This window comes from Thermobia domestica, chromosome 8, assembly GCF_964235325.1.
Source record: "Thermobia domestica chromosome 8, izTheDome1.hap1.1, whole genome shotgun sequence".
Lineage (NCBI taxonomy): Eukaryota > Metazoa > Arthropoda > Insecta > Zygentoma > Lepismatidae > Thermobia > Thermobia domestica.
The window spans coordinates 241,816,304-241,888,392 of NC_137461.1; the positions used below are offsets into that span (position 1 = coordinate 241,816,304).

Genomic DNA, 72,089 nt, shown 5'->3' on the forward strand with positions numbered 1-72,089 from the left:
TTTAGCAACACGCAACAAAGCCGGGGCGTCTTCATATTGGTCGTTTTTACAAGATTCCAACATGGTATCACCAACAGTTTTATCATATGCTAATATATACTCTCTGCCAGACCTTTGTGCCGTCATATACGGGAAATGTGCAAGAATCCTCTGTCGTAATCTTAAGGTGTGGCATTTTCTCATCCGTTCTTAGTAGTTGCATTAGTCTCATCTTCTACATTTTTGTCAGGGCACTCATCTTGAAAATTGGTTGCGTTTCATCTGAACCCTTCATACTTTCCTCCATGAAATTAACTAACTCTGCAAAAACTACCCCTTCAAATACATGAACATTGCAAGTTGATGTCAATTGACTACTCCGAGACTTGTTATACAATCCTGCTAGGCACTTTGCATGGTATTTTGCATCTAGGGCAATCATATCACCACCATTAAGTTTTGCTAGTAGGTAACTATTTCCTTGTTCAATGGCACACTTCCTCACCTTTTGGTCTACTTGTAACGTGGTTACATTAAACAATTGATCCTTGCTGGTCGCAGAACTATTACAAAAGAAGCACATCTCTTTAGAAGTAGATGATCGATGTTTACGATCATGTGATAATGATTTAGACTCTTTGTCACCTTCATTAAGCTTCCGTTTCTTTGCTCTTTCGAACATTGTAGAGTTATAATTTAATTTACTTTTTTGTGCCATTTAGCTTGTCGTTTTAAAAGTGCTTTTTCCACTCCACAGTTATCTTTATCAAACAGTTTTATATACATATCACTGGGTAAGGCACAAATATATTGAAAGTTTTCTAAATTATTCGCAAGCGTTGCGTATCCAGTGTTACGAAAAGATGCATTTAGGTTATTTGCAAAACATACCAAATGTTCATCAGATACTTTTTGACACAGTATACACTTTGTCCAATCAACAATCAATTTTAGTTCTTTAGGTCACATGCAGGAACTAATCGGAGACGTTTTGCCATTTTCGATTGTCACCTTCAAGTACTCTGAAAAAAATAATTAAAAAAATAAAATAAAATAAAAACAGGGATTAGTTGGCTATTGCATTTCTTACAACGAGTTTACTGTTTTATAAAGGAACCAGAAATATAAAATCCTGTACTTGTGATCAGAACATTTCCTTAGCGCAAAGCAATATATATATATATATATATATATATATATATATATATATATATATATATATATATATATATATATATATATATATATATATATACAATTCCTAACGCGTTTTTAACACAAAATTTGCAATCCTTGATCTCAAAAACCTATAAATCGATACCAAACACTCAATTCCTGCGACGTATAACAGAAAAAATGTAACCGCGTAGCTATTTTGAAATATGGCCGCCATCTTGAATTTCTTTGCGTTTAGACGATGCCTCCCCGACTTAATTTCATTGTATAACCTTAAACATTATTTGTACCAAAGGGGATGTTCTTATCACAATTTGCAGTTTTTATACACGTAGCACCTCAACTAAGAATCTATGAACGAGGCTAAAATACCCAATGAGAAAACTGTTATTTGCACTAAAGATATTGACATAAGGAGTACATTTGACGTAAATATACACGGTCCACTAGAACCGTGCATGCATGAAGAGGCCATACGAGGTTGCTTCTGCATGCCAAACATGCCAGTAAAGCGGGCCATAAATCCATTATCATCAAAACGGTAGATTCAGATGTAGTTTTCCTGGCTTTGCATGCTTTCCCCAAACTACTACTGTCCCACCTGTGGGTTGAGTATGGTGTTGGTAAGCATAAACGCTTTCTTCCTATTTACCAGTACGCGGAGAAACTAGGGACAGTAATCTGTGACGGCATCCTGTTTTAGCACGCATTCATCGGATGCGATACTGTATCTGCCTTTGCAGGTAGGGGAAAGAAAACAGCTTGGGAAGCGTGGCGGACAAATCTAGAAATTACTGCTGCATTTGTAGAACTTTCACATGTACCTTTAAAATTAGACGATATTACATTCATGAAATTGCAAGGTTTCACCGTGTACCTATATGATCGAACCAGCAATCTGCAAAATGTAAAGACTGTCGTCGAATGCTTGTAACTAAGAAATGTCGTCAGTTGGAAAGCGTACCTCCTACTGAGGCTGCACTTCTTCAACATGTGAAAAGAGCCATTTTGCAAGGCGGATATATTTGGTCACAGTGGTCTGCGCTACAACCTAATTTGCCAGATCCTGAACAGTGGGGCTGGAAAAGAAGTGATTCAGGGTATACACCTTTATAGTCTGTGCTACCAGAACTTTCCAAGCACTAGCAAGAACTTGTTCGTTGCGGATGCAAACCTCTGTGCTGTAATATGTGTAAATGTGCTGGCCTATTCCTTCCATGCACAGCCTTGTGTGCCTGTGATGGTATGTGTAAATGACTATAAACTGATGCAATTACTACAGCAAGAAACTGTGGTTTACTTAATTTAAATTTTGACTTTATTACTATTTTATATAACATTTTCTTCATGAAGTGATCAAATGAAAAGCATAAAGAAAACGTACGCCATAGGTTTTTTGTTTTTTAATGAATTTTGGGCCTCTGCTGCGGCTCTGGATGATGTGCAATTAAGACAATATAGAATTTAAATTAAAGGCTTGTTATTTCTCTTGCATTTGAGTCTTACTTTGGCTCTGTAAGTCAAGCCGTTTTCACGTGATGGCTATTCCAGCGATAACATACCGTTCTCTAGTGCTCCAGATGTTCCAGCGCCTGGAATTCCAGGAAATTGTTGTCGGATTTTTGGGGTCTACGTCAAAACTTATTTGTTACTATGTTAGTAAGCTCTGTGCAAAATTTTATGTTCTTATCACAATATGCATGATTCTTTCTTTGTGCTACCCCACTATAACGGTAGTTGACTCTTGGGTCGAGCTTCTTTTTATATATATATTTGAAGTTTAACATTCCTTTCAGCAGCAGGACTATATGAGACGGGACTTACTGGTGAACGTGGAATCCGAACCACATGAGCACCCGCCGGGAATGGAACCCGGGTCTCCCACGCTAAAGATGCGTATGCTAACCTCTTAGCCACGAAGCTCAAGAGGTGAGTTTTTATTAGGGATGGACAAAACAGGTTTTTATAAAAACGGAAACCGGTTTCTAAAAAACCGAAACCCGAAAAACCGACATTTCGGTTTTCTTAAAACCCGGTTTTGTTTTCACCGGGGCCGGTTTCGGTTTTCTTCAAAACCGGTTCAGTTTTCACCGAAAACTTCCGGAAAACACATAAAACTATTTCTGTGGAAACGGAATCGGTTTCAGGAGAACAGCGAAATACTATTTTGGTCAGAAATATAACAAATTTTGGGAAAACACATAAACGCATGAAGAAAACTGAAACCGGGTCCGGTGAAAACCGAAACCGGTTTTGTTGAAAAACCGAACCTCTTTTTGGACAAAACCGACAAACCGGTTTTTGTGCCCACCACTAGTTTTTATCTGAAATGTAATGAAAACTATAGTTTTAAGTACTACTGCTCTGCTGCGAAGGCTAAAAAAGACTAATGTAGAAGAAAGCGGAAGAACCCGAGAAAACCCTCGGACAACATGTTGTCTATCACAAAATCGCATGGTTTAAGATAGTACCAGGGACGTCCCACACCAAAGGTGAGCAATCTACCACTGAGCCAAAATGTCCTTTGGGATTTTATAATTCCATTTCTCTTCGTATACGGGAAAAGAGGGAAAAGGGGTTCAAATATACCTTTCAAATAATGCTATGCTCCTATTTAGAATGGGCATTTCAGCGATTATTAACTAATTATGTACTTTATTTCCACTAGGGATGGCCTTTTTCGAAAAATTTGTTTTTCGATTTTCGGAAATTTCATTTTTCGTTATTTCGTTTTTCGCTTTTTCGAAAAATTTTTCGTTTTTGGTTTTTTTGAAATTTTTTCGTTTTTTTTTGAAATTTTTTCGTTTTTTCGAAATTTTTTTCGTTTTTCGTTTTTCGAAAAATTTTTCGTTTTTCGAAAAAATTTCGTTTTTCGTTTTATAAAAAGCTATTTTCCGAAAAAGGATTTCTCGGAAAATGTGGCCATCCCTAATTTCCACTTATCCTACTGATAGGGTTTACAGAAAATAAGATTAAACAGAGAACATACAGAAGTTATTATAAATAAGATTTTATTCCTATTTTCAAAAACAATCGGACTTACTCTTCCATCTTATATAGTTCATTACACAAAATACAGAGAACACTTTTTTTCAAAGCCATTCACAAATATACACATTATTCGATTTCAATGTATTTATTGGCTCAGAAACAGTTATATAAGTTTCCAGTTCACAAAAGTTCAATGTAACACCTCTGGTGTACACTGCCAAGGAGGAAAAAATATAAGAAAGATAAACTATATACATACGTGTTGCATCTCGCATGATAGTGACATCTAACGTGCGCTGTACAAAACCACTTAAACTTGATACTTATTTCTTGCCTCAGTAGATGGCAGCACAGCAAACATTTCTGGTTCTTATCCAAAATTTACAATTAATTTCAACAAAATAAAATGCTATTTACAGGGGGGAGGAAAGTCGTTCAAAAAGTTGTATAGGGCATCAAACAAAAATATGTTAATAATTCAGAGTGTAGGTTTCAGTTCAATTTAGTGAAGGCACATGAAAAACGTGGTTTTAACTGTGGCTCAGCAAATTATCCTGTACGAACTGCGATTTCGTCCACCTTAAGGGGTATTAGCTCTTGTTGAATAATGTTCAATCGACTCAATAAAGTCGCAGTTCTTACAGCACAATTCGGTTGTTGGTAGTAGAAGAATTAACAGATTTTTGATTTAGTTTCTGCTAATTGGTAGAAAACCTTAGCGTCAACTCAACACAATCCTTTACAAATGGTTTACAACGTACTAATGTTCGTATTTTAAACACGAAGCAAGGAAGACATAGGAAGGTCCAATTGGCTCAAAAAAAGAAAAGAGAGCTATGCTGGGTGAAAGAAAATAAGAGCCACATTTTTCTTTAACGCGATCCACACTAGATGGCAGCTCGAGGTAGTCGATGTGCCTGCCCCCTGAAGTTGAAAACTATAGCACGCTAAAAAATGAAATTTTTGAGTTTTACGTCCCACGGTTATGCCGGTTATGCTAAAGGACAAGGTGATGATGAGAGATGAATGAAATGGTGGAATGAAGGAAGTGGGAGGAAACGGGAGAACCCCGAGAAAACCCTCGCACACGGTGTTTGTCCACCACAAAGTTCACTTGGCGGGAGCAGGGTTTGAACCCGAGACCCCAGGCACCAGAGGTGAACGCTCTGCCACTGCTTTAAACATGTGTAAAAATGTTCTCAGAATGTAACGCTTCAATATCTCCTAAGCCCATTTCATCTGTTCTGTCTTGATCATCCTGATGCCCTAAAGATCTTTTTATATCTCTAATATCTTTCAAAACAGCTTCTAACTTTTCCATTATTTTTTCAGAGTTGCAATTTGGATTTTCTTCTTTATCTTTGGTCGCAAGTTCTTTCTTTCTGATAACGTCGAGAATATTGTTCTTAAGTCGCTTAGAAATACGAATGCTAGATTTCTTATCCGATGAAATGATCTGACAATCATTAATGCTAATTGTTATTTTACGAGGAACTGATTGTGATGTTTTCAAGTTTTTACCCGTGAGTCTGCTTGTAATTTTCAACACTACCTGGCGAAAGTTAAGTTTGTCCGAATAGAACATAAAATCTGCTTTCTTCATCAGACTCCTGGTATGTCCAACTATTTTAAGTTCTTGAATATCATATACTGCTAAGGCGAGTAGAAGATTTAATAGCGTGATTGATGTGAGAATTACAAATATAATAAATATTATTCTGCTAGTGACAGTAAGAAATTGATTTCCAGCAAACGTTTCGTCATAATTGTATTCACCCATCATCATAACTATAGTTCTAACAAAAAATTCCCATGGATTTTTGTACGAATCGCCGCCATTAAATTGTACGTAGAAACTGAGAGCAAAACCTATGATTAAGAAACAGAACGTCAGTAAACCTTTTAGAACACTTTTTAAAACTGTTGAAAATATTAGAGAATAGTGTCCAAAGAAGGAAAATCTACCAATTAGAAACATGAATTCCATCCACACAAGAAAGCTAACAATCGAGGTCACATGTTTGATACCGATATTCGGATTGTGATGATCATATTGCAGTGTTACTAGTGACAGACAGCAACAAATAAAAATTACCCATGTCTCTAGTTGTGATATATAGTACCACGGCGAAGCCCACACTTGTGCAAATACGTAAAACAGATTAATAGTTATAAATATATATAGGGCTATTCCGAAAAGATAAGTTAGGAATTTCTTGTCACCAGTTCCATCTGCTGAAAGCATATATTCTGGACTTGAAAACGCTACTGCTACAAACACAGTAAGTAATATTAGAAATACTAAATAAAATTTTACAAAGTCATGGAAATGGGTTTTATCTTTCAACCATTTTAACTCCAAAAATAATTCAATGAGCGGATGGTGAAGAATGTCTTTTAGTAGGTCTTCTCTACCCAAACTCACAAATGAATGCACAACATCTATTTCGCTTTTGCATGATTCGGGAATGAAAACTGAGAAATCCATTGTAACAGTCAGATTGCCATGCTGAATTTCAGAATCATTACTTTTGTACGTAATTCCCGAGTCGAATACATCTTGTAGAAATTCAATTGGTTTAAGAATTCGTCCGAATATGCAACCTACAACTGTCAATCCTTCCTTTGTCTCGTCAGCAAGATTTCCCCCACGATTAAGAAGTAATTTCAGACTATTTTCATTATGAAAGATCGCAGCGTAGTGCAAAAGTGTCAACCCAGAAGGTTCAAATTTAAGGTTTACAACATTTCCAGGGCGATAGTGTTTTTGAAGTTCATTCACTGCTTGCTTCAATACACTCTTCACTTGCAAACTTGCTTCACCATATTTTGCTCTAATAACAGCAGCTGCATTTGCTCCGAGAACTGACGCATTCACAGTTTGATTTTGCCCTTGTGGTGTATGATTAGTATTTCCCGTGACAGATAAACTATTTTGAGAAGACTGTGACTTTAAAAATTTGTCAAATTCCATAGCAATTAGTTCGTATCTGTAACAGAAGAAGAAAATCACATGATAAATTAACTTTTAATATATCTAGGTAAATTAATTGCAATTAGTGTATGAAATTAGGGTAAGAAAACATAAAGTACGCCCACAATTTTTGACAGACCAAAAATGACCACGGGCGGCCGGTGTAAACTTGGCCGTACAAAAGTTTGAGCTAGGCGAGACCATTATTGGGACAGATAATAATCCATTTTGGCTGATTGGATAAGCAATTTAAGCGTTTGTGCTAGTGTAATAACAGCTCTATATCTTCCCAAAATTTGTGGAGCCGAGATCTACAAAAGTTCAGACTAGCCGAGATTTTTTTTTTATTATTGGGCCTTGTAGTGTTCCGTTTGCGTTAGTTGGTATAACAACGTTTAACATTTGTACTACTTCATATTTAGAGATAAACGTCCAATGAAAAAAAATGATTTTTTTTTTTGTATTGCGGATATCTTCTTCAATCTAGCTAATATGACTAGGCAGTACTTATAATGGGCTATCTAGTCCATCTTATTAGAAAATTCAGATTATTCAAGGAGAGCTGCCGCTTAAGAAATTTCGATGGGCAATGTGAAGTTGACTGTAAAAACAGTTTGGGCTAGCCAAAATTAATCCTAGTAGTTTTTATCTTGTAGTGTCCGAAAACGGTTGATTTTTACCTCTTTCGGTTTGATTAGGTTATTGGATAAGATTAAATCTATGCTTGGGACTCTGAATCGTTTGGTAAACAACAGCGGTTCGATGCTCTGACCATTTTTGCTCTGATATCTGTCAACGGACATACGGTCGGGCATAGTCAATCTAGAAGATTCCCAACATTTATGTTTAGAGTAATATTTTGATTCAAATAATAAACTTTCGCTTCTGCAATGTAAAATATCATTAGTTAATGAGCAAAGAACATTTCTAAATAATTACGTCTTTTTAACATCTACAACTTCATAACTGATCAAAATTATTACCTGATGTTCTACTTTAATATTATTAATTGACTTTTCTATTGCAAAATAGTTACGAACGTGTTGGCTTACATTTACCATAGTTTCGTACTTTAAAAGTAATGAATAAAAATAATTTTATACTAAAGCTAATAAACTTATGTTATATTTGGGCTGCCAAGAAAAAAATGTTTTATTTTTTTTATGTAAGGTGTACACAGACCTAAACCCTTATTGTTTTGAAGAAAGGATTTGACTGTTGAATTCTGTCAAACCTTTAGCTACAAACGCCGTACAGTGGCGTCAAATGATCGAATTTCTGGCAAAATCTGTTTTTAAGATTCAGTCCTTTTCAAGTGGTAATGAAAACACACATATCCATAGAGATGAATTTTTTTCGTTAATGCGATATGTGTGAAGCGTTAAGAAAATGCGTATATGTTTCAGGAAACCTCAAACTTTTCATTTCAGAGCCAGAAATCATGTTTATATTATCGCGAATTTTTGGGTGCGAAGTAATCGAAATTCGGCGCTACTTGAGATAAATGCAAATGAAAACGAAAAAATGAAATTTTTGTTAATTATTGCTAATAATAACTAAAAAAACGCATTTCCAATATTATTTAAAAACGTTACATTTACGAAAAAACTCTGGGAGTTATTTGATCCAGAAACTGTTTCATTTTATAAAGACGTAGACATCAACAAAACTAAACTCTTGTTTAAATCCTTGAGTGTATCTTGTGGTGAAAATGTTCATCACCTCTGTCTTTTGTTTACCTTGAATTTGAAAGTCAGGTTATTGAAAAAATGAAATGAAATCTTTAAGCTTTACGTCCCACGCTTATGCCGCTTAGGCTAAAGGAGACGGTGATGATGAGAAATGAATGAAATGGTGGAATGAAGAAAGTGGGAGGAAACGGGAGAATCCCAAGGAAACTCACGCACACGGTATTTGTCCACCATAAAGTTCACTTGGCGGAGGCTGGGATCGAACCGCGGACCCCAAGCACCAGAGGTGCACGCTCTACCACTGAGCCACCGCGACCCCATCAGGTTATTGAAGTTCTCAACATTGAGGATAGGGAAGTTGACATTGTATCATTGGTAAAAAATTAAAAATTAATCACAGTTCTTTTGCTGTCAGATCGTTACGTTTACTATGGTTGCCAATCTTGAATGTTGATGGCGAGAGATTCTTTTCCAAGTATAAAATGATTGTTACTGACAGGAGAAAAAACTTAAATGGTGATGTCTTGCTGCATGTTATTTTATAACTAAGGATGATGTTAGAGGAAGTATTTAAATTTTTGTATTAATTTCTGTATTTCAGTGAATACATTTGTTTAAGTGTGCACCTAATCAAAGTATACCATCATTTTTATATTAGGTATACACTTTACTACCAAAAATATACTGCTTACAAGTTCCATATATTTTTTTTAATAAAAAAGAACTTGTGCTACATTGAAAAAAAATAAATGCGACATAAATGCGAAAATTGTGATAATTAATGCTACAAAATATCAAAATTGTGAAAAAGTTTCGTCTCTGTAGATACAGTAAACACTTTTAATCACATTTGTAAGGACTTGAACATATGTTCACTAAACTTAAATGTTATTTTTCTCTAATTTCACAAACTTGAACTCTTGTCCAACTAAAGTGTCAGTTCCACAGTTTAGTCTCCGACTCACTACTGCCGTCTTGAACTGAATCCACTTCTGGTGACAACATCTTCTCGAATACTTCTCTTTTCAAATGTTACAGTTTGTTTCTTCGGAGGTTTCCGCAGGATTGAAATAATCGAGCCTTATGTAATAGGTACTGAGTTCAGGATATCTTCAATTGTTTTGCTTACAGAAATATCTCTGAACATTTTGAAGTCTTTGTTCCTTGCTTCCTATGTTTCTTCAATAAGTTGCTGCATTCGGTTCAGCATGTGCTCAATTACAGTCGAGAAGATGAGTACCTTGTGTACACTTGGGGCATAGGCTACCACGGATACTTCGCCACAATATGATTTGTTGTGTACAGAACATAGGTGCAAATTTTTTTTATATCTATTTCATGCCCACAATAAATATCTTATAGTACAATTTTACGTCACTTCATTAAATCGAAATCAATTCCACCAATGTTGTTAACATTTGGCACAATGTAAGCAAGCAAAATTACCAAAGTTGTATGAGAAAGTAACAAAATTTATAAGGTACGTTTCAGCACATGGAAAAGTTAACCTTTTTTCGGGGGTGGAGAGGTTATAAAAGTTATTTACAATATGTGGACTTGAATTTTCGAAGTTCTGAAATGGGCTTCAGATGGATCACTTAAAGATGAAATAATATATGTCCAAAGTGGACTTAATTGCTTTTTTGCGCTGAAATCGCCATTTCTTGATTTCCAAAGAAATGTCGGGAAGTGTTGCAATCATTGGTGCTTCCAAATCATGGGTTTGCCTTGTCAACTAGTAAGTTCACTTCGAACTTGAACTTGTCTAAATTCATGTTTTACTTTAGCCCATGTTTTATTTATTTATTTATTTTTAAACTTCCTGTTTATTTTTATTTTCATGTATTTATTTTAAACAAAACAGAACATGTAAAAAAAATGCATATCCTCTGACATTCTGTTTTAAATTACCAGAGTAAAATAAATGAAAGAATATTATATTATACTGAAAAGTTAAAACGTGATAGTTAAACATGGTCTTAACGACATATTTAACCTTAGAACTCATGCTCAAAAAACTTTTTACTTTTACATAAGTGGGCTTTATAGTCCACGTTATCCGCATAGGCGCCGACTTTGGGGGGCAATACACTTTTGGTCCCCAATATTTATTGGTGGGGTCCTGCCCCCCCCAATATAATCCAGTGGAAGAACAATTAACAAAGAGGAGAAAGATTTTCTGTCGCAAACTTCGTCGTGTTTTTAACTCTCAAAACTGTGTTTAATGGAGCACGGAAGCTTCAACCAACACTCAGGCAACACTGATATGACAAGAGAAGATCAATGTAGGTGCAAAGTTGCTGTGAAGTTCCCAAATTTTAAAGTTGAATTTGTTTTAAAGCATTTAGGCAAATTTGCATTAGGTCGTGAAATTCGTAGCGGAGTGGATGCAGCTTATCGAGAACGCGGGGAAAGGGGGTCTTTATCAAGCAGTTGATAGAAAACTGCTGAATATGATTATATATTTATCCATTGTTTAGGCCTCCTAATGTTTTCTTCAAGTCGGCACCTATGGTCATCCACATTGGCGTATGGCGTCAGCCAACAAGCTCGCAGTGCGCTGGTACCAAACTTTCAGTGACGAATCTAATCATTCATAATTATTTACAAATAACAACAAAATCAATTATGAATGATTAGATTCCTCCTTGAAGGTTTAATGACAGAGCACTGTGAGCTTGTTGGTTGATGCCACACGCCAATTTGGGTGATGCGGACTACAGTAGACCTCATCCTTGTATCTCAGTGCAAGTAATTACAATTGCATGTGTTGATCACTAGAACATAAGGACATTATATGCTATTACTACTAATGTTGATTTGCCATATTCACACTCATTTTGACAACAAAAAGAACAGTATCTTTCTAATAAAGTATCAATGTTTTTGTTGTAGCAAGTATATAATTCACTAAATTATTTACACTAGTACATAAACATGGTTAATTTCTACTTTGTAAGTATGTATATTTAAATTCTCAGAAAATATTCTAACTCTCTTGGTATTTGTTATAATTAATATTGAGACATACACCAATCTTTGCAATAATAAGACTCATGAAAATTTTATATAAAAAAATCCTCACTCTGCCTATCATATTCTAATGTAAAACCATACACAGAAATACCGTAACTCCCTTGATGATTCCATTATGATCATGCGAATCCGCACCTCTGTCTTGTAAGTTTTCACTTACGAATATTCAGAACATGTACTTTCGAATGCTCACCACATACATTCCACACAAAGTACAGTACTCTCTTCTGTTATTATTACGTGTACAAAGAAAGCGTCTTTTAAGTTTTCCTATTGTTGTTGGGCCCTCAGAGCCACTAGGAGGATTCACTTCACAACGTAAAGAGCTTCAACAGTCGATTTTGAAGACACGGATTTTGTACTCATTTGCTCATATTTGACCTAATTAGCTGCGTTGCTAACTTTTTCAGAATTTTTCTTCTTTTCGTCTTCTTATCCCTGTAGTATTCACAAGAAAAGTTTGGGAGAAAGCACTCGTTTGCAGAAAAACTAAGCATGCAATTTGAACGACCAATTCATGCTGATTACAACAAGCTAATAAATTTTCTGTATACGGTTGAGAAGCTTTCGAGAGATTCAACGTTAAATGCACGATTTGTACAAGTATTTGATGTGTTTGGATTCCGATCAATCAAAGATTATGGCAGAAGATTTGTATATAGTACGAAACTTCTTCCGGACGTTCTGATATACCAACGAAACAATCAAATAAAGTTCGTGTTCATGCTAATGAATCAGTTCCGATCACCGCGATACATTGGATTGTTTCAGTTTGCGTTCCACAAGGCAGGTTACCGAAGAAATTATATACCTTTTCAATCACCTGTCGAATTTGCTTTATTATGAGAACTGTTCTCTTGACGGATGCAACGCAATTGCACATATAAAATGTTCATGGTGCAAAGAAGTTCTTTGTCTGCGTCATTTCTTCATAGAACAGAACAACAGTGATCAATTTTCAGCTCTAACTTGTCATTATTGTGAACAGTATAATGAACAAACCCGTTAGTTATTGCAAAACAGTTTCTGTCTGTTACCTCCAATAGATTTCAATTCGTATGTGAATATTCGTTGCTAATAATGTTGTATTTAACCCGTTTGAATGCTCATATACTAATTTTTTCATATAAACTTCCAGATTGAATCTCTCAAACAGTTCTCAACCATACAGGAATTTTATTGACTTTTTTATAATCGGCATGAATTGATCCTTGAAATGGCATGCTTAGTTTCTCTGCATGTGAGTGCTTTCTCCCGAATTTCCCTTGTCAGGACTATGCGTCACAAAAAAAAGTGCATTCAGTGCCCCTATATCCATTACATTCATCAAAAGTGAAAATGGCCAATGACGAGCTTGCCGCTTACATGTGAAATTTCTTACAGTCTCATCCAATTTATCAACTCACCCTCTACTTTTATTATAACCTATTATTAATGGTTCTTTCTTTCCAGTATTTTCCTTTATGCCTGCATCGTTATGCATTGTATTCTGCAGGATAACAGCTCAATTCTTCTTTGGAATGTAATTAAACTAAAGTAAGGTTGTCTTTGAATCTAAATGTTGATAAGTAAACTTCTCTTTCATGATTAGACGTCATTTCTCTTGTTATTTAAGGTTTCTTGAGACTCATCATTCCATATGAAATCAATGCTGGTGAGGAAATTATCGAAGGTGACATTTCTAGATGAGTTGTGCAAAGGCTGTACTAAGTATATAACAATAGATGGTCCCAGATTCCTTTCTATAGGTTCCCTCTCTTTCGAGTGATGTAAGTAATGGTATCAACAGCATAGCCTGAATCGCAAATCTCCAAAAAATAAAATAAAATATAAAATAATCCATACTTGGCATATACTGCTTGAACGAACAGCATCCGCGAAAAGGGACAAGTTGTTTACGACAGTCACACGATTCTTAGGCACCATTCGTTTTCGGCAAATTCGAATAGACATGTCCCACACATGACGAAAACAACTAGTGTGTCACAATGCACGCGAGTATTTCTAATTTTTCTGTCGCCAAAACGAATCATTCTATTAGTATATATTCGAATTATTTCGCAGGCATGCTACCTTTCTTGCCATAAATACTGTCGCAGGAAGGAGCAGCCCTAATGTAAAGAAGACAGCAGATCGAGAGAAATAAATTTACTTGCAAGAAGTGCATACACCACAGATATAAAATGTGCAGACGTTACTCAAAAGGACTACTATGCGCCTTGACACAATCCCTTAAACGGCGTGGCCAGTCATCGATGTTTGTAAGCACACAGTCCATCGGAAACGTGTCCACTGCTTTGATGAGGGCACGTTTGAGAGACTCCAAATTGGGGCGGTACAAGCTATGGCCTTTAATCGAGATCACAAGGCATAGTCAACAGGACTGAGATCTGGACTTGCCGAGGGCAAATCATTCGGCACATTCGTTTCCATCCATGTTTGTTTCACCTTAGCTTTATGGGCTGGTGCAGAGTCTTGCTGGAAGGTCCGCGGCTTGTTGGCAAAGAGCGTGTTGCCTAAAGGTTTTACAGCTACTTCCAAGATGTGTTCACGATACACTTGAACACTTGTTTTGACCCCTTGTTCGCAAAATAGCAACTTGGTGACCCCATCATACGATACCCCTCACCAAACCATAAACTAGGACGGATGGTGAACCCGCTGAACCTTTTTTCGCAGCTTGAGAAGCTTCTCTTGAGAAGATTGGATGTGTGAGCATACACCTTGTCATTTTGTTTGTTGAGGTGATCTTCAATGATGAAAATTTTCTCATCAGAAAAGAAAATTGATCTGTATCTTCCATCCGTATACCTCTGAAGCAGAGCCTTGCTTCTTATCTTCCTATTTGGTTTCACTGATCGGCAGAGAGCACCTACCTTAAGATAACTTCTGAGTATCCTTGACATTGTTTTTTGCGGAATATTCATTTCCCAGGACACAATTGCTTGCTTCCGAAGGGAATTTCGAAGAAATTCTCTGCCTGATAGCCTGGATGGCTTGTGGTGTCCTACTGCGCCAAGGTTTTCCTGATTTTTGGCGGTCAAGTGCAGAGGAAGTCTCACAGTACCTTTCTATGGTCCGATAGACGAATCTCAGTGTAATTTTCAGAGGTCGGAGAAGTTTGAAAATCTTCGATGGTATGTGGCCACACTTGCGTAATGCAATCACAGCTACACGGTTCTGTTCCTGACTTCTACAGTAACACAGAGTAACATATTGGCATGTTTTCCTTTTTTCTGAAGCTATGCGTCTCCCTTCGGATTTGTGCAATATAAACTTTCATCAAAATGTTTTGTGTAATTAAATACTTCCATGTGTCCTGTGGAATATTACTTGTTTTGGTGCTACGTGCTGGTCTGGGAGCAGTGTGAAGCACATTATGCTGACAAGTCTGTGTAGTAAGTTTGGGAGCAGAAAAGTATGCAGTACCATCTCTTTCAGTTAAAAATATTTATGCACCAGCTTCTGAATCCAAAGACAGGGTTTCGTTGTCACTAAAAAATTTTGTCTCACTTGAACTATTTGTTTCAGAGCACATATTCTGTGCGGTTTCGAGGTATTCTTCTGCATCACTTACCTCATGACTATCTTCAGGACTTTTCTCATAAGATATAACTCCTTCTTCTACAAGCCACTTAGGCAAAACTTTTCACTGAATATTCTGGATTCACTGAACCTTCAATCTAACCTTTTCTTGAACTCATTTTTCTTTGACTATTCGGCGAATCTTGAAACCAACACCAAATTACACTCACACGTAATAAGGTAACAACGTACACAATACACAGTATTTCTTTTTTTTTATTAATGTGTAATTTCATTCTTATACGAAGATGGACGAGCCGTAGAAGTTAACGCCTTTTCTGGGGCCATGAGAATTCATTTATTGATAGTGTCTTTGAAAGATGGATATCAGGATTTATTTACTTATTGACATTTGTTTAGTTAGACATACAGAAGAAGGTGACCTGAGCATGGTATGTAATTTATATGATGAAATTAAGTGCAGTAACAGAACACAAGGAAATATAATGTTAGTTGCAACGAGGGTGTTAATCTTATGCTCTGGGGCTACTCCGAGAGGGTTCAAACACTTGGAGCACTGTTAGTTAGAAAACAAAGGAGTTCGTTGATGAAATTATGTGCAATGAGTGAATGGATAATGATAATATGTACGACAACGGGGGCTAGAGTGAGGGGTGAACTGATCATGTTCATAGATACCAAGAAGCTGATCTAATGGTAAATATGCGTAACGTAGTAGAATTGAGGTCTGACCTAAGAGTTCATAGAGAATTGGACGAGCGTCTGCTATACGACGTTGAACGTAACGAGAGTGAAGACTATACAAAAATAGTAACAGTACTAATATAGATGGTCGATGGTAGACCTCTCGTATCGGCGTCCGTAGTAGTGTTCGTCCCACTCTTACCACGAACATATCGCGTGGTTGTCGGCTCCACAGATGTTTCATGATAAACTACAAGTCCCGTGGACCCCATGTTTTACGCATTGCTTATTCCTTACCATAGTACCTCCTCTATGCTATTAATGTTATAAATAGAAGTTTATTAGATCCGAGAAGGGCCATAAATAAGTTTATAATCTCGGCAGGGACGGCGTTAAGGGTGGGCTGGGGTGGGCAACCGCCCACCCGATGGATGTCCTCGCCCACCCATCCGCCCACCCCAACAGAAGTAGAATAATGAAGGTGACCAGTGCCGGATTTAGGTTAGATGGGGCCCTAAGCTATTGGAGATAATAGAGCTCTTTGTATTTCTAGCTTTCTTTTTGAGCGACAATATTTCGCCTTTTTTTTTTTTTTTTTTTTTTTGTTTGTTTGTTTGAATATATGCTATATGGTAATTTATGGATCTAATGCATATCTAAATACGTTTTGTTATAATATATTTCGTTAACTTAATTTACTGTTTTGAAGACATTACAGAAAAACTAAAATTTATAAATTAACGATAGTTTAATTTGGTCCCAATAAAGCCCCTTGCCGATCTTCTCTGTTTTCTTTTTTGCACTATGATCAACGCTCCACGCTATGCTTCTACAATATGTGGAGGCCGCATCATTTCTCATTTCAAGTTGCTTGTATTCAGTAGGGTAAAGTTTGAAATGTTCCCAGGGATCCGATGTAAGTAAATGGAGTCTGAATATCATCCACGGTTGGTTATTACTGCCTGAACCTCAACTAATCGTGTGAGATTTTTCCACGTCAGGTTACTAGAATAACTCAAAGTGGAATGCAAGCAACCTTCGAAGATTACACAAGGTGTAATAGACACAAATTCGCTGGAAGCAGAGGCGAATCTAGAAGGTTAAAACTGGAGGAGGGGCAACTAAAACCCAGATTATGATAGATATATCGTGAGTTTACTATAAACTTCCAAAAATATGTAAGTAATGGCTTCAATTATTTTTGTCACTCAAAAAACTGGGGGCTTGGACCTCTCCGGCCCCTGGTTAAATACGTCTCTGGCTGAAAATCATAAAAGTATCGTTGAAAAACCTAACTGTTGCAATTATTATAAGACCTATAAATGTAGGTAGCATCTTCTTACTGCGACGTGAAAAGATGTTGGTACTTTGCCTTGCTATGTAGTAACTAGTGCCGATAATCTAATGCATTCAGCCTGCTGCATATAAAATACTGTTAATATATACAAACGAACCACTCATATGCCTAGAACGAATGGATGAAATTACTATGATTCGTGCTCGTATACTTTCCTTTAGTCAGGGGCGGATCCATTATGAATGTTTGGGGGGCAGTCGTTCGAAGTCAATAGGTTTTATTTTACGTTTATAATACAAAGGTGAAAATTCTTAGGCTAGGTTTTATTTTTAAAAAATATTCAATTCTGGGGGGCGATCCCCCTGGATCAGCCCCTGCCTTTAGTGATCCATTATTGCACTGTATAGTAGGGATGGCCACATTTTCCGGAAAAACGGAAAACGGAAAATATTTTTTCCGGAAGCCGGAAAATTGAAAACGGAAAACGGAAAATTTTCCGGAAAAGCGGAAGGCGGAAAATTTACCGGAAAACGGAAGATGCAAATTTTCCGGAAAACGGAAGATGCAAATTTTCCGGAAAACGGAAGATGAAAATTTCCCGGAAAACGGAAAATGAAAATTTCCCGGAAAACGGAAAATGAAAATTTCCCGGAAAAACGGAAGACGAAATATTTTCTGGAAAATGAAAATGTTTACTTGGAATAGTGACATTGGTCGTCTTACATCAAGAAAAATAACGAAAAATGCTACATGAAAACAAGTAAATGAGGCAATGCTCTTCTCCATCTAGTGCTATAGAAACGCAACTCAAACTTAACAGTGGATAGGAGAGGAAAGGTCGAGTAAATCAGCGACGAAACATTCCTTCCTGCTACATCTATTTGTACACTTGCTTAATTATGTACTTTTTTGTTTACGTGAGGGCTTGCGGATCATTCGTTTGCGCCAGGAAATTCCGATCATGCGAGTGTTTCGGGGAATCCCCGATTATGCGTGTACCTGAGGGCAGAACCCTGGCAGTAAAGAGAGCTGGCAGTGTGTTAGTACCAGTGGTGCCCACCCCCCCTTATGTCCATGACGCACCCCCCCCCAACTGTCCGTAGGTGTTCTTCCATGAAAAAAATCTTCTTTTCGATTAATTTTACCCCCCCATCAAACATATTTATATAGATTTTTAACCCCCCCCAAATATTTCAATGACGCAGTTTGCGTCATAGCCCCCCCTTGTGGGCACCCCTGGTTAGTACAACTGGTATGTTTATATTCCAACCATTTCTTCATTGCTTTTCATGACCACGGTGATCTGTCAAGGTCACAGATCCTGGGGGGCCGGGGGCAGCCCCCTCAAAGTTCATGTGGACCCGCATTGTATTTATAAATATACAATATTTTGCACAATTTGAATTCAGTTTGTCTTAAAACCTTCACATATACCTTCTGCATCTGAATGGATCCCCAAAGATAGAGAAATCGGCGCCCTAGATTCTATAGAATCCATACGCAGTAGTCCTGTATTATTTCATGGGCGGGAGTACACTACGTATTCCAACTGAGCTCAGGCATTAGAACATCGGATTAACATTCAGAAGACCGATGTTCGATTCGAGCGCCCTACTGTCCAACTGTTTTCTTTTTCTGTAAGTTTATTACTCAGTTACATCCGACTTTTAACCCTGAGATAAATTCAATTCTACTGATGTAATTCAATTTTACACTTTACCCTAGTATTACCATCTTGCAACTATAAGCGTCACGAATTCCAAATACCGGTACTATTGACTATAAATACCATAGTATGTAGCACTACTTGAAATGATTGCACTATTCTTATAATGATCTATTCCACATAATTCTCTTCGTAACTTTTTCCGCTAATTTCTCTTAAACTGAAGGACGATTCCACCTAGTCATCGATACATCAATTCAGTTCTCAATGCTGACTTATTATCTATGTTTCTGTATGCATTTGAAAGTTTTACTTATTATTAGAGCAACCCAAAAGCATACAAAGCATAGAAAGCATAATAGCTATTTACACCTATGATTGGTACCTTGAACATGGTTGTGGCTATCTAAGGGTCCAGAAGAAATTAATTTTAAAAGCATAATAAAGCATAATTTTAGAAAATAAAGCATAAAGCATAATTTAAAAGATATAGCACAATTCTTTAAAAAATTTCTTTAACTACAAGTTTAACATATTCTATTAATATTTTTTAAAAAACAGTATTTGCAATGCAAAATCACTGAGAACATAACAATGCAACAATGAAAAACTTATTTTTATTTCTGTAAACTTTTTGGTCTAATCTTTTGACGTGGAGAAAAGAAAAAAAGGACAAGAAGAAGAAAACTTCCGCCAACAATGAATACTACACAAGAACTCCACACTATATTGTTATGTTTACCTCCTGAAGTTGAGCACTTTCTGTACTTTTTGGTGGCATCTTTTACTTTCCCTTTCTGTATATATGCACCTCTAAGGCGCACACAAGTGATTAAAAAAAACTGACTCGAGTAAAGCATCTCTTTACAGTGCATTAGGTAGAAAGTTCATTAAATATGAAAGAAACTGGTTGCATAAAATATTAATAAATAGATCAAGATATTCAGAATATTTAATGTAGGCCTATAGTAAATATTATACGTTATACACGATTAATGTAAAACAATGATTGAAATTAATAATAAAGCATAATTTGAAAAAAATAAAGCATAATGTGGGTTGCTCTACTTATTATTCTACATTCATGTTTTGTTACTAAATTGTAAACTCCTAATGCAATCAAAGTATTTTATTATTATTATTATTATTATTATTATTATTATTATTATTATTATTATTATTATTATTATTATTATTATTATTATTTCAGAAACGTAGATGATAATCTAGGTGTTGCTACCTCTATATCTCAGATTATCGCTTCACCTGGCGTACGCTCAAATGCATCTAAAGTAACAGAAAGATCCCAGAAAAAATGTTTTACAAATAAGGGAACATATAGTATGTAAGAAACAGAAAAGAATTCTGTCTTATCTCAGAGACCCTAAACCTTGTTCTTCCGCAAGAGCAGAGGTGCTTGATAGTAAAATAAGTAATACGGTACCAAAGGATCTTCTTCCTTTGCCTTTCGTTGAAGCAATTCGGTTTCTTGAATTTATGAATGAAGTAAAACCAAGTTACCACTCACCATCCAGGCAAACTGTGACTCGCCGTATTAAGGCCTTGTTTTCTAAGGAGAAGTGTGGCTGCGGAATCGATTGATTTGACAACAGATAGCTGGACTTCGCAGGCTACGAAAGTTATATTACAATCACAGCCCACTATATGCTTCCATCTAAGTTCAATAAGTGCAGTCCTTCAAATAATTGAAATAGTTAGGCACACAAGGGTAAACATAACTCAGCACTTAGCACATGTTGCAGAGTAGTGGAACATTTCAGATAAAACACATGCAATTGTCAATGACAATGCTAATATTATCACAAGTGCGGTACGAGAACTTCCGTATTCAAGTATATGTTGGTTTGCTCAGACCCTACAACTCTCTATAAATAAAGGCCTTGCACTAGAAAAAATCGAGAAAATGTTAAGTGTTGCTAGTCGGATTGTTTCCCACCTTAAACATAGTACGTTGGCAACGTCAGAACTGGAAAAACAGTAAAAGTTGTTAGGATTGGCAGTACATTTCCTTATACAGCAAGTTAAAACTCGATGGAATAGCATACATGGAATGCTTGAGAGATTGATAGAACAAAGAAGAGCTCTTAACAATGAATTATCAGATAGAAATGTAACAAAAGCGTCAGATTGCAAGAAGTTTAACCCTTTAAGAATTTCCACTTTCTGACGTACGGTAAATTTTAGACTTTCACTCAAACAGCTACTGCTTCCTTACTATTTATCGTAGGATCATGGTTCATACCTCGTTTTTCTCACGATAGAGCATACTTACCAACGGTACCACGTGTCCGTATCATAAAGCTTAACCGGAAAAATCGGGAAAAAAGGATTTTTCTAAAAAAAAATCACCCCTTCATAACACTTGCGCCCAACGGGCTCGGCCCCAGTTTCACGTAGGGATCTAAAAAAATTGATAAATACCCAAAGGTACACACAATCTTTATGCAAAGTTTCAATCTAATATCTTGAAAACTAAAGGCGTGAAAAAGTTTTGAAATTTGCCTTAAGAAAAAAAGTCACGTCCCTTTGTACCACTTGGCGCCGCAAAGTTGACCATCCGGTTCCAAAACGTATCTGCGGTGTTCTTTGGTCCATCCTTGACTTGAAAAATAAAAACAATCCCGGCTTGAATACCTGTTATAGAACCTAAATAAGCGGTCAGAGACGGTAGTACGCCATGGTATACAAAATATACTAGAACTCTTAAAAAGGTCAAACTTCCTACAGACTAGGGATGATCACATTTTCAGGGAAAACGGAAAATAATTCTTCCGGAAACTGGAAAATTAGAAAGGAAAGACGGAAAATCTTCCGGGAAAATGGAAGACGGAAAATTTTCCGGAAAATTGGAAACGGAAAATTTTCCGGAAAATTTTCCGGAAAACGGAAGAGGGAGAATTTTCCGGAAAAACGGAAACGGAAAATTTTCCGGAAAGCGGAAGACGGAAAATTTTCAGGAAAAACGGAAAAACGGAAGACGGAAAATTTTCCGGAAAAACGGAAACGGAAAATTTTCCGGAAAATCGGAAGACAGAAAATTTTCCGGAAAAACGGAAAACGTGATTTCCGGAAACCGGGAAACTCTTTTTCCGGAAATGGCCATCCCTACTCTATAGATCACTATATGAGCTACTCCATGACTAAGCGGTTAGCGTAAGCACCTTTGGCGTAGGAGACCCAGGTTCGATTCCCGGCGGGAGCTCATGTGGTTTGGATTCCACGTTAATCAGTAGATCCCGTCTCATATAGCCTTGCTGCTGAAAGGGACGCTAAACTCAAAATCAACTCAACTCTATAGATCACTATGAAATTCAGTGCCAAGTTCTGAAAATTATGAAAATACTTCTGAACACTACTTTTCATACTTACGTATAGCGAAATATCTATAATTTAGCGATATAAAGATTATTGCCACTTAGGGCTGTAATTCCTTTATATTTTACTATTATTTTGCGAGCTTGTTGTTTCATGCCTTCTTTTTATGCATCAACTGTTACCAGACTAAATTTCTTGTCGAACTTCAAATAGTACGTGAAAGGGTAGCACTAGAGTTCTATCCGTATACAAAATACTGTATCACTTATGCTGTGAAGTCTTATTAAAGTAGCTAAGTGTAATGGCTGTAAAACAGGATCTCCATTACAAATGGGGCTCTGAAACAAGATCCCCATTACAAGCGGAGTTGGGAAACGAGGGTTCCATTATAAGCGGGGCTGGGCAACAGAAATCCCATTGCAGGCGGGTTGGAAAATAGGGCCCTATTACTTGCTTCATGAGAGCTTAATACATAACAGTACAGACCACCGTTGTTGTATGTGCATTTTATTTTATTTGCTTTTTCTTATTATTTGGAAATGACATTACAGCCATTTTTCTTTATTTTTTTGTGCCCCCAAGAGAGCGGGGCCCTAAGCTATAGCTTGTTTAGCTTATACGTAAATCCGGCACTGAAGGTGACATCCTGTACTTCAAAAGCAACAGGTATTACTTTCGATTGTAATGTAATAGGTTCTAGGATTGTTTAACTCTGCAATGAACATTGATTTTAAGACAGATACTTGTAATATAATGATGCCAAAAGTCGTGATTAATAAATTAAAATTTAACATACACACACACACACACACACAATCGTGCTATTGAAACTCCAGCGTTTGTATGTGCTGCAGTGAAAAAAGAAAGGAAGTGCTTTTTAAAAAGTCGATTAAATAATGTTTATTGTCTCATTTCAGAAAGAAAGGAAGGGGAGTAGTGCCTTGTGTCGGCGCTGTAGCTTCTCATAAAAGGGTTGCAACTTGTAATTGCTTACAGCAATGTACCGCATGTCTTACCCGTGTGGCATTAAACAGATTTGTAAAAACCCTTATTATAGCATTGTTGAGTTGATCTCTGTTGCGTTCAGAAGTCTAGGCGGCCGGTGCTTGTTCAGCTAATATGTCGAAAATCTTATCAGCGATCGCTTCTCACTCTCAGTGTCTTCCTCGTGTTCAAAGAAGCGCGATTTTCAATCCGTTGAACGGGTTCGATTTCGAAGAAAGTTAAAATGAACTAGACGCTGGAGAGAGCGAAGACGACAGCATTGCTTCTGAAGATACTGATTTATATTTTTTGTCTCTTGCTTTCTTGTAATAAATCCTTCAAAGGTAAAAATGTTTGCAGTAGCCTATTTTATCCTTGTTTTACTTTACCTACTTGTTTGGTATTTTGTTATTAACGAAAAGTAGAGTATTATCTGTTAGTCTGTGTTGTTTGAACCTTCTTTTATTTCTATGCATTCATGTGCATTCTTGGAGGGAGAGGAGGTAAAGCTGTCTTGAACTTCATAGAGGTAGTGTGTCTGCCACACGGAATTCGGTAGGTCCAGCATATAGCCACGAACTCCCGCAGCCCATCCTACGTCCTGCATTTCTTCAGTCCCACCAGGCGAATGCTGGAATTGCACCTTCTATAAGTCCAAGACAACTGTTTTTCACATCCTTGTTCCTCCCCTATTTCGGTCTAAGCCTTAGCTAACTAAACAGTATAAAAATTGAAATTTAATCATTGTCAAAAAACTGTCTACATTGTCCAGTTCTCATTTTCATTGTCCGCCCACCCAGCAACTAGGTCCGCCTCTTTCCGCCCACCCCATCAAGCTTTCCTGGCGCCATCCCTGAATCTCGGAAACATACAGCGAAAGAAATACAGAGAGAAAATGACAAAACAGAAACAAGGAATTAATTGTATATTCAAGTAGATAGATGAGTTTTCCTTTGATAGATGACTATTATGATCTAAAAATGAAGTCAACTTAATAATGCCATGAACGAAACACCTGTAAATGCTTGAGTCTAGATTAATATGACAATAAAATGCATTTCGCCAACTACGTTTATCCATAGCATGTTATTTTTTGTTGGAGTTTGAGAGGCACCAGGTATGGAAACTTGGAGTGTAAGGATACAAAATAAGAGAAATCTCGGAATGTAGTTGTTTACACAAGGCTACCATGACGTCAGATGCAAAAAAAAAAAAAAACTATGGATATTAGATGTCACGAAAGATGAAGATTTGATGCATATTTATTATACCACAAAGCACTTTAATTATCTGTGTGAGATCTGACAGAAACACACATAAATTCTAGGATTAAGGTGAAATCAATCACCATTAGTACTAAAGAAATATGAGCACACGAACTCGGTTCCGGAGGTTGCACTTAAACGTAGGGGTGAGCAATTACCATGAGAACCGCAACGTTTAGGAGTGCCATGCAAGACGTGTATTACATTCTTTGCTTTCAGCTAAGCAGAGCTGCCTACTATGGACAATCAAGAATATATTCCATATGCTACTTCAATGAATTTGTGAAATTTATTTCTTGAATTTTAGCAGAAATTCGAGCTTTTAGACCCGCTTTAGTCCAGGCCACAGGCAACTTCTGCTAGTATGAAGTCCTCTACATTGCTGTAAGACAATATGTTCTGTTTCTTTATTGTATATTAAATTAAAAGGGTACGTTTACTTTCTAAAATAATACAAAGATAAATTTCTACTTACTTATCAAGAATCATCTCAAGTACTTCAGGTGATGATTTACGGGCTGCAAGCTGTAAAAAATTTTCTCCTCTTATTAACTTCAGAGTAACATCGGCTCCCTTATCAAGTAAATATTTAGTTAAAACTGTTGATGAAGCTACAATGGCCACAGTTAAAGGAGAAATTTTATTCTTACTTTGTTGATTAACAGAAGCACCATTTTCCACCAGAATTCGAATAACTTCCCCGTTCCTAGAAAATGAAGGAGAAAAATAATATAGTGTTGCGCTGTTAGTACATCTTATTCATTGGTTTGCCCTACTTAGAAAAGAGTTTTTTTTTTTTTAAAAAAAAAAAAGAAAGAAAGAGATATTAATGTGCTAATGTAGTTCGTCTCATTGTTATTTTATTTTCTGTTATCTGTAGAGAGAAAGTACAACGTTATCTTATATACGTAATATTTTAAGTAAAAAAAAATCGACAAGTTAACACTGTAACTTGTACATTGTGTATATCATTTTTAGATGAAGCTAGTCTTTCCATTCAAACAGGTCCATTCCAACGGGGAAGGGGGGAAGAAGTTCATTGGTCCGGACAATGGTAAAAAGAGTAACTTATTTACTCTTTTTAAAACGTATACTTATGTAATGTCTTCATCAAGGGTGAACTCAACGGTGTTCCAGAAGGTACGGACCCTGTCTAATATTTCGAATTTGAAACTCTCAACAAAAATTTCTGGTACACGCCTACAAGGCCTAATTTAATATTTTGCTGCTTTTAGGCCAAAGGATGTTTACCGCCCCTTAAGAGCCTGACTTACTGAAAATAATACAAAATTTATCATTTTTCTCTTGCTTATTTTTCATAAGTGAAAGAAGATAATGAAATGCAACTTAACAACAATTATAGATAATGTTATTCTGCAATAGAAAATATGAACCTGAAGAATTATCAGTGTTGCCGTCCATAGAAATTACAATATTGCCAGAATGACAACTCCATCAAATTCTAAGTTAAGACAGCGACTAAAAGAGCGAACTCAACTTCATTTTATTAAGTATCATGTTGTCTTGGTATCCTGTGAACAACTTTTTAAATAACATTATTATTTAATTTTAATAACTGTATGTTAAAACTATTTTCTTTATTACAACCTAAATACAACTATTTTTAAAAAGTAGTTCACAGAATACCAGGACAACATGATGCGTAATTAAATGCAGTTTAGTTCGTTCTTTTAGTTGCTGCCTTTATTTAAATGTTGGGCAGTTGTTGTTCTGGCAACATTGAAAATTCTTCACTGTTGTAGAATAACATTACGTATGATTGTGGTAGGTTGCAGTTCATTATCTTCTTTCACTTATGGAAAACAAGCAAGAGAAAAATGGCAAATTTTGTATTATTTTTAGTAAGTCAGGCTTTTTATCTCGATGTATGAAGTGTTCGCACCATAGAAAATAAAGAATATAAACTTACTTCATTTCAACGGATTCTTTTTTGCATAAAATTAATTTTCACTTTGAAACTGCTGCAAAGAAAGATTTGAACTGTTACAGTTTTAAGTTTTCTTAAATTAAAGTTACAGAGATTGAGGAGATTTTATTTTTAATGCAGAAATAAATGTTACATTAATAATTTCACAATTTGGCATAGGTTATTTGTCCTAAAAAGAAACACACAAAGCACAGCAGTTTACTCTTTGGCGTGAGTTTAAATCACACGACTTTCTGAAAAACGACTTGGGCCATTTTTTCATATTTTATGACTAAATGTCTCCTTAATAATTTCGAAATACTGCATAAGTAGTTTGTTTTAAAATCTTAAATAAGCGGCCCCGGATTCGATTCCCGGTGAGGGCAGTCCGTCGAAAAAGTGTAAAAATTTTTTTCAAACCAGTTATCCTGAATGAGGGTTTCCTGTGTACACTTATCATCCAGGCAAATGCTGGGATGACACTAAAATATAGGTCCCAGGCCGCTTCCTTCGTTTCCCAACCCTTTCTTCCTCCCCTTTCCTTGGATAGTGCGATCGCCGAGGGACGGTCCCTCATACATAACGAGGTAACGTGGCCATAGATACCGAAAGCCCAGAAATCTAAAATTTTGTTCATATTTCTTAAATAAACGCTTCATTAATGACCTGACAATGTGACAAAACTAATTTGTTCTGAAAGGATCTACAAGAAATAGTTTATTCCTCAGGGTGAGCTTTTTCACATGATTTTCTCAACTAAGGTGATTTTTTTTTTTTCATATTTGATAAATAAATATTTCATTAATAGCTTGAAACTACGGCATAACTCGCTTGTCCTGAAATAGCTCCAAGATATTATATATAGTCTTAGGAAGAGTTCTCTTTTAGACAATTTGCTCAAAAGCAGGTTAGGGGTTTTTGTTCATATCTCATAAATAAATAGGTTATGAATTATTAACTGAATAATGTTGCGTAGATCACTTCTCATTAAAACATCCCCATGAGTAGCTTAGAGTAAAGGTGGGGTGTTTTCGCATCCCACTTTTGTGGTGAGAATGTTCTATTTTTAAATATAATTTTCCCATTAAGTTATTATTATTATTATTATTATTATTATTATTATTATTATTATTATTATTATTATTATTATTATTATTATTATTATTATTATTATTAATGAGTATTTACACTTAATTCTTACCTTATTAGTGGCTGTTTCCTGTACCATAAACAGGCTATAAGCAAAGGGGTTACATCATAAATGTCTTTGGCATCAACATCCGCTCCGTGTTGTATAAGAAGCTCTGCACATTCAACACTGAAACGTAATGCTGCAGCATGTAATGGGGTGGCATTTTGTGATGGCCGTATATGAAGACTGAGCTGAAGACAAACAAATATAATATTAGAAATCTTGCAAATTATTAAAGCTATAAATATTTAAAGTATTCAGCAAAATCGCTTACTCTTGTGGGAAGAACGTAGACTGAAAGTATTTGAGAATAAGATCCTGAGATGAGTGGTCGGACCAAGACGAACAAGAATGGGGAATGGCGGAAAGTTCATAACGAGGAAATGCATAATTTATATCCTTTACCAAACATTATAAAAACCATCAAGTGTAGGAGGCTCAGATTGACAGGTTATGTAGCCAGAATGGAATAAAAGTGGTGCCGCGGTGGCTTAGTGGTAGAGCGTTCACCTCTGGTGCAGGGGGGCCCTGATCTAGCTCGCGCCAAGTGAATTTTGTAATGGACAGACACCATGTGCGTGGGTTTCCTCGGAATTTTCCTGTTTCCTCCAACTTTCTTCGTTCTACCATTTCATTCATTTCTCATCATCACCGTCTCCTTTAACCTAGCCGGCATAATCGTGGGGCGTAAAACTCAAAGATTTCATTTCTTTTTTTCAGAATGGAATAAAGTAGGAATGCTTTCAAAGATTTAACTGGAAATCCAATTGGAAAACCTCCATTAGGAAGACCCAGACGCAGATGGGAGAACAATATTAAAATAGATCTCACAGAAATAGGAATACAAAGTAGAAACTGGATCCAGTTGGCTAAGGACAGAAATCAATGGGGAGCATTGGTGAACCCGGCATTGAACCTCCGGGTTCCATAGGCCATAGAATTAGTTAGTTTTCGTTCAGCAAGATCAACATAAGAAGAACCTTTTTGAGTCTTTACAATACATTATCATATTAGCATGAATGTTAAGACTACGATACGTTGTTTGTGTAAAATAAATAAAATAAAATCGTTAGTTTAACTTTTTGTACTGTGTCACATAGTCTTCAGTTATATTACAGGTTATCACTGACAATTCCAATGTCATAATATTATCAATTACAATTGTAATGTTAAACGTCATAATATCAATGTTAAATTACATGTTAGTGTAAAAATGAAATGAAATTTTTAGTTTTACGTCCCACGGTTATGCCGGTTAAACTAAAGTAGACGGTGATGATGAGAAATAAATGAAATGGTGGAATGAAGAAAGTGGGAGAACCCAGAGAAACAAACGAGAACGGTGTTTGTCCACCACAAAGCCCACACGGCGCGAGCTGGGATCGAACTAGGGACCCCAAGCAGCTGAGGTGAACGCTCTACCACTGAGCAACCGTGCTTCTTTTCGTGATTTATATTTTCTTTTCAGATGCTGTTAAGAATTATCATGGTATTTCGAGCTTCAGAGTAAATGATCATCATAGGCAATGGAGTATGTTCGTTCTACACTAGGACTACACAATGTTTCTACATGATGAGAAATAGTTAAGAGAAAAAATATTACATTTCATGCATTGTTAACAGCACTTTATGTTTAACTGTGTAACATATGTATAACAGTTAAACACTCTCCAAATAAAGGGAACTAACTCTATGACCTATGGAACCCGGAGGATCAATGCTGAGTTCATAAAAGTTCTGCATTGACTTCTGTCCTTAGCCAACTGGATCCAGTTTTCACTTTGTATTCCTAGTTCTGAGGGATGCATTCTGTCCTATCTGCGCCTAGGTCTTCCTAACGGTCGTTTTCCTTTTAGACTTCCAGTACAAGTTTTGAAAGTGTTCCAACTTTCTTTCATTCAGATTACATGATCTGCCCATCTGACCTTTCTAGATTTGATGAAACTAATAATGTTCGGTAAAGTATAAATTAGATATTTCGTCATTTCTCTTTGGTCCACCTTTCCGTCTTAAGATTTTATTCTCAAATACTTTAAGTCTGCATTCTTTTCTGAGAGTAAGTGATTATGTTTCACAACCATATAGTACAATATGAATGATTATCATTTTATATTTTTTATACTTCAAATTCCTCGAAGGGAACAAAATATGAAATAAATTATAGGATTACATAGAAGGATGATCGTTAAATTCGACCAATTTTCAAAGTGTACTTACCCTCTGAAAAGCCGTGCGACCACCACCGGTTATGTTCTATCGGATCAACATTATGAGCTATCATCTGACAATCACAATTTTCACTGGAAAAAAGTACGTACGTTGGAGTACGGGAATACAAATATCATCCCATTCCTTCCTGTAGATCTCGCATATGTCAGTGAAGGCGAGGCTATAGACGTCGTTTTAATCGTATAAATACGCAGAAATTCATTAGTTCCACCAGGCCCTTCCACCATGCCCTTTGTCATTAAATTGATTACTTTGCCCTGGTTCATGTCAAGATAAAACAGGAGAATTTGAATGGAGGATTTGCCCAATTTGAATTCCCGCCTGATTTTTATTAGCTCCGTACAAGTGAGGTATATTTTTCCGACAAATTGGTGTCGTGAAAAATTGTTGCATATAGCCAGCATTATTTTCATGCATTTGTCCACAGTATATATCTCCAATTTCTTCTCGTATTCGTATCCGATGACAATTACGATTCGGTGTGGAAAATTTGCTTTGAGCTGATGGTAAAAACCCGTCACGTTCCTTGCATTTTTCCTGAATAATACCCGTTATGCGTGAGATAATAATAGGACTTACCCAATGTGAAAACCGTCTTCCATTTTGACCCCATCAAGGATATTTCGTGCTGTGTAAAGAAGTTTATCTTACACTTAGCAATATGCCCGGTTCTGAATTATGCACAATATGCCAAAACAGCAACATGCGTGACAGTAGAGTAGCCTACGTCAGATTAATCTCTGATCCGTATCACTTCGGTGTTATGGATTTTTCTGGCCTATAGAAGTCAACGAAATAAACTAGGCACCTCAGACCGCACTTTCTTTAGTATTCTTAAATATCTTTTTCTTGCCAAATGTTTCCTTGTAGGTCTCATTTGTTTTTGCCTGACTATAAGATCTTTACCTGTCGCCACTTCGATAAAATTAATCAATTATAATCACGACAATGTCTCACAATCTGATTGTACGAAAAATGTGTGTGGAAAAATTGTTACGATGTATCCTTCCCGATATTCGGCGTCATTTCACTAACACCAACAGGATATTTTCGACATCTTCCAGCTGAGGCACCACACTGACAACGACGCACGTTACATGGTACTAGCGCAACTACACATGTGAGAGCAGTGTTGCTACGTCGTTCGTATATAAATGGATCAACCTTCTCAAATTAGTTTAATCAATTTGTCTTTAACAAAATGTAAACGTATTTATAATATGAAATTGACTGAATTTTTTTTAAATGTCACTCTAGATTAAAACTTTAAATGAAGAAAAAGGAAAAAAGAAATGTGTTACCATTTGTTGTTGTTCGCGTGTTCCCAATGGTCGACGTAGTTTGAAATTGTTAACTGCAAAAATAATCAAACACACGTTAGCCCCACATGGTTTAAAGTACTGTTGTCCAATCAAGAATTTGTCGTTATTCATCCAATAGTTTTGATCTCGCACTCGCAAAACACAATATAACTTCTCTCATAAGATCTACGTTAGCAAATAGAGTTTGTTGGCAAATGGTCGGCTTAGTGAACAATTGAAGCGTATGACCAACGTTTGCAGTTGGCTAGTCTACCATTACACTATGTTGGGTCTACTGTCTGTGTTATTGTAGAATCTTTACTCTCTGTAAGATAACAAATGTGTTTCAAAAAGCTTATGTATAGGAAATACTTACGCCACGCTCAATTGGAATATCCTCAAATTCCGGAATACATTTGTCACTTGTTGCATTCCCTGGCGGTGGAGGTAATTTTGAACAGCGGTTGTTTACATCCGCTCCTTGGGTTATTAGTACCTTTACGCATTCACTTTCACCCTGTCCTGCTGCTAAATACAACGCAGTTCTTCCAAATATATCTTTAATATCGACTTCGGCTCCTTCTTCTAGTAAGAAACTAACAATCTCTGTATGACCGAGACATGCTGCTAAATGAAGAGCAGAAATACGCACTTCACCACATAGAATATCATTCACATTTATATTGCTTTCTATCATGGTTCTTAACCTTTCCAGATCGTTTCTTTTAACGGCTCGAAAGAATTCAATATTATCCAGTAATTGTTCCGTCTCACTTTGCGTGAGTGATGCTCTTCTTTCTCCCCCATTGGAAGCCTTGGACCTTCGACTTGATTCTTGCATTCTTGCTGTCACAGTAAACGGTTATTTAGTGTCCAAAAAGTTACTATATTATTTCCACGAAATACATTTGAACTAGTCCTAAATGTTTCGTCGGGCAATGTATTACGGAGACCAAATACCTGCAAAATAAAATACGCGTTAGACATAATGATAAGTGAAAGTTTTTCAATTGTAAAAAGAATGTCGTTTTTCATTGACCTTTTTTGGTAAACCTCTACTATTGTTTTGTAAAAATTTCCTCTAGTCCACACTCCACATTTTATGGTCCATAAGTTGGAAACCAAATCTTACAAACCAAACAACTTCACAAGGAAGTAAAGCAAGTATAACATAAAAGTTTATATACATATTGAGCGCTAGATAAATATAACTACGCCATAGCTGAACTTGCAAATCGAAAATTAGTATCAATAAAATATGAAAATTTCAAAATACTCAATACGAAAATATTGCAACACAGAACATCGAATTATCAAAATATATCGAAATAAGGAAAATATCAAAACACTGAATACCAAAATATCGAAATAAATAAAATATAGGAATATCGAATATGAAAATATTGAAATAACGAAACTATCGAATTATTTACTAGGCCTATCAAAATATAACGGGAAATATTGGAACACTAAATATCAAAGTATCGGAAAATGTCAAAGTATTGTAAAATATCCAAACAAGAAAAATGTAGCAACACCAAATATCAAAATGTTGAATACAGAAAATTTTCAAATACCGAATATAGAATTGTCGAGAAATGTCGAAGTACCGAATGTCAAAATATTGAAATTAAATAAAATATCACAGTGTTGAAATATCAAAACGAAAAATGTTAACATATCGAATTATCGATTTATCCATAAATAATAATCAAGATATTGATTTTTCAATATTTTGAAATAACGATCTATCGATATATATATATATATATATACAGTAAAAGCTCCTTATTCCTGCTTCCTTCATTTGCGTTTTCACTATTCGAGGATTAAAAAATGCGACCCAATTCCTATATTCGCGGCTAAAGGTTTCTTTATTCGCGGATCTAATCAGTACGTACATACATAATAATAAAAAGGATTCCAATAGATATCCAACCCAATATCCTTTGTAAACGCCGTCAAATGGACCAATAAAATGTAAAATTGACCTTATTACAACTTTGCCTAAAGTATGTTGTTAAATGATATCGTCGCTGTATTGGTTCGGACTTTGACATAAGCCGCCTTCGCCGCGATCGGTGTTTTTGAGAATGTAAACAAACAGAGTGAAAGCAACCTTATTACTCAATGAATAAAGTATATTTTTAAACGCCACCACATCATTAGACGTTCCGTCCTTTGGTAAGAGCCGCTTGCCGTGTTTTATTGTTTCGTCTTTCCATTCGTTACAAAAATTGTGATCGAGTAACACGTCTCTACCGCTGTCTTCCTAATTTATACAGTAATGTCAACTAAAAAAAAAAATGAGAAACGAGTTTCGACACGAAAAAAATCTGTGTTACCGTTTAAAGTGAAAATAGAAATACTTGATCGTTTACGCCTTGGAGAGTCGTTTACATCCATATCACGCTCATTCAATGTCAACGAATCAACTGTACGATCGATAAAAAAATCCGAAGATAAAATAAGGTCGTCTGTAGCTTCAACTTCACTGTCAGCGAAAATTGTTCGTGATCCAGCAATTGAAAAAATGGAAGTGACGTTGTCATTATGGATCGAAGACCGCAACCAAAAGAGGGTGCCCCTGAGTGGTCCAATGGTCCGGGAAAAGGCAAAGCGTCTTTACGCTCACTTTAAAAATCCTGCGGGTAGTTGTAGTGGTGAATGTACAGATGGAGGATTTCAAGCATCGGAAGGTTGGTTCAATAAATTTAAGGTGAGACAATCATTGCATAACATTAAAATCGTTGGAAAACATGCATCTGCAGACACTGCTGCAGCAGAACGATATCCAGAAGAATTTGCAAACTTAGTAGCTCATGGAGGATACAAACCTGAGCAAGTATTTAATGCAGACGAAACTGCACTGTTTTGGAAGAGAATGCCAAACAAAACATTCACTTCTAAAAGCGAAAAGTCTGCTCCTGGATTTAAGGCAGCAAAGGATAGAGTTACACTGCTGCTATGTTCTAATGCATCTGGAGATTGTGTCATTAAACCACTGATGCTTTACAGATCGTTAAATCCTCGGGCTTTAAAAAATCAAAACAAGGACGACCTGCCAGTGTTTTGGTGTGCTAATAAGAAAGCGTGGGTTACAAGCGCTATTTTTTGTGACTGGTTCCGGAATTGTATTGTTTATGAAGTTGAAACTTATTTTAAAAAAAAAACAGAATTTAGACTTTAATGCAGTTCTAGTTTTGGACAATGCACCAGGTCATCCTCGCGAACTTGAAACTATGGATCCAAATATAAAAGTGACATTTTTACCTCCCAACACGACGGCTTTGCTTCAACCTATGGACAAAGGAATAATCCAGGCCTTTAAGCTCTATTACATTAGACGAACCTTCAAAATCGTATTGGATAATATGGAATGTAATCCTGATATGAATATTATGGAATGCTGGAAGAAATTTGACATAGCAAAATGCATCGTAAACATAAAAGAATTATTGGGAAAACTGAAGCCAGACACATTGAAGTCATGCTGGAAACAACTGTGGCCTGCTCTGACTGCAGAAAATGACGAAGAATGTGTGCAAATTCAAACTTTGACTGCAAACAGCCGAAATTGCGAATGGAATACGACGAGATGGGTTCGAACAGATAGAATCAAGTGACATTCAGGAATTACTTGAATCGCAAGATGAAGATTTGACTGAAACCGACTTGGAGGAAATGTTAAATTCACAGCCCATTGAAGAAGAGGCTAAAACAAGCACTGGAAATGTGACATTTAATTTGAAAAATCTTAGTGAAGGTTTAAGAATGACAAATTAGCTTTGTGATTTCTTTATGAAAATTGATCCGTCTATGGAACGAAGTCTTATTTTAAAGAGGCGAATTGCTAATGCCACTGCTGAATATCAGTCTGAATTGAAGGAGCTTTTAAAAACTGCCAAGGAAGTAAAAATTACAAAATTCTTTAAACCATTGCCTAAGCCTGAAAATAATAATTAATCAATATGGCCAAAAACTTCAATTACAGTAAATTGATTTTTTATATATGTATTTGTTTTTTTTTTATTTTCTCACCTAGGAACGTATCCCCTATAATCCCATATAAACTACCATTCCGTATTCACGGTTTCTGTATTCGCGGCATATTTATGGAACATATACCCCGCGAGTTAAGAGCTTTTACTCTCTCTCTCTCTCTCTGTCTGTCTGTCTCTCTCTCTCTCTCTCTCTTATATATATATATATATATATATATATATATATATGATTGCTCTGATCTTTGACTTCTATAAATTGAATCAGAAGGATGATGGATGCGTATAAATGACAATGGAAGAGTCAGGAATGAAGACTAGGGTAAAATGGAATAAAGTGAACAAGGATTAGAAACACATTATTGTATACTAGAAACATATATATGCTAGGATGAAACGAAACGAGAATTATTGTATTAAAAGAGATACCTGCCAAGATTAGAGAAACACATCATCATAATAAGTCATAAGTTTGCAGTCTTTCTTAAAGATCAATCATCGCAGCACCCATAATTTATAACCCTTCTTTCCCTGTTTTACCTTACATTATACTATCTCTTCCCAAATAATCGTACCCATTTTCTTTTCTCATTTTAAGTTGTTTTGGTCCTGGGTGGTGAACAAACACCATTCTATCATATGTTACGGATACCTGTTAGAGGTTCGGAAACCTAGCAGGCCAGGGTAAAAGACATATTCAGAATAGAGCATTCCTAGTAGCGCTGGAGATATATCGACAATCTAATTCTGTTGGAAGATGGAGTGGAATAAAAAGTTGACGATGGTTGACGTACGATGAAGTAATCATACTTTTCTACATAGAAACTGTGTAGTTTATTCTCCCTCACATCAAAATGCCAAGTGTGAGTCCTATTATGGGAAGTGTGAACACAGGATGGATTTTCTCTATGACCTGCATATCTCTAGGGACACGCAAGTAGTTATTACTGTTTCTCTGAATTCCATTTGCCACTGAAGCTCGCTCGATATCACTGAAAAACGTTCTTGGTAATGAGATGGTGTCAAGAAAATGATGCAAGAGACGTAGATTACCCTCCGATGATAGATTGTTTAAAGTCCATGAGTGTACAAGTAGAGTCTATGTGGCTATGAGCTAGCAATGGCGGTCGATATCTTGATCCTTCTGTCTGAGATGTCCTCGGTGAAGCACTAGAGGAACGTGTGCTGACAAAACACACCTGCATTGTCATTGTATACACCACTAATGGAACACTGAAACGTTAGCTCCCAGACGAACAACGCTTTTACGGAACGACCCTCCGCGTACTCGAAGCACCATTATATTTCGCCACGGTCAAAGTAATTTTAGAATAAGCGTTCGCTGGAGTCGTTCTTGCAATATAGACACAGACTGTGATCCCCACACACGACTACACTGACCGCCTTTTCCAAGTAGGGACTTGTATACTCCAAACTTCTAGAAATATGCTATCTATTTTAACCGATGTTCTGGGACTTTCAAACTAACAAGGGAAAGGTGTGATGCCACTCAGAGATAATTGCACCAAATTTGGTGTAGGAGTAAGTAATGAAAATAGAAAAGAACATGTGGAAGAATTCGTTTCGCAGACGTTCAGAATCAGAAATATTAGGCCCTACAGTTCTGCATAAGTACGATCTGTCAATCAGATATTGATGGGACGGAGCCTTTGCTTGCTGTTGTGATCAGTGCAGAAGAAGTCAAATAAAGTAGAATGAAAATAGAAGGTGAGGTGAACAGAAAATGCGCCAATTCCCGCCCTCAGTCCCACCAGGCTAATGTCGGTATACTAAACCTATCAACTGCCCTTCCCATTACCCACCGTTTCTCTTGTCTATTGAGTCTCTATCACTAGTTAACTTAATGAAATGATATTAAGAAAATATATACACAGAAATAAATCGATCTCGAAGACGAAGCTCGAATCTGCGACTTGTACTTTCTGAACTGGTCAATGGAGCGTTGAGGCTTACTAAGCCATCAAGGTGCTAATTGATTTATAGTAAGGAGGCATAAACAGATCTGGAAGAGTAGACTTGTGCTACCTGCACAACACAGTATTTCACATTCCTATAAATTGCGGAGCCTACACAACACAGTATTTCACCCGGTTACATAAGCGGTCAAAGCCTACAAGTTTTTTTTTTTTTTTTTTTTTTTTTTGATTGGATGAGTTCGGTGTATGACTCAAAATTTCATCATCATAACTCGGGAACCGAAAGCGTGTGCAGCATAATAATTCATATGCTTATACAGAGTGACCGAAAAGCAGGTATATATCCCTGCATTGATCAAGTATAACATTCTAGCTTATAGGTTTATTAGCTTCGACTGTTCCGAGCTTAAGATATAAAGTAAAAATACAGTAAGAACAATTGATAGAGAAACTAAGTCTACCTGATGGATAACAATTAGAAATGATATTTTAAAAAAAACAATGAGTTGATCAGTACGGATGAGAAGATACTGTTAAACCTACTTTTGGGTCACCCTGTAAAAGTGACCAAGTTCTACCACCGGGGCTGGCCCTAGCCAATTTACCACAAGCCAATTTACATAATTTGCCGTTCCCGAAATAACAAATCTTAAAACGACGATTTTAGGTATGGTATCCCATCATGAATAACGGAGGTGAGGAAAAACCTCGTAGCACTCTTTCTCAGAAAAGCCCAAACACTACAAATACAATCTCGTTGTGTCTGTTTTAAAAATATAATTTACTATTTTAGCGAAAGATAAAGCAAACACACCTGAAGAGGAAATATAGTAATTTTTGGGGGGGAGGGATTTAATATCGAATTTCCATCTCAATATCTTAGTTTACAATTCCAGTCCAATTAGCTCTTATATCTTTATTTCTTAATATTCCTTCTATATCTGTTAAAAATTAAAAAAAAAAACTTGTTTCCACCTTAAATGATAAGGAACTTGTTTGTGACAAAGACAAGACCAGTTTTCATGTCAAAACTGTGACAACTAACTAAATGGAACAGGTCTTTGTTATTGTTATAGAATTGAATTCTTGGATTTGACAACAATCAAGCAATTCATGCTGGGATTAGTTTGACCATTTGCTTTAGCACTGTCCATGTGACCTAGAATTAATGCGACATAAACATGTTTTATGAATGTATTATTCAAATAGAAGGTCAGCTTAGTAAATTTAATTACCATCATGAAGTCTATTTCCAATAAGTAATATTTATTTTAGATAATATAGTTATGACAGATTTAGCCGCCCCTCAAAATTTGTCACCATGTGCAAATGCACGTATTGCAGATATGGTAGAGCCGGCCTCGTCTACCAGTATGCAAAATTTGAAGTTGGAACCCGATTTGATGAGTTTGGTTGAGCAAATATCTTACATATATATATAAGATATAATATACTATATATACAATATATAATAATAATATATATACTGCTCATGATTTTTCAAGTATAAACAAGATTAAGGATGAAAATGTTTAAAACAAAATCTTCAGTTGTGTTTTTAAAAACAAATTTTACGTTGAACAAACCTATCAAACCTTAATTTTAGACGTAAGAAAATGGTAAATGATGTGACTTTTCATTATTGTAAACGTATTGTGCAGATGTAATTAAAATTTCGTATAAAATATAAAAATAAATAAAAAAGTAAATGTAAGACTTTTTTTTGTATTTAATGTTAATATTTTATGAATGTTTACTCCCCTTTCCCACACATGCTTCCTGGTATGACCATAGTTAAAATGTGCTTTAGTTGTTACGCAGATTATTATTACTATTGTTATTATTATTATTATTAAAATAGAGATTACTGCTTGGAAAATATACGAATAAGAGTGCCGAGTTATAGTGTAAGAAGTCAACCGACATTGGCAGGACTAAATTCAAAACGCGAAATATTAAGAAGAGTGGCAATGTCTTATAACAATTTAAAATGAATACACATTTTATTGTTATTATATATATATCTTGAAAATATCTTTAGTTATAGCATTTTATTCACAGAACCAATTTTTTATGTGAAAATACGACAAGACGTAACCAGGGTCTTTCGTATACCGGATACCACATTTTAAGCAAGGTTGACCCATTCTTCACATGATAGTTAAATGAATCTTTACTTGCCATAGTTTTGTAAATGGCATATTATGATATTAACTGTTTCTGTTTTAATCTTATTGTATAATCAGCTTAAATCTTGTAACTGAAAATATTAACCTTCTGACAAGGGCCTTAATGAGCTAATATTCATTCTATACTACAAATTTTCTAGTTTGTTTTAAATGCTGGTATAATAGTTTTAGCACAGTGTCGTAGTCTATTTTGCCAGTTGTTCACATCACTGAAAATAAAGTTATTATTATTATTATTATTATTATTATTATTATTATTATTATTATTATTATTATTATTATTTGTTGCTAGCTTATTTAAAAGGTCTTTAAACTATGCTTTTGAACATTTCCTAAATTTCTAAAGGCCTTCCTTGAGTCATCTTCTCATGAACGTGTCTGAATTCTTCATATCTTAAACTACTCAGTATCAAGACCTTACTGTGCAAGAAATTTTGGTGTCAAAAATGTGAGGTGAAATATTCACTCCACCTAATTGATCTATACCGATGGTTTATAGTTAGTACTTACATGCTTTTATGCTTTTTGGATGGAAGACAGCATAAATGCTAAATCCTTGCGTTGAGGTTATAGTTAATTTTAGTTTCTCCACAGAAGCACCAAATCCCGACACTAGTATTCGGAGAAAAAAAAAGGAGAATGTTAAGAACACGTAAACCAAACTGAAAGTAGATTTGCGAGTCACTGTCACGAAGCTTTTATCTTATCAAAGATTAATCACATTTAACGACTGTTTATCAGAAGCAAGATAATTTATATCTACGTAAAAAAAAAAAAAAAAAAATATTATATAGCCCTGACTCCAAGAATTACATTATCTTCACCTTGTTTACTCCTTCGATACAAAGAAAATCGAATTGTAACACGTCAATATTAAGATTTTCTGCGAAGGAAACACACAAGATAATGGAAAGTACTGTAGAAATAACTGAATTATTTTAATGTGGATGATTCATGAGCTTATTTAATTGGTCATAGAGTTCTCATAAATTTCACTTATGTGGAAATATTATTTATAAATATCTTCTTGTATGCAACTGAATTGATTATTAATTATAGGCCTACCGTTTTTTTTCTATCAACCAGAATGTCTTTGAAGGAGATGGATAGAATCCCTTCCTCACTTCCTGTTTTGAATCATCCCATCTTCTCGTTACACAATATATCCCAGAACTCAAATTTTGAAACCCCAGAACGATTGATTGTGTCAATATTTTTATGATCGAAAAATTTAAACGATTTTGGATAGGAAGAGGACACGTTTTCGCTCGTAAAACCAAATTTACACCAATTGTCCTAGCGTTTCGAAATTTAGATTCTGTGTACATCGAATCCATGCCCTGGGATCCGCTGATAAGAAACTTTTTTGTCTGGCTGTGTTACATACCCACAATATCCAAAATTGCTCAATTTTTTTTGCCACCCCCGCCCCTTAAAGGAACAGAATGTTCAAGGTTAATCGATCTGGGGTTTCGAAATTTGGATTCTGTGCAACAAAATACATCGAATTCATAACCTGGGGTCCAATGCACTAGAAGTCTGCATGGTTCGGAATTTTTAGGAAGAGCCCGGCCCGGCCCGTGAATTTACAATGTGAGGCCCGATCTGAGTCCGAAATATGTTTTAGCATTTAGGCCCGAGCCCGACCCGAGGTCGCGTGAAAATCAAATGAGCCCTAAATAAGCCCGAATTACAGAAAGTTAATAATTAACGCAAAATTGTATTTTTATTGACAGCAATTAGAGGTTTAATTTTGCAGTTGTGCTTTGAAAGTTCTCCAGAAAGAACGGTCCAATATATATCGTTGTACAGTATATTTACAAAGTGAGGCCCAAAAAGACCCGAGAAATATGGTTGTATATTTAAAAAATTACGACAGGAGCCCGGCCCGGGCCCAAAGTTATATGTGCTTTGTAGGCCCGAGTCCGGTCCGCGGGCCGGTTTGGGCTTAGGCCCGTGGGCTCTGCCCGAGCCCGTGCAGACCTCTACTGTGCACATCCCACACATTTAGGATTAATATATCTGAATTTTCCAACTGCGGCCACACTTCCACCTGAGTAGCTCTTTATAGGCCTGCATATCATAAGCACAGTGCTAAGGAATATAATTATTGTGTGCTTAGATTTAACCATTTAAATGTTCAAATATACAATATATTCATAAAACACTTACGTAGTAAAGATAGGCAGAAACAACAGGATCTATACGTATGGGAGGAATCGATAAAGAACCTGAGTATCATATCAAGATAGCCAACCATTACATTCTTTATTGAGCGCTTTTAGCACTACGATAGACTACTAAGGGAAGACAATATACTTGAGCTTAAAAAGGAAGACAAATCAGGGAATTTCGCAAAATGTAGGCCTATGCAAATGAAAATTTATATTCTACAAATACTTGCATTTTGGGGAGGGAGTCTAAGAGATGGTGATGATGAGAAGAACTATAATAATTGAATAAAGAAAGTAGGAGAAAACTGGAAAATCTCGAGAAATCCCATGCTGACAGTGTTTATCCACAAAAGTAGAACATATTGTAACCCTACACACACTAAATATGTTTGCCGCGGGTGGGGGTTGGGGGGATGTTAGCCGATCCAAAGAGCTTCATCCAATACATGGCTCAAACAGTAGTCTTATTGGTCAGATTAAATGATGACGTATATACAGGTCGATGACATGACGAAGTTTCAAGTTCAACTTGTACTTATTACACACTTGTTTATTTCCTTTACCTCTCTGATACGTCTGTATGGCAGAGAGAGACAGATAACAAAATTATTATGTTAAATGTTCAGTAATTAAATCTTCATTCTTGCTAATTCTCTTTGTCATGCAAATATATTGTGCTCCAATGTATCTTAGTTTAATATACAGGGGCGGATCCAAGGGGCTATATGGGCTATAGCCCCCTTGAAGCTCAAGTATACACTGGATAAAAGGGCTTCAATCCTAAAGTATACACTGGATAAAGCGGCAAACTATGGTTTAGCCCCTCCCTTGATCATATCCTGGATCCGCCCTTTTACCATCTACAATTTTTCATTACTTCACACACACACACACACACACACACACACTAATTACTTGATCATGAGACAATGATAACAGGGATTTACGTAAGATGGTGGGTGGAAGACTTTATAATGCAAAACCTTTGCTTTATTATATTCATTTATCATCAGAGGTACAAATAGAGAAGATCTCTCAGGGTCAGACGCGGCTCATGAGAGAAGTAACGCCGGTAGAAATTATCGCTTCACAATAAAGGAAGAAAAGTTGAAATGAAATCTTCCAGTTTTAAATTCCAAGGCGTAAGGTTAAAAAAAAAAAAATGTAGTGAGAATGAATGAAATGGTGGAGTGAAGAAAGTAGAAGGTAACAGGCGTGTTTGTACACCACAAACCCCACTTAGTGCGAGCTGGGATCGAACCAGAGTCCCTATGCACTAAATTCGAACGCTCTACCACTGATCCTTTCCGGCTACTTCCTCATTCTGGTCTAGTGGTTAGCGTGGAGTTTCGGCGAACATGGTCCAAGGTTTGATTGTCGGTATGTGAACATTGAACGCGTTATGCAGTTTAAATTATGCCTTAAACTTGTAAATCCACGTATTATTTAGCCACAGGGCTGTAAGTTTACGTTAAACTTCAACAACAAACAACAAGATGGGATAATATCCATACATATCCACAACCAAATTTATATTTCTATCAAGTTATAATATGTTCGAATATTGTTGAACAGAATATGTTGTCATATCATTTTCTTCCTGGATTATAATTTTTCTTTCCATGTTCTTAAAGATTTATCAGGTTACCACGATGTCGCCAGCCCATTTACCGATTTAAATCTCTCGTGAGGAGCTGCTGGGCTAAGTGCCAGAGCGCTTGCTTCTGGTGTGTGGGGTCCACGGTTAGATATCAGCTCTGATCAATTGGACTGTATGCTGGACAAACATTATGCTCGTAGGATTTTCTCCAAGTTCTCCAACTTTCTTCATTCCATCATTATTATATACTTCATTATCATCGCCTTCGTTATCCTCGGTTCGTAATAGAGGGACGTTAATCTAAAAAGTAACAATTGTTACGATTTTATTGTAACTTAAAATCTGTTATGTTTCAATTGAATTATATCAAAATACGTACGGCAAGGGGAACAAACACATTTTGGTTTCAGCACTAACGTTTGTATCGCAAGTTGGTCGATGAGGAAATTTAGAATAAATAAATAAATAAATTTAAACAAATCGGGTTTTAAATAGGCATAATGATTATACATACTATACAATGTTTTGAAAACTCGTATACGACAAATATTGCACAACCAGCTCCGGTGTTTGATGGGACCCTAAGCTATTGAAAGGGGTTCTTTATACGTCAACCTTTAGGGGGCCCTTATACGTCAAACTTCATTTTTTAAGCAATAAAATGTTGCCGTTATTTAGGTTTGAATATATGCTACTTTATGGACCTAATGGATATCTACCGGTAAATGAAAACAAGGGCTCATTACAAGGAGGGTTGGGAAACGAGGGCCCCATTATAAGCGGGGCTGGATAACAGGGGAATCATTACAAGTGGGGCTGAGAAATAGAGTCCTATTACTTGCTTCGCAAAAGCCTAGTACATAACAATACAAAACACCATTGTTGTATGTGCGTTTTATCTTATTTGCTTTTTCTTGTTGTTTGGAAGTTACATTACGATCAGATTTTTGCTTTAAAAAAATTTTTGGGCCCCCAAGCGAGTGGGGCCCTAAGCTATAGCTTGTTTAGCTTATATGTAAATCCGGCACTGTGCACAACGTAACGAAAAGAACGGGAGTCACTGAAAGCGAAAGTCCTTTTTTTTTTTCTTACATGAATAGCAAAACCAAGGATGCTAACATAACATAAGGAGTCAATGTCACCATTAAAACTTACAGAAAAAGAAACAAAAAAGTATCAGAATTTGACACACGTAGTTCAAGGTATGACATTGCGAAAAATTTACTAATTTTGGTTACGTCAAGGTCTTATTTTTACCTCTTCAGATTATGGTTTTGTTTACTTTTTTTTTTTTTTATTTTTCAACAATTGATGACACAGGAGTCAAGGTTGAGTTCATTCATCAAGCTCCTAAGAATGATTAGCTAATCTTTGATGACTGACACAATAAGAATTACTTACCTGAAAGTCGTATGAAGAAGATCTGCACTGTTTTAGAGATATAAACGCGGTTCTTTTATTATTATGAGAGAAATTAACACCCATCATTTGCCATGCTTTGCACAAAGAACTACTTTCTCCAACAAGATAAAGATATAATAACTTCCTGTTTGTTAGGATATACAACTTCAATGCAGCGAATCCTGGTTCGATTACCCGTAGGAGTATCTGGTTTGCATTCAACATTAATTTCTGTGTCCACATCTCGTACATCCTTGGTGTTGAAGAGGGACGTATGATATTGTTAATCAACATGCTCATTACACATTATCTGAACAAGAAGTTGTGTGACCGGCTACGGTTGCCAGATTCCTCAGAAAGCGAGAGAGAGAGAGAGAGAAAAGATTTTACGACTTTTAGGGGAAAACGAAAGATGGTCCTAATAATTTATATATAACAAATACTTATACGTATAGCTTTGCGTGACATAAGACAATTTTAACTGGAAATTGACTCAGTTTCTTTAAAATAATTGCAACACGTAAAACAAAGAAGTATATGACAATTTCTGGTGGGAGCTCACATTGTTCGAAATCCATGTCGTGCAGTAGACAGTGATGTAACTAAGGAGGGGACAAACTGGGCTTGTGCCCGGGCCTCGGATTGGGGGGAGGGAGGCATAAACTGAGAAAATATTTATTTTCCCTGTAACAGGCACGTAGCCAGGATTTCGTAATAGGGGGATCCGTGACGAATCACTGTGGTTATCACACCAGGGGCTGGATCGTTCTAAACTATTTTACCGGCAACATATACATATTAGTTCGTTTAGCCAAGATTTCGTAGTGGGGGGGAGGGGTCGTGACATGAAATATTGTGGTCACACACCAGGGGCTCGATAAATCTAAACTATTTTACTGGCAACATACCTATATTAGTTTATTAGGACAATAAAATAGGGATATATTAGTAAGTATTTTAATACAAACTATAAAGAAATCTCCAGTTTGTTTCATCGTTCCTTAATTTTTTCATTTATGCTTTCAAGGGGGGGGGCGGACCCACCCCTTGGCTACGTGCCTGCCTGTAAGGAAGGAAAGGAGTTTTAGCAAAATAAAGATCATAAAAGTTACCTCAGAAACTTAACAGGATAGTCCGGGGGAGAAGATGCAATTTTTAGCAGTACCTGACTTTATGTATGTATATATATATAAGGTTTTCCAGCTGATCTTATGTGATTTCGGAGTGCTGATTTTGAATCCGATGAGTGCCACTCCGTACACCTTGGAGAAACTTCGCAAACGGGGGGTAAAGGGGGCGGTATTCTCTTTCTTAACATGTATTAAAATACTGGATCATCTCAGCATAGTTTCATTTTTCTCGTTTCTTATTCACAGTAGAATACCAATTCATGCATATGTTATAAATAACAATACTAGTAACCAATTAACGGAATTTGATAATTTTCTCACAAATGTCAGGGTTGCCAACTATCAATAAAAATTGCAAAAATAATTTTTATACAGAATATTTTATTTTACAAAATTTCCACATAGGAAATGTTAAGAACAAGAGAACTATCATATATATTCCAAATATACAGTCCTTAAACTCTCATATGAGCTATGAATAAAAGCCATACAATAACTAAAAGGCAAATGGGAAAGTACAAGTTTTGATTTCTAAATATGGTTACTACAAAAATAAATCATTCGGAACACTTCAAATATTTATTTCTTGTAAACTGTTTCTAGTTTGTCACTTAATCATTTGTGTATTAGCCTTAAACGTGTTCGCTGCAAGTGTAAAAATTCTACTTTTTCTCGTGAACGTCATAGTTGCCAACTAGCATGGAATTATGTTTTTTATTCGCATTTTGTGTTGAATTTTTAGTTGTAAAAACATAAACGTAAACGGGATCTATGCAAAGTATATGCAATATTTTATTTACTCATTATATGATTTCAGACGAGCAAGGGTGACAAGAATTGGGAGCAGAATTTTATCAAAAATTTTACTTCCATAAACATATATTTATTCTTTCTTCTGATATAGTAATAGTTCAATAGTAATTTTTCAAACATCAAAGCAAATGGAAAGTTTTCAAATTACCAACGTGGAAACTTCTGTGTTGTATAGGCAAGATAGATAACTAATTTATATCTGAGAAAAATCAGACAAATATATTTCACCCTTACTATTTGTTCTGAAAAGATAGTAGCTTATTTTAATTAGACACTCCCATAGCTCTTTGTCTGTGGCGGACGTGTTTACGAACTGTTTGTGAAGGTGTGCGTTGAGTACTAGTAAGAACAAAATGGTTAAAAATGAAATTTGCGTTTTTTTTGTAATAGAGAGAAGAACGTTAAGAAATCGAAAAGGATAAAAGGTATTAGACATCGTGGGAATGCCCTTAATGAACGTCTAAAGAATCTGGAATTCATATTTTGTTTCCAAAATTGTGTGTCTACATATTGTAGTGACGATCATAAAACAATGTTAGACTTGACGAAATCAGTGAAGTTAGGCTCAATGATAAAAGAGAAGTGATAATTGACTACAATGTTTATTTATGCTCTACAGTGGGCCTGCTCGTATCATCTCGTGATATTAATGAAAATAATGTGCTTGACCACGAATTATCTCCAGTTCCAACTACTCTGTTTAATTGGAAACCCCAAAACGTGTGCTTCAACACAAACTTTCCGTAATGAAATTAGCAAGAGTTCTAGTAAGCACTCATCAAACTGTCATTCTTGACAGTTGTGCAATATTCTGGCACGTATCATGGCCAGCACATCCAGCTATTGTAGAAATATATATAAAGATGTTCACAGCAATGGTGGAAGTGAGCTCAAACAAGCTCATATTCTGCATGTGGTATTCGATAGATACTATGAGAACGTCATCAAAGCAGCAACATATAGGAAGCGGCAACAAGGAAATTCAAGACAACAACAACAACAACAACAACATAACTTACATTATCAACTCCTTTACCCAAAAGAGATTCGTACTGACGTCATTGAATACGAAAAAGCAAATAATTTCATTAATCAAGAAATCGCTAATGGACATAAGCATAAATGAATCCCATAGATTGGTTACCACTGGACCACAACCATCGCCCATTGAAGTGGGTAGCTGGACTATGGGGTGAACCAAGAACACACGAAGAAGCTGACATAAATATGGTGCACATAGTTCTTAGGGAAGCTAAACATGCTCCTAACCAATCTGTACTGGTGAAGTTTGACGATACGGATGTACTAGTGCTGCTTCCATATCATGTATATGTTCAAAAGCTAACTATACCAATCATAATGGAAAAATACGCTGGATCCAGAGAAGTAATTGACATAAATGAAGTCGTATTAATACACAGTCCGTATATGGTGAACATTCTGGCAACCCATGCTCTAACTGGCTGCGATACTACTTCATTTCTTGTTGGGATTGGTAACGGCAAAATGCTGAACACTCTATCGAAGTTTCGAGGCATACCTGAAGCAGTTGGCAACACCAAAGCTGAAGCAAGTGTAATATCAGACAAGTGCAATACATTTGTTGCTCAGTTATACAGCACTGGAGAAACCATTACCAAAGATGTACGAGCTCGACTCTGAAAAAACAAAGCATGGTTAGCAAGACAGTCACAAATCTGCCATCTCTTTCTAAGATTCCTCCAACTGTTGGTGTACTGCAGGAACATTATAAGATTGCTCGTCTTCAGACAGCCATATGGGAATCAGCTGAAGAAACTAATCCTCCTGATCTAGATCCAAGAGACTTCAGATGGAAATTTTTGCCATATGCTGCAGAAGAATATGTACCTCGTATGTTGCCCGTAGATACACCAATAGCGCCTGAAGTAGTAGTAAACTTAATTTGCTGCTTATGCCCAGCGGGATGCTATCGTGTTCTGGTTGCCTTAAAAGGTCATCAAAGTGCACATCGTTCTATCTGCGAACGTGTGTGCATGAATGGACCAGAACAAACAGAAGAGAGAGATGAAAAGGAGTTCACGTTTTCCCTGTGCGTTGATTCTGATAGTTTTGTACTGTGTTTCTCTTTTCTCCAAGCAACACACCTTAATGCTTTCAACAATAGGTAAGTATGTAGATATTGTTTTAAAAACATAGTTGGTTTGTTGTACTGCGTGAAAAATTAAAATTAGGCATTATTACTTCGTTTTACGAAAGAAACATTTCTCATATCGCTGTCGAAATTGTAACCCTCCTGAATAACCAGTTTTCCTATGATTATAGCGTATTCTAAGCGACATGAAGAGTAAATAAAAATATTGCGTATACTTTGCATAGAACTCGCTTACTTTTACGTTTTTATCACTAAAAATTCGAAACAAAATACGAAAAAAACATAATTCGATGATAGTTGACAACTATGTCGTTCAAGAGATAAAGTAGAATTTCTAAAATTTCGACACAAAATACGAAAAAAACATAATTTCATGATAGTTGGCAGCTATGACGTTCAAGAGAAAAAGTAGAATTTTTGCACTTGTAACAAACATGTTTAAAGCTATTCACAAATGATTAAGAGAAAAACTGGAACCAGTTTACAAGAAATATATATTTGAAGTGTCTATATATATATATATGAATGTATATGTGAATATATATGTGAATGTTTTACTTTTGTAATAACCATATTTAGAAATCAAAACTTGTACTTTCCCATTTCCCTTTTAGTGATTGTCTGGCTTTTATTCATAGCTCATATGAGAGTTTAATGACTGTATATGTGGAATATATATGATAGTTCTCTTGTTCTTAACATTTCCTATGTGGAAATTTTGTAAAATAAAATATTCTGTATAAAAATTATTTTTGCAATTTTTATTGATAGTTGGCAACCCTGACATTTGTGAGAAAATTATCAAATTCCGTTAATCAGTTACTAGTATTGTTATTTATAACATACGCATGAATTGGTATTCTACGACTTTCTCATCAGCTAGGCGTACCAAACGTCATAAGCTGTCTTTTGTATAAAACCTAGCCTAGCTGGGAAGTGTTAACGTGCCTTCGAGGACATTGTGTATCACACGCACAATCGAGACCAGCACGCATACGCTCTCACTGGGATTGACAGTGCTTTTCAGTGCTGGAGGGTGAACCTATCATTACCATCATTACACCCTGAGTCATCAAACCATTCACTATACATCTATAAGCGTAACATATCCTTTCATTTGGGCATCAGCCCAGGGGCGGATTTTTCGATGGCGGACCCACGGCAGGATCAGGCAAAACGATGAAAGGCAAGTATACAGGATTACCGCAAGTTTTAGCTGGACCAACCGAGAACAACACGAAGGTCAGGACCCGCAGGGATCCAAGTCACGTCGGCTCCACTGTTAGTAAATCTCAGCAGCAGCGGCGAGGTTCTCAAGCCTCAGTTGCCTCTGCCACTTCTGTTCTTTCTTCTGACTCTGTTCGCAGCAGATCACCACATGCATCAGAACAGACACACAGTTACGCCGAACGGCTACAACAATCTCCGCCTACGAAAAAGCAACATCTCTCTTCAAATCCAGATGTAAGCCAAGTTCCAATGGACATAGCTACATCTTCGAATAATTCTGACGGTTCTACTTCACCTGCCGTTCATTCAATGCTACTAACTAATTTCGACGTAAAATTCAGCAATGCGAAGTTTGTCGCCATACAACTACGCAAGTACCTCCCTCGGGCAGCTATATCAGAAATCGTCCATACGAGGAATGGTATAATCTTAAAAACTCCGGACGCAACTCTGCTCGCTACAATAAAAAACAAAGTGCCTATTGACACTTTTGGTTCCAACGCGAAGATTCAAGCACTGAACTCTTCCACACGTAAACAGCCTCCACCACCGAAACGATCACCATTGTTATCTGTTGTGATTCGGGGGGTTGACCCCTCTTATACAGATGAAGAGGTCCAAGAGGAGCTCAAGCTAGAAGGTCATACTATTACGAAAGTTCTACGAATTCGAAACGACCAAGGCCCTACTTATATGGTTCGTGTACTCACAAACCACCAAGACACCATCGATGAGCTATTGGCATCAGGAGCCTACATTTATAACCATAAACACCGAGTAGAGCCATCACGAACACCAGTTCCTATGCCTAGCCGCTGTGAGCGATGCCAGGTTTACAATGCTCATCAGACATCTGATTGCAAAAACATAAGTAAATGTGGCTACTGTGCTGGTCCACATAACACCCGGACTTGTAACAACTTACAATTGCCACCAAAATGCGCCACTTGTAATGAACAGCATCCGGCCTACAGTTATAAGTGTAAGGCAAAGCCGGACCCTTTTCAGGACCATCCTGAACTCGTCGTTCCTTTACGACCACCGACGCCAGTTCAAACCACTCCACGTCCAATTGACGCTCCTGTTTCATTGGACCAGCTACTAACGTTTCTGACACTAGCTCTGCAAAATATTCATCCTTTCATTAGGCCTCATATTCTACAACAAATCATTATAGCAGCAAAAACAACTTTCCATGTCAATTTTACTGCAACATATTCCAGCAATACTGTCCATTTCTATAAATCACATGCTACTACAATCGATTAATATCATGGCTTTAACCTTTCTCTTTCTCAACATCCGGTCACTACCAAAGAACAAAATTTTATTTGAACAGCTTCTTCTCGAAGAGCATGTAACAGTCTTCCTACTTAATGAAACATTTCTTACAAGCTCTCGCACTTGTCGTTTACCACGATATACCATGCTTCATTCTGCAAATCCTCTACCTACACTTCGAGCTAATGGGGGAGTGGCCATAGGGATTTCTCCTCACATCCCTTTTCGCCAGCATCACTATACTGCAACAGCTGTTCCCGCATACCTGATTGCCACTGTTTATTTCAAAAATATCATCATCACACTGGCAACTATATATATAAGACCAACCCAACCATTACCTGAGCAGTTCGTACAATATATCTCCAACACCTTCAATAGATATATTATCATGGCTGACTTCAATATGCATAGCCGCAGCGATGGTGACCGGACCAATTTTGTTAACTTTATAACGACGCACACTACTGGAATCATTCTTGATCTTCCACAAGCTACACGTCCCATCTCAAACACCAAGCCTGACATAGTCATCGCCTTAGCAAATCTTGTCTCACACTGCAATGTCGAAATCCTTGATCTTCTGGGCAGCGATCATGCACCCATCAAGCTCGTCTATAAACCATATTTAGCTACAACTAGTTTTTCGTTACCATTGCGAGTGAGCTTGCGTTATGATAGAGCTAAATGGGATCAATATCGTACCCATATTTCAGACCTCACTAGAGATCTAACCGAACCCACCACAAGCGATGATTTATATCAGACTGTAGACATCATTACCACTGCAATCCAAGAAGCCAGCAACTTATACATTCCAACCACCCAATCCGTTCCCTATCAACCTAAGCTACCGCCTCAATACATCACTATGATCAAACGCTCACGTCAGTTCTATCGAGACTATCTTCGCACTCGCAATCCAGAAGCACTCCGACATCATAAACAACTCCAACGGACAGTTCACAACTATGTCAAAGCATATAAACTTTTCTCCTGGGTGAAGACATGCAACAATCTTTCCGAAACATCGCATCCTACAAAATTCTGGATTCGCTTTAATGCATTGTGTGGGAAGTTTACTACTACACCCTACCCTATTTTATTAGGCGACACACCTATTTCTACTGATCGAGATAAAGCGAATGCATTTGCAGACCACTTACAAGAAATTTTCACACCGCCAACTGACAACGCACCACACGCCGCAGACAGACTTAACACCTCATCGCCACAACTTCAACCAAATATTACTCATATCTTACCTACTAATGCTGCTGTCTCTGCTCCCATCACTGTTCAGGAAATCTCACAAGTTCTTCATAACAAACGAAATACTGCACCAGGTCTCGATAACGTGACATATCGCCATATCAAAGAAAGTCCTATCTCGCTTCTGCTTCTTCTTGCGAATGTTTACACATTCATACTGCGCACTGGCTACTTTCCTTTAGCTTGGAAAACATCTAAGACGCTTATGTTTCCTAAACCACACAAACCGCCGCAGAATATTGCATCCTATAGACCTATCCAACTTACTTCCACCTTCAGTAAGATCTTAGAGCGCATACTGGTTAAACGATTACATCTTTTCATCACCGATCATAACTTACTCCCAGTCACACAAGCAGGTTTTAGGCCAGCCTTCTCTATCAACGATCAACTACTCCGACTCACAACGCTCATCACACAACATTATAATTCAGCTCAACCTTCTTGTTTAGTGTTATTTGACTTGGAGAAAGCATTCGACAAGGTCTGGCACCTTGGGCTCATATATAAACTTATCAAATTCCAGCTTCCTATCTCATATATCCGCCTCATATATAATTTCATTACCAATCGTATCACCTATATCTCCATACGTGGCAGTTTATCACACCCTATCTTTCTATTCACTGGAGTACCGCAAGGGTCGGCTTTATCTCCCTTACTATATCTTCTGTATGTAGCTGATATGCCCCGATTACCAGATAAATTACACCTCTTTCAATATGCGGACGACACGGCCCTTTTAGCAGTTGGAACAACTATCCAGCAGATCAATACTATCTTACAGACTGCTATCGAAAGCTTCTACACCTGGTGTACTCTCTGGAGGCTTACTATTAACGCAGCGAAAACTCAGGCCATAATGTTCTTACCACCCAGACAAACTTCCAAATTCCGTAGAAATCCACGAAAACTCTCTCTCCATGTTGATGGGGTGCCTATTCACCTCAGTAATACTGTTACATATCTGGGAATTACATACGACCGCCACCTTACCTGGTCGCAACACTTGAAAAATGTTACTACTAAAGCCTATAATAGACTTAATCTCTTGAAACGATTGACTGGTACCACTTGGGGCCTTAAAGCACACACCATACTAAATACGTACAAAGTTTTTTTACTACCAGTCCTCACGTACTGCTTCACTGCTTGGTTAGCTGCTCCGACAAAATTCTACAATAAACTCTTAATCCTAGAACGCCATGCTTTTCGTACAGCGTTCCGTATTAAGCTACCCAGTCCCACAGAGGAACTGTACCGCCGAATTACTTTTCCGACCTTACAATACTATCTTGAAAAGCTGCGGCTAACATATATCACCAAACGTTTCAAAACCCGACATCCTTTACTTCAGGATACAATGCGCTATTTAGCACTTCACCCAACACCTCACCGTTACTATCATTCTCCACTTTCACTTCTCTTCACCTTATATCACTATACTCTACCACCGTTAGATCCCGCTTTACTTATCATCACCGATTACGTCATTCATGATCATCTTCCTCTCATTCACCCATCATTTCCAGCACAGTGATTACCATCAATTACTAACATGGGCCTCATTCGTTTTCATCATTGCCTAGAGCAGCCCCTAGGCTGAAGATAAGCTCATTTGTCTAACTAACATCACCCACGTGTTGTCCTGTGTATGCACCTCACCACATCATTCACGCCCATTACTAGATCATCCGTATCGTACATGCTATACTTAATCCTTCGTTATGATCATTAATGTTCTTTGCTTATAATATACTGTTTGATTATTTCCTTATGTATTTTCCTTTATTAACAACCATATATATGTAAAGTAACGTTTCATTCATCTATTTATATAATCTATCACATCTTACTTTTGGCACTTCTATTGTTCTCATGTTTTGCTTTGTTTTCTCACTTATATATATATTTCTATAATTATCATATTTATATTTATGTTGTGTTCAAATATACTCGTTATTATGTTACTGCTCTTATGTTATTAAAACTATACCTACCACTCAAGTATGATTATGATCGAAAAGATCATAATGTCCTAGTTCTAGAAATAAATAAATAAATAAATAAATAAATAACTCTTAGCCCACCCATGCGTTACATCTTTACCATATTACCTTCACTTCTCCCACCTAAGAGAGGGTGTAGCCCTCTAAAAGGGAGCTAGCCTATGGCTAGCACTTCAAAAAAAAATGGTATTCTACTGTGAATACGAAACGAGAAAAATGAAACTATGCTGAGATAATCCAGTATTTTAATACATGTTAAGTAAGAGAATACCGCCCCCTTTACCCCCTGTTTGCGAAGTTTCCCCAAGGTTTATGGAGTGGTACTCATCGGATTCGAAATCAGCACTCCGAAATCATATAAGATCAGCTGAGAAAACTTTTATATATATATATATATATATATATATATATATATATATATATATATATATATATATATATATATAAATCATGGTTCATCAGCTTCTCCCCCGGACTATGAGCTACCTTAGGGTCATATCCATAGGATATAAATTAGCTTCAAAGCCATATTTTGAGGATATAGTAAAAATCTTTGCATCCTGAAGAACCCGCAAGGTTAAATTTTAGTTCCAGTCTTTTGTGTTTTCACAGGCCCGCATCCATCGGGGTCTAGGGGGGCCGCCCCCCTAAATTTTAGCTGCCCCGCTTACAGTAGGCTTGCAAAAGAACTATAATGTCGTGATGAACTATCATATGGTTGGATCGCCCCCCCCCCCCTACATTTTTAGGTTGGCTACGGGCCTGTGTTTTCATTTAACTTACATTAATTTAAGGGATTTGCAAAATGTTCGAATATAATACTCGAGACAACAGCTTGACTATTTGTCATAATTATTCTATTCTAAAGCAACACACTTTTGATTCATTCTACACATATGGACATTCCGATATAGCCTAGCTGCATCGCTCACAGTAGATCCTCCTCGCACGGAAGAGACACTAAACTCAAATATACCACAGAAATCTCTGTTCATTTTAATTGTACTTTACTGAAGACTTTATGTATCTTAACAATCCCACATTCGGTTTTATACGTTCAAAAAAGAAGAAGAAAACAGACCCATGATGCAAAATGGATAGAATAGAATTATGATTCAAAATGGCTACAATAGACCCTTGATTCAGAATTGCTTGAATAGACCCATGATCTGGAATTGATAGAATAGATCCATGATGCAGAATGGCTAGAATATATCCATGATCTGGAATGGCTAGAATAGATCAATGATCCAGAGTGACTAGAATAGACTCATGATCCAGGATGGTTACATAAGACCCATGACCCAAAATCGCTAGAATACACCCATGACCCAGAGATGCTTGAATATACCTCTTATCCAGAATGACTAGAATATCCCCATGACGCAGAATGGCTAGAATAGATCCATGATTCAAAGTCACTAGAATAGACCCATGATCCGGGAGTGGCTGAATAGACTCATGATCCAGAATGGCTGGAATAGAATCATGATTCAGAATAGCTACAATAGACCCTTGATCCAGAATGGCTTGAATAGACCCATGATTCATAGGGGAAGAAGAGACCCATAATCCAGAAATGCTAGAATAGACCTATTATACCAAATGACTAGAATAGAATCATGATTCAGAATGGCTACAATAGACCCATGATCCAGAATGGTTCGAATAGACCCATGATTCAGCGTGGGTAGAATAGACCCATGATCCAGAAATGCTAGAGAAGACCTATTATCTAAAATGGCTAGAATAGGCGCATGGTTCAGAATGGCTTGAATAGACCCATGCTCAGAGTGACCAAAACAGATTCATGATTGAGAGTGGCTAAAATAGAACCATGATCCATGAATGGCATGTCCCATCGGAACACTCAACCCCTTACAATACTCAGCGCCCTCTTCCCGAATTATCATGTCAAATTTGGTTAAGAATGGTTCGGCATCTTGGAGGGGTATCCGGATGAACGAACACTTGAGTCTAGTTAAGATGATCTTCGCTCCAGCAAATTGGTCCAGTGGATTTTTCTTCCTAGATTCATTTTATGATCTTCAGCAAGTTAAAATTTTAGTGAATAAACTAAAGACAATGCAGAATAACAAAATGTAGAAAATAAACCCTATAGTATCTTCAAACTGTTTTTAAATAAACTAATAATTAGTACCATAACTATTTTATATAGTAGAAATTTGGATACGCATTTATGAGGTCATTGTTGTTGATTATACTAGATTAGGTTAGTGTTTTGCTTTTCAGTCAGCAGCGAGGCTGTATGCAAAGTGAATCTACAGCTTAACATGTGATGCGAACCCGATGAGCTCTCACCTGGAATCTACTCGTGTCACTCGCGTTAAAAACTCATCTTAGTTGTTGCACCAGTGCAAGAAAGTTTCACGGGTCATCAGGTCACTTCTGCAACTTGTATCACAACTTTTGTCCGGGTCATTTTGATATGGGTGTCAGTTCTCAGACCCGCTCTGGCCCGGAGACTTAGGCGGACCGGTGACCCGGCGACATAGCACCAACCAAAATATCAACTATGCAACACTAATTCGGAATTTCACGTTGGATCAATGATGTGATATCACGAATATATCACGATGTAAACTACTCGTACTCGAACATTCGTTTGTTTGATTTCGGATGTGACATTTTAAAATCAACGTACCGTGTCTAGAATACTTTCAGCATAATTTCGTCTTACCATACGGTACTGGAAAATATTGCAGTAGTGTTTGATAATAGACTACACAAATATTAGCAAAACACTTTTTGGGATAAATGACAGATGTAATTTTTGAAACTTCAAGTTTTACAGGTTCGCTGAAATAAGCTTTAACGATCCTACATAATAAATGGTTGCACCTGACCTTTTCTGTGGCGCAAACAGTTTCAAAACTTCAAGTTATCTTTCAGTGCAATACTTTGGCGCACAAGGACAGACACAAGAAGCGAGAATTAAAGTTACATATTTAGTGATACAGGAAAGAATCAGGTTTGTTAGAAATGCATTAGGAATCTCATAAACTATCCCCATGCGTTTGATTTTGTTTCATTGTCTTCGAGTCTGTTCGAATCATGGGTCTATTCTAGCCATTCTGGATCATGGTTGTATGATAGACATTCAGGATCAAGGATCTATTCTAGTCATTCTGGATCATGAGTCTCTTCTAGCCATTCTGGGTCATGGGTCTATTCTAGTCACTCTGGATCATGAGTCTATTATAGTTATTTTGGATCATGGATCTATTCAAGCCATTCTGTATCATGGGTCTATGATAGACATTCTGGATCATGGGGATATTCTAGCTATTCTAGAACTGGATCTGTTCAGGCCATTCTGGATCATGGGTTTAATCTAGCCATTCTGAACCGTTGACCTATTCAACACATGGGTCTATTTCATGGGTCTATTTCTGGATCATGGGTCTATTCTAGCCATTCCGGATCATGGGTCTATTCTAGCCGCTCTAGATCGTGGGTCTATTCTAGCCATTCTTGCTTATAGATCTATTCTAGCCATTCTGGAGCATGGGTCTGTTCTAGCCATTCTAGATCATGGGTCTATTCCAACCATTCTTGCTTATGGGTCTCTTCTAGCCATTCTAGATCACGGGTCTATTCTTGCCACTCTGTATCGTAGGTCTATTATAGTTATTTTGGATCATGGATCTATTCAAGCCATTCTGGATCTTGGGTCTATGATAGACATTCTGAATCATGGGGATATTCTAGCTATTCTAGAACTGGATCTGTTCAAGCCATTCTGGATCATGGGTTTAATCTAGCCATTCTGAACCGTAGGCCTATTCTAGCCATTCTTGCTTATAAATCTATTCTAGCCATTCTAGAGCATGGGTCTGTTCTAGGCATTCTAGATCATGGGTCTATTCTAACCATTCTTGCTTATGGGTCTCTTCTAGCCATTCTGGATCACAGGTCTATTGTAGACACTCTGTATCATGGGTTTATTCTAGCGATTCTAATTCTAACACAAATTTTCAAGCAATTATGCTTTTCGCTGATATGTCAAATTGAATTATTTGCATGTCTATGTCGTGTTCATTCACGAAAACAATTGACGATCCAAAACATTATATGAATAATCAATAAAGATCGATTTTTTCACTCCAAATTTGCAATTAATGGAACAGATCCAGTTCTAGAATAGCTAGAATATCCCCATGATCCAGAATGTCTATCATAGACCCATGATCCAGAATGGCTTGAATAGATCCATGATCCAAAATAACTATAATAGACCCATGATCCAGAGTGACTAGAATAGACCCATGATCCAGAATGGCTAGAAGAGACTTGTTATTACTTTTATTGCTGAATCAACAGAAATATTATCTTGGTTAAAATATGATTCCGTTGATAATTCCATAGAAATAGATGTTAATGTTATGCAATATGATCAGGAAGGTGAGTGAAAAAACAATGATGTAAAACGTATACAATATATAAAACTACATTTCAATAACACTTTTTTCTGTGCAATTAAAAAGAAAATATATTTATTTAGAACGTAAAAATAATGCGAAAAAAAGCTGTTGCTGGAAACAGTTATAAATGCATTGAGTTTCTCCCACGACGAATTCTTGACTGTTTCACTCACGTGATTCCCTATGTTATGGTTTACAGTTTTTACACGCTGTATGTTTCCATTGATGTGTAAGTGACGAGTGCTATTTTACGCGCCAACAGTTGTAAATGGAAGGACTCATGGTCATGCCAGCGAGGCTGACGGGGGGATGAGAAATGAATGAAATAGTGGAATGAAGGAAATGAAAGGAAACGAGAGAACCCTGAGAAAACCCACGTACACGGTGTTTCTTCACCACAAAGTTCACTTAGCGCGAGTTCGGATCGAAACAGAGATCCCATGCACCAGAAGTTAATACACTATCACTGAACCACCTCGGCCCCGCACGCCAGCGGTCTATTTGAGAAATTATCGTATATTCTACATACAGTGCTGTTGACACTATGACTAGTACACGTGTAGAATAATGCCACAAACAAAGCATTTTGATGTGGTGTCGTGCATGGAAGAATCACTGGAGAAGGAATAAGACCCAGTTGAACGTTGCCATTTATGTGCCTTTCCTCAGACTATGAACATCAGGAACTCCACGTTCCTAACTAATCACGCAAAAAAATAACTATTCACAATCAATAAACCATCTTATGTATTATTATAACACATCTATATTATTTTCAGTCATCTTTAAACTTTAGACTTACTTTGCGCTATTCAAACTACATAACTGAATTATTTTCTACTCGAAAGAACTTTGCACTTAAGGAAAGCACTCTCCTCTGGGACCTCCTTTTTTAATAAACATTTCCCTTTCCAATCTTGATCAGTCGAGGTCATGTTAACCTCCAGAAGGCTATACTGAAGACTGAAACGTAAAATTTTACTTGATATATTATTTAACCTCATTTTAAAATTTACTAAAATTAATGTCTGTTTTTGGATTAGGAGTCTCATTTATCGTTTTCTTGCTTGACTGTCAAGTTAATGTCTAAACATTCGACTCTCCTTGTGTTTCTATCATCTAACATTATTATTATTGTTAGAAGTCTATTATTATTATTATTATTATTATTATTATTATTATTATTATTATTATTATTATTATTATTATTATTATTATTATTATTACAACTAGTAAGCGTGTCACTATTACGAGAAAACCAAACAACGTTACATATAATGATCTCCATTAATTGCATACAAATTACACATTTCTTAAAGCCATTAAAACTATTCTCAAAAACTACGCATAAAATTTTTCCTCGAGAATCTTATTTTCTTCACTTGATGTACGTACTCTATCGATTCATATAATGTTAATTTTTGAACAATATTAAAGTTAACTAAAAAATAAAAAAAAAAAGGTTAATTACAGTTTCGGGGTATATCTCATTACCCAAAAATTAAAATTTAGAAGATAATCACAATTTCTGGTTGTATCTCATTACCCAAAAATTAAAATTTAGGAGATAATCACAATTTCAGGATATATCTCATTAACCAAAAAATAAACTTTAAGAGTTAATCACAACTCCGGGTTATATCACGTTAACCATTCAGTATACAATCGTCTTGCTAGATTCACAATGAAAACCTCGATCTTCATCAGCATACTTCAGTACCAGATTCATACTAATATTGTAGTGTGGTTACTGTAAATAACCATTTCTTTTTCAGGAATATGTTTACCAAACCTGCTTTATATATTTATTCTGTTCGTGTGTCCGTCTGTCCGTCCAGCAGACAAAAGAATAAGAACTAGTGAACGGATCACTTCCAAATTGGGTTAGACGTACAGAGCCAAAAATTAGGAAACGAGTTCGTTCATGGAAGTAATGGTCATCGTGACAAAATTAAAACGTAAATCATAATTAGAAGTAAAAGAATATACTGATATAAACAAAGTGATACACAGAGAAAAATCCGTTCTTCGGACAGCGGTATACTGCACAAATATACGGTATCCTCTTGCTTACTATAGAAATCAGTACGGAGTATACGTTATCCGTATGCTACATAGACACTGCCCATAGATGTTACATCATGCCGTTGCAGGATGTCTGACATCTAACAGTTTTCCGTATATCACATGCCTATTATTTATATTACCTTCGTCAGCTATATGTTAAATACGTCCCTTTGTATGTGAGAACGTGACCGCCTACATTGTTTCATACGGAAAGTACGTATAGAGGGAACACTTATACAAAAAGTATTATAAAACATGCGTTTTCAGTTATACGTCTGCTGTATGTTACGTCCAAAAACTACAGGAATTACGCATGTAACCTATCTTTTTAAGTATGCCACCTACAATTTTTTTCTCAGTGTAGGTGTATGATACGCAAAGATATTTGTCATGTAGCCTATGTTAAATGTAATGGGAGGAATAATAAAAAATATAAAAGAACAAATTTTACTACTATCAAATGTTTCGATTCCAAATCTGAAGATTGATTTTCGATAGATGTTTGGATGCTAAAGGTACTGTCTTCCAGAGGCGCCCATTTATGTGTGGCCCAAAAGTAGGTATACACCCCTGCATTAATCAAGTATAATTTTCTAGCTTATAGGTTTATTTGCTTTTCCGAGCTTCAGATATAAGTACAAATAATTAAGAACAAATAATAAAGAAACTAAGTCTACCTGATAAGAAATGATATAAAAAGCAGTGAGTTGATGAGTACAGGACCGTACACCAACTTTTGGGCCACCCTGTTCAGATATATGTCTTTTATTGTAATATATCAAAGCAAAAGTTCAGATTCTGGTAGACCCAAGTAGACTTTGAAGCCCAGACACCCTTGATCCTCTAGGATTGGTGCCCATGTTGTCCACTCTTTCAATCATGTATTTCCTGGTGATTACAGACACTATATTTAAAATAGTATGGTAAGTCAACGATTCAAAGTCGTAATTTGAAGACAGTTCGACATATCCAAGCATTACAGATACAAAACATACAAATACCATGAGTACAAACATATCAAAAGTGGAATCTGCCTTTTCCTTACGGAATAAGTAAAAGGCGTATTTTACAATCCAAGAATTCCGTTTTCTACAAAGGACACTCCAGTTATCGGGTATAAAAAGTAAGAAAAGTAAGGTTTGCCTTCCTTTTGGAAAAGGCAATCAAGGTCCAAGAGTTATGTCTTGAGGTAATGGTACCCAGTCATTTCCATAGAAAGTTATGTAACATCACAGTTGACTTCTTGCATTCTCAGAAATTAAAGAAGGAGCTGGAAGGTAGGCTGGAGTTTAAAAAGGGGAGTAGTGAGAGAAAAATAAGAAAGTTGACAGCGTAGTCTATGGTTTTGCACGCACACTATTTGTGGATCCTTGAGCAGGGACGTACGCAGGGGATAGATCCTGGGGATCCGGACCCCTCTTCATAATCCAGACTTTTCTCTAAATTTAGTTTAATTTTAGTGTTAATTTTACAAATTTTAAGAAAATTTATTCTTATATTGGATTTCGATTCCCCTGAAATCTTTAAACAATCCGAAACAAGTTCTTGCGCAGGTCCCTGTCCATGACTACGCTTACAATATGTCATCCTCGTCTACTTTCCTCATTGTGTTTCTCTATGCTTCTCTCCGAAAATAAAACCAGGCTACTATGTTACACATTGACCAGTTGGAGATGACTACTCCATCCTTTCTTAACTTTGACATGGATGAAGGTGAAGTAGAGTGGGTGAGGGTGAGATGCCCATGCGTCGAAGATGCCTACAAATGCACTGCTTGGAACTTACGCAACGAGGTGGCAGGACAACGTGCTCAACAGAGAGAAAGGTTTGTATATCTGTTACGGCACCTAAACCATAAGGTGATTGAAGTAGTGTGTGAAAGAATTCACGAAAAAAAAAGTGCGGTAACTACTCTTGGTTATAGCTAAAAATAGTTGGTGAAGTTCACATATAAGTCGTGGTTAATAAGTACCTTTTAAAGTTATTATTCTAAATCCGGGTGGGAGACATGGAAGACAGGTAATGCCATGAACTGACATGAGTCAAAAGCGGTTTGAGGCACACGTAGTGTAGTTAAGGGATTAGGCATATTGAACCGCTGAATAGGACAGAATAGGAACCAGGCCGTCACACAAGACCTGGTGGAAGGACTAAACTACTTATCCTGTAAGTTTCAGTCTTCAACTCTTATTCTTCTGTTTACTTTTGTCTTATTATACCTACTAAAATCTATTGCATCTTCCCCCTACTCACTGTACAGTCAGCATCATGCTGTCCGGGCTCTTTACTTCCTCAGGTTGCCCCAGATACATCACTTCTAAAGAGCTTGAGTGAAGCTCAGACCCGCGTTGGAGTGAGTTTAAATCAAGAAAAAAAATTCCCACCTCCACCAGGATCAAAAACGGACCACACAGTTGACACGTAAACTCCTTGCCGATTACTGTTCGGTAACTGTAAAAATGGAAGTGTGATATACTAAATAATACTTCCATTGAGATGCTTCCAGGTTTCATTAGATGAATTTCGTCTGTTAGGGGTGTGTTGTGAGTACAACTCGTTAACAACATTGGTAGGTTCCGTGAAAAAAGGAATATGAAGATATTTTAGGTAACGTCATTTATTAGTTGCGAAATCAGGTTATCAGCAAAGAATTTCTAAGAATATGCCAATATATGTCTCTCTTTACATTTTAAAATGTTAAATATCTCAACTGTTAAGTAGGAACTCGCTGTCGGTAACCTTTCACCAATTTTTGGTTAACTACTTTAGTTATTAAAGTCGAACTGTAATTACACAATCCACAAGCATCGCTAATCAAATGACAATAATTATCCTACACCAACACTATTTTATCAGAGTCATACATCATCACATATGCTTACTTAATATTGGTTTGGTGACTTATACACAATACTACTTAATAGTGTTTTTCTTCACGTTCTTGTCTTGCGGAACCTGCAAGCTCTGTTACAATACAAGGTGCAACTTTCGTGAGTTGTAACTCACAACTCCAATTCAATAGTCTGCAGAATAAACAGTAGTATTGGTATAATTATATTAACGTTAATTATAATGAGAACTTGAGAACAGAATTGCACACCAGTGTTTTAATAGAAATTCTAAATTTTTACTAAAGCAATTATTTTAACTAAGTAGTTAATTATTATTAGTATATACGTTGGACGAATTTTAACAGAGCAAAATAACATTATCGTCCATACAGCAACAAAATAAAATTATGTTTCGGAATTTTGCGAAACACGTGTTTTTCCTTTCTCTCCGTTTTACGCGTGTTGGATGTAATAACTCCGTTGTAATCAAAATAGTATGTTATTGTCATTCTACTGTTTTTTTCTTTTTTGAAGAAAAGCTGTTGGTACTTACCATGAATATTATTGAGTAAGTTCAACACATTATAACCATATGATCCAACATCTCGTCTTTAAATACACCACTTCTTGCTTTTAATATCAACCTAGGCCCATTTCAGCGCCTAGGTTTAATACAGTGGAGCCCTGGGTGGTATCCAGCCTGGTGGGTGTATAATTCGTCCTATCCCGTCTTACATACAGATCGTTATCAAAATAATAGAAACATCAAAGATCGGAAACATGTCAGTTGCTTTGGTTTGCAATAGTCAAGTGACGACTGTAGCGTAGAGGGGTTGGTAGTGGTGTGTTAGTGCGAATCCCGTACTATGTAAGGAGCAATGGAATGGCAGTCTGGAGTAAACTGAGCAGCTGCTAATGGTGTAAAATGTGCGACCTCCTTGATTTCAAAAGAGAACAAGTGATTGGTGGTCGATTATATGGTGCTAACATGACGAAATTTGCAAGATCTTAGGGAGTGTCGCGAGGTAGGGTGTGATATCATGCAAAACTTACAGCAAACCACATCGGCGAAGAGAACAGTTTTCGGAAGAAAACATACAGTAATTGGTACTGGCGAGTATTAAATCGAGTTGGTAGTCAGAACCGTTGTGCGGTGAGACTTCGGTAAAAGTAAAGATTTAGTACCTCCCATAGCCTTTGCCTACAATTGCATTACCTTGCGAGTTACATGACTTGAATGATCAGAATTGAGTTGCACGCCTTAAATCGCTGATGAAGATCTATTATGCTTTGGAATTATGTCAATGATGCCGCGTAATATGGATCACTTGATAGAAGCATGTGATATGGTCGGATAAGTCATTGTTCGCTTTATTTCAAATCTCGGGCAGTGTTTAGTTGTCGCAGATGAGGAAAGTAGCTATGATCAACTGTCTCTGTCTAACTGTGAAACATGGCAATGACTCTGTGATGCTGTGTTAAAGCTTACTAATCGCGTCATTGAATGTGATTATGTCGCTGTTTTGGAGGGGAGGATGTGGATATAATGGTCCAGATGTTGTTTTCACAGGCAATTACACCATATTCACGGATATTTATACCCATTCATACGGCTAGACTTGTTTGTGAAACATTGGATAAAGTTCAACACCTCCTCTGGCCCGTTATATCCCCTGACCTGATCACACGTAATTGAACACTTTTGGTGACACGAATCCGGTCAGATCTCCGTTTCCAGTCTCTGTCACGGAATTGAGTGATATAATGCACGTGCAGAATGGTGCAATATTCCACTTGCTAGTATTCACAATATTTACGACTGTATTTCATGTCAGCCCTGCATCAGAGCTGTTCTAGGGGCGGAAAGTGGTCAAACGCTATACTATATTTTAAGTTATACTTCTTTCAGATATTTCCATTAACTTGGTATCTATGTGTAGTACAAGTCTGCTTAATGGGTAACGGTACATTAGTGGTAGAGCACTTACCTCTTCTGCGTCGAGTTTCTGGTTCGATCCCGGCCAAGTAATTTTGTGGTGGACAACATCGTGTCCGTGGCGTTTCTCGGGGTACTCCTGTTTCTTCCCACATTATCATCCCACCAATTCTTCCATCATCATCATTAACTTGAATGAATCATTCGTCTCCTTTAACCTAAAGAGCATAAGCGTGGGATGTTGAATTGAAAAATTTCATTTCTAAGTCTTATTGCGCCCGTTCTGAAGCGTGATTAGTGTCATAGTAAAGGCTTTAACTAACATATGTTTCCTGCAGTAGTCAGGTCTTTAGTATGACGATAATCTTACGTCAAAACGACTCTGCATAAGGCCTATTATGTATAGCTATAATCCAGGATTTTATGTCCCTATAGTAAACTTCTGCCTATCCTGTCTAATGCGGTAAGAACAGGCCTCATAAGAAAAAAAAGCCCCAGTTTTATAATCATTCACTGCCTTCTCACTCATACCATTAAAACCACACTCTTTATACCAAAACCCACTTTTGTTTAAATTTTTTCATTTCCTAGTACAGGTCACCGATATATAAATTTTTTATGTATTGTACATTTGAAAAACATATATAATACAGAAAAAGGTAGTTTAAGGCTAAAAATACTGTATACATTTTAAGATAAATTTTATAATGTCTAAAAAAAATGAACCGAAACATACGATAATGCACATATAACATTTTAAACTAACATATTGACGTAGAACATATAGTAGGTCTAATTCTGAAATACATTTTTAAACCTGTTTTAGTTTTCATTGATAAATGATTACATTACATGTATATAAATGTACAGTGTGTTTGGAAAAGAACTCCATAGTTTTAACGTGTCCTAGAATTTGTAGAAAGTGGCATACACTATTCTAGTTTGTGGTGTTTGATTTATCAACTCTCCAAGTTTGCCTCCCCTGTAGTTAGCAGGTCTGCTTGACCTTGAGACGGCACCAGTACTGTTTTTTTCCCTCTGTTTCCTCAGTTCAGTCCAGGCAGGGGTGTAGTGCACAGAGCAACTCAGCAAGAATGTGTATTCCGCAACAGAAAGTGCAGTGTGTTATTTGGCTTGTGAAAACTGTTGTGTGCGAGATAACAGTGCAACGTAATATTAGACGTCAGTATGGTGGTGAATGCCCTACAGAAAAAACTATCCGTCATTGACTAAAGTCTTTCAAGGAAACAGGTAGTATTTTAAAAGCAAAGTCACCAGGTAGACCGAGAACTTCTGAAGATGTTGTTGAACAGATCCGTGTTTCTTGTGTTCGGAGCCCGAAGAAGTTATTGGCCAGACGTAGTCTGCAATTAGGAGTGCCTAAAGGTCTGTGTAGGATGTTGTGCGTAAAAGACTTAAGTTGCGTGCCTACAAATTGCAACTGTTACATGAAATTAAAACTACTGATAAAATCGAAAGATACGAGTTTGCTGCTGACTTTCTACACAGAATTGATGATGATGTCAATTTTAAAAAAAATATATTATCTTTTTTGATTAGGCTACGTTTCATGTCCGTGGAACAGTTAATCGTCATAACTACCAGAATTTCAGGGGCAGAGCATCCACATGAAGTTATTCAGCATCAACGTGACTCTCCCAAACTTAATGTCTGGTGCGATTTGATGGAAGATCGTGTGATTGCTCCTTTCATTTTTGTAGAAAAAACAATAAATGAGGACGTTTACTACGACATGCTGACAGAGTACATCTTTCCGCAAATGGACGATATTGACGCGGAAAATGGGCTTGTGTCTTTCCAACAAAGATGGCGCCCCACCTCATTACAGTATTGATGCGCGTGCAGCTCTTGACACTCGCTTTCCAGGAAGATGGATAGGCAGGGTTGGCCCTATACTTTGGCCACTATGAAGCCCAGACTTAACCCCACTGGACTTTTTCTTTTTGGCCCACAAGTTGTGTACAGTGAAAAGATCAGAGACATCAATCATTTACGGGAAAGAATCGTCGCGGCGGTTGGGACGTTACACCTGAAATGTTGTTGAATACATGGCGAGAAGTGGAATGTCGTCTCGACGTGTGCAGGGCTACAAATGGATCCCACGTTGAAGTCTACCAACATTAAACAAAACTTGAAGGAATTCTCTTTCATGATATGTACACATTATGAAAGTTTCATTCATTTCCCAATTAAATTTATACTTAAAACTAGGGAGTTCTTTTTCAAACACCCTGTATATTGTAAACTATATAAAGATATATACGAGAAGATGGTTCAAAAATATTCCTAATTTTACTACGGAGTTTTTTTAACGGCAAAATAACGGAGGCTAGATATTCCGGGGTCTACTGTACATGTGAAGAAAAGAATCAAGATAATATAGATATGTACTTTATAACATTGTGATATTATTATTATTATTATTAACTGTTTGATAATTATTTCATTAAGATAATTAGAAACACACTTGGAAGAATCCTCGCGGTACATCATATGTATTAGAAATATCTGTGCGCCAGTGGTGTATACTGTTTTGACGGGAAGTTCTACCACTGATCTTGTATATTATTATTATGAATAATAATAATAATAATAATAATAATAATAATAATAATAATAATAATAATAATAATAATAATAAATATGCATAACTATGAACAAATAGTATTTGGTGTGTTTTGTTTGAACTTATTTATATTTGAAACAATTAATGTTTCTCACAGTAAATGAAATGACATCAAACCTTTGCGCAATTAACTTCTCGTAGATTGCATTCGTAAAATGTTAATTTTTACTACTGTCACTTGCCTCAAGAGTCGCCTCTGTTACTTATGTTGATTGTCATTCTGCATCATTATAATTTTATGTCGATTATCGTTACCTAAATCTCAAGTTTTGCGTTCTATTAACGCAAACGATTATGGAATGTGCTTAATTATTCTGTACAATATTTTTCGTTTATTGCATCACGAAACATGTAACGTGATTATGCTATTTGACAATAAATACATTATTGTACTGATTTTGCCTTAGAAACAAGCATTTTATAATCAATTTACTTTGTAAAAAAATTAAAAATTTATAATTTTCTTGGTAGCACTCCATTTTTCCGCTAGATATAACTCACTACGTTCGTCAATGTAAATAGAAGATAACAATTTTTCCAAACTGTTCTGCGTGCTTCATTTTGTAACGGTTGACGCAAAATGTGAGGGTTCAACTCAAGGCAGATAACGCAATAAGTATTAATAACTACAATAACAACAATCGCAAAGTAAAATACAACTTTTGTATTACGTTCACGCAAAGCACTACGAAATGATGCCCCGAAATTCTCAGATGGACCCAAAATGGCTACTATGTCATTGCTCTTATCTTCTATTTACTCGCTCCTCCAACGGAAACTAATACACACAGAGTGGCAACCTGTTTGGTTGCCAGCCCGTAGCTAGCTAGCATATTAATACGGCAAACCTACATTACACGCAAGCAGTTAGTATATACGTTTCTTTCTGCTAGTAGGGGGAGCGGTGGCTCAGTGGTCATACTGTGTTTGCTTGTTGAAGTGAGTAGACGTGTCTTCGCTCTGTGCAACAAGCTCTGACGTGTTTACTTTCAACGCTGCCTTCCTTAACAATCAGGTTTGCTGTTTTTTTTTCTTTTTTTCTGTGTTCTTTTTGTGAGTGAATTAGTTGAATGAACCATGTCGTTAAAAAGGGTAAATACTCTTAAATATGATTTTGGTGGTGTTTCGCAGCGACCAAGCACCTTGAGTTTGCATCAGTGGCTCAGTGATAACTTCAAGTTTACTGTTGATGATGTATTAAGTATCGAAATGGATGTTTATCGCAAATTGTTATATGTGAAACTTCGTACCGAAGAGCTTTGTGAATCAGTTTTGCGTACTTCTGATGGAACTGTGTACTATAGTGATACAGATGGGAAACATCCAGTGCCAGTTTTATGGGCCGATGTGCAAATTGTAACCGTTAAGTTGCTTTGTACGCCAATGGAACTTGATGATGCTGAAATTAGAAGAGTTCTTGGGGACTATGGTGTTATTTCTAAAATTTCAGATGAACTTTATTCTGCTGATCATGTTTACCCTATACGAACAGGGCGTAAATTAATACGAATGGAAGTGAAACGACCTATTCCATCGTTTGTTGTAATCCAAGGACAAAAGTTTTGTGTTACGTAACCCAATCAGACCCGAACATGCCTCAGGTGCAATGGGGCATATATGTATTCTTATTGTCCCCTTCGAGTTCCCAGTGATCCCAACAGTTATGCAGCTAAGGTAGCCCCTACACTTCGCACTAATAATTCTGCAGATCGTCTCATGCCTAAATTTGACAGTTTGCCCATTCCTTCCCGCACTTGGAACAAACCCACCATCAGTGTATCATGCTCATCTGACCCAAATGTGCCTACAGTAGATGCAACTCACTTTCCAGAACTACCAACTACGAATGTTTCCTGTGAGCCGAACAATGCTACTAGTGTCTCTTCAGAATTGCCTGTACGTGCGTGTCCTAGTCCTTCCACTGAAAAAACAGATGCCCCACAGCAGTTACCAATTACATCTGATGTCCCCTTGTCTAATTCTGTTACGGATGTTGAACCAGTTTCTGGAGAACATGACTTCTCATCGATTATGTCGGCTTCTACGATCGTTCATCGTAACGAGTGCTGTACTTCTGGTTCCCAGGACAATTGTGGTTCGTCTGAGGATATGCTTCGTGCACCACCCACACCATCCTAGCCTAGTGAGATGCAGGGTGCTTCTCCTATCACGGACTTCAATGCAATTAGTGACGAAAATCGAAGTCGCCGCAAGCGTACTAAACGTAATGAACTGAGTCAAAAACTGTTTAAGAAATGTGAAAATGACCCGAACACATCTATTGTGTCTATAAATATTGAAAGTATGTCATAATATCATGGTTGGTGCATGCGTTATGTTTTAATGGCTCCAGATCAATTGTGTTACGATAAGTTAGTATCTCCTATACTGCATTAGATTGACTTGTATGTCGTTCCGATGTTCTACGCTTTCCTTCACAGTTTTACTTGTTTTTAATTATGCTTTTATCTTTATTTTCTTCGCTCTTTCTTTTGTATTGGTGGTGTTATGTGCTTTCTAGTGTGATGATGCTTAAAATTGCTACGATTAACATTAATAACTTGCAAAGTTCTGCTAAACAATCTGCACTACGTGACTTTTTGCATGTAGAGGGTATTGATGTTGCCCTTTTACAAGAAGTTGGTCTTTTTGAACTGAATCTCGGTCCAACCTATACGGGTCCTTAGAAAATAATTTTGACAATAGTGACACAGGTACAGCGATTGTTTTTCGCGATTCAACAAGTTTCTCTTCTCCTGTGTTCCATCCGTCCGCTCGAATCATACGTGGTAACCTAGGCGATATCAATCTTGTCAATCTTTATTCTCCGAGTGGTTCACAAGCTCGAACCAGGCGAAATACTTTCTTTTCCCAGGACGTTGCTCTGTCGCTTGGATCCAATGTTGAAAGGTTAATTTTGGCGGGAGATTACAATTGCGTTTTAAGGCCTGAAGATCAAACGCCGGGATTTAACTACTGCCATGCTCTCCAGGAATTAATGACTGGACTTCATTTACGAGACACATGGATCTGTCTGAAGCCGCAAGCACGGGATTACACTTACCTATCACCCCAGAGTGCGTCACGCCTTGACCGCATATATGTATCTCCCGTATTGGTGCCATGCATTAAGCAAATTGAAATTGCCCCCACCTCCTTTTCTGATCACTCAGCTTATATTGTATCCTTCACCGTTCCTGATCTAACTGTTGAACGAGGTCGCGGTTATTGGCAATTCAACACATCGTTATTGGAAGACGATCAATTTTGTGCTGAGTTTCAATCCAAATGGCATTACTGGCTTAGACAACGTCAATACTTTCCCACTGTTAGTGATTGGTGGCATGCTTATTTCAAATCTCGATTTGCAAGTTTCTGTCGGTGGTACTCAGCTGAAAAGTCCAGAGATCTTCGTAATCTGCTTTACTTTTATACCAAGTGTTTGCGCGAAGCTCGCTGTGCTGCTGTTTCTGACTTCACTATGTTCTCTCAGGTTAAGCGTTATCAAGTCTTGCTTCTCAATTTGCATCGCCGCGGTATAGCAGGTATCAAGGTCAGAAGCAAGGTTCCAATGATAGATGCTGATGAAGAGCCATCATTACATCATATTCTCAAAGAAATCAATCGAGGCCAAGGAAAATGGATCCATCGAATCACTGATGACGAAGGACATCTTCATCAGGATGCTGCTTCCATTAAACATGTGCTTTGGTTGCAC

At 36.8% G+C, this 72,089-nt stretch overlaps 1 protein-coding gene across 1 annotated transcript; it reads right to left on the reverse strand.

Moving 5' to 3' along the window:
- Positions 1-4,179: 4,179 nt before the first annotated feature.
- Positions 4,180-40,047, reverse strand: LOC145693509 (transient receptor potential cation channel subfamily A member 1 homolog). The gene is made up of 5 exons (XM_081769576.1): positions 39,912-40,047; positions 31,651-32,234; positions 27,754-27,935; positions 25,101-25,331; positions 4,180-7,136 (listed from the first exon to the last, which is right to left on the reverse strand). Exons 2-5 carry the CDS (start codon positions 32,113-32,115, stop codon positions 5,324-5,326), a joined length of 2,691 nt encoding a protein of 896 aa, XP_081625702.1. The 5' UTR covers positions 32,116-32,234; positions 39,912-40,047; the 3' UTR covers positions 4,180-5,323.
- Positions 40,048-72,089: the final 32,042 nt, after the last annotated feature.

Excerpts from the sequence above, each read along its gene's own strand:
- LOC145693509 (XM_081769576.1), bottom strand. The coding sequence starts at position 32,115 with ATGCAAGAATCAAGTCGAAGGTCCAAGGCTTCCAATGGGGGAGAAAGA. Across the intron at positions 25,332-27,753 it reads AGGAAACAGCCACTAATAAG|GAACGGGGAAGTTATTCGAA; the intron begins GTAAGAATTAAG and ends TTCATTTTCTAG. Across the intron at positions 7,137-25,100 it reads CTTGAGATGATTCTTGATAA|ATACGAACTAATTGCTATGG; the intron begins GTAAGTAGAAAT and ends CTTCTGTTACAG.